The sequence below is a fragment of the Lolium rigidum genome, chromosome 7 (genome assembly GCF_022539505.1).
Source record: "Lolium rigidum isolate FL_2022 chromosome 7, APGP_CSIRO_Lrig_0.1, whole genome shotgun sequence".
Classification (NCBI taxonomy): domain Eukaryota; kingdom Viridiplantae; phylum Streptophyta; class Magnoliopsida; order Poales; family Poaceae; genus Lolium; species Lolium rigidum.
In genome coordinates this window covers 42,353,710-42,425,509 of record NC_061514.1, presented here as the reverse complement: position 1 = coordinate 42,425,509, position 71,800 = coordinate 42,353,710, and the positions used below count along the sequence as shown (strand labels likewise).

The 71,800-nt window shown below is 43.9% G+C and overlaps 4 protein-coding genes and 1 pseudogene across 4 annotated transcripts; 4 read left to right on the top strand and 1 right to left on the bottom strand.

Annotated features, from left to right (window-relative positions):
• The first annotated feature begins 22,235 nt into the window (after positions 1-22,235).
• Positions 22,236-34,855, top strand: LOC124671231 (crossover junction endonuclease EME1-like). Its single transcript, XM_047207630.1, has 11 exons — positions 22,236-23,199; positions 24,123-24,274; positions 24,368-24,433; positions 24,521-24,674; positions 24,792-24,898; positions 31,518-31,693; positions 32,141-32,204; positions 32,280-32,398; positions 33,402-33,491; positions 34,207-34,321; positions 34,411-34,855. Exons 1-11 carry the CDS (start codon positions 22,236-22,238, stop codon positions 34,558-34,560), a joined length of 2,157 nt encoding a protein of 718 aa, XP_047063586.1. The 3' UTR covers positions 34,561-34,855.
• LOC124679809 lies at positions 26,266-26,388 on the top strand (annotated as a pseudogene).
• Positions 34,856-36,756: 1,901 nt separating the features above from the next.
• On the top strand, positions 36,757-40,997 carry LOC124676048 (crossover junction endonuclease EME1). The gene is made up of 10 exons (XM_047212130.1): positions 36,757-36,859; positions 36,941-37,006; positions 37,123-37,276; positions 37,389-37,492; positions 38,031-38,206; positions 38,500-38,563; positions 38,627-38,745; positions 39,550-39,639; positions 40,519-40,633; positions 40,709-40,997. Exons 1-10 carry the CDS (start codon positions 36,815-36,817, stop codon positions 40,862-40,864), a joined length of 1,089 nt encoding a protein of 362 aa, XP_047068086.1. The 5' UTR covers positions 36,757-36,814; the 3' UTR covers positions 40,865-40,997.
• A 2,997-nt stretch (positions 40,998-43,994) lies between these two features.
• Positions 43,995-45,365, top strand: LOC124674659 (chlorophyllase-2-like). Its single transcript, XM_047210704.1, has 3 exons — positions 43,995-44,325; positions 44,415-44,540; positions 44,633-45,365. Exons 1-3 carry the CDS (start codon positions 44,005-44,007, stop codon positions 45,185-45,187), a joined length of 1,002 nt encoding a protein of 333 aa, XP_047066660.1. The 5' UTR covers positions 43,995-44,004; the 3' UTR covers positions 45,188-45,365.
• Positions 45,366-45,566: 201 nt separating this feature from the next.
• On the bottom strand, positions 45,567-50,167 carry LOC124674660 (chromatin-remodeling complex subunit ies6-like). Its single transcript, XM_047210706.1, has 3 exons — positions 49,743-50,167; positions 48,997-49,064; positions 45,567-45,863 (listed from the first exon to the last, which is right to left on the bottom strand). Exons 1-3 carry the CDS (start codon positions 49,915-49,917, stop codon positions 45,732-45,734), a joined length of 375 nt encoding a protein of 124 aa, XP_047066662.1. The 5' UTR covers positions 49,918-50,167; the 3' UTR covers positions 45,567-45,731.
• Between the last annotated feature and the right edge of the window lie 21,633 nt (positions 50,168-71,800).

Sequence of the window (71,800 nt, the reverse complement as noted above, 5' to 3'; positions counted from 1 at the left end):
ATTTGTGTCCACCATACCTACCTACTACATGGTATTTTCCGCCATTCCAAAGTAAATTGCTTGAGTGCTACCTTTAAAATTCCATCATTCACCTTTGCAATATATAGCTCATGGGACAAATAGCTTAAAAACTATTGTGGTATTGAATATGTAATTATGCACTTTATCTCTTATTAAGTTGCTTGTTGTGCGATAACCATGTTCACCGGGGACGCCATCAACTATTCATTGTTGAATTTCATGTGAGCTGCTATGCATGTCCGTCTTGTCCGAAGTAAGAGAGATCTACCACCCTATGGTTAAGCATGCATATTGTTAGAGAAGAACATTGGGCCGCTAACTAAAGCCATGATCCATGGTGGAAGTTTCAGTTTTGGACATATATCCTCAATCTCATATGAGAAAATTATTAATTGTTGTTACATGCTTATGCATAAAAGAGGAGTCCATTATCTGTTGTCTATGTTGTCCCGGTATGGATGTCTATGTTGAGAATAATCAATAGCGAGAAATCCAATGCGAGCTTTCTCCTTAGACCTTTGTACAGGCGGCATAGAGGTACCCCTTTGTGACACTTGGTTAAAACATGTGCATTGTGATGATCCGGTAGTCCAAGCTAATTAGGACAAGGTGCGGGCACTATTAGTATACTATGCATGAGGCTTGCAACTTGTAAGATATAATTTACATGATACATATGCTTTATTACTACCGTTGACAAAATTGTTTCATGTTTTCAAAATAAAAGCTCTAGCACAAATATAGCAATCGATGCTTTCCTCTTTGAAGGACCATTCTTTTACTTTTATTGTTGAGTCAGTTCACCTATCTTTCTCCACCTCAAGAAGCAAACATTTGTGTGAACTGTGCATTGATTCTTATATACTTGCTTATTGCATTTGTTATATTGCTTTGCATTGACAACTATCCATGAGATATACATGTTACAAGTTGAAAGCAACCGCTGAAACTTAATCTTCCATTGTGTTGCTTCAATGTCTCTACTATGAATTTATTGCTTTATGAGTAACTCTTATGCAAGACTTATTGATGCTTGTCTCGAAAGTACTATTCATGAAAAGTCTTTGCTATATGATTCACTTGTTTACTCATTGCATTTACATTGTTTCGAATCGCTGCATTCATCTCATATGCTTTACAATGGTATGATTAAGATTATGTTGGTAGCATGTCACCTCGTAAATTATCTTTTATCGTTTACCTACTCGAGGACGAGTAGGAACTAAGCTTGGGGATGCCGATACGTCTCCAACGTATCTATAATTTCCGATGTTCCATGCTTGTTTTATGACAATACCAACATGTTTTGTTCACACTTTATATCATTTTCATGCATTTTCCGGAACTAACCTATTAACAAGATGCCACGAGTGCCAGTTCCTCGTTTTCTCGCTGTTTTTGGTTCCGTAAAGGCTGTTCGGGCAATATTCTCGGAATTGGACGAAATCAACGCCAAACCTCCTATTTTTCCCGGAAGCGTCCGTAACACCGAAGAAGAGTCGGAGAGGGGCCGGGGGCCACCACACCACATGGCGGCGCGGGCCAGGCCTAGGCCGCGCCGGCCTAGGGTGTGGTGCCCCAGTGTGCCCCCTCGCGCCGCCTCTTCGCCTATAAAAGCCCTTTCGACCTAAAAACGCAGTACCAATTGACGAAACTCCGTGAAAGACTCCGTGGGCGCCGCCACCGTCGCGAAACTCCAACTCGGGGGACAGAACTCTCGTTCCGGCACCCGCCGGACGGGGAATTGCCCCCGGAGCCATCTCCACCGCCGTCTTCACCGCCATCTTCACCGCCATCGCTGCCTCCATGATGAGGAGGGAGTAATCCACCCCTGAGGCTGAGGGCTCCGCTGTAGCTATGTGGTTCATCTGTCTCCCATGTACCTCAATACAATAATCTCATGAGCTGCTTTACATGATTGAGATTCATATGAGTTTTTGTATCACTACTATCTATGTGCTACTCTAGCAAAGTTATTAAAGTAGTTCTATTCCTCCTGCACGTGTGTAAAGGTGACAGTGTGTGCACCGTGTTAGTACTTGGTTTATGCTATGATCATGATCTCTTGTAGATTGCGAAGTTAACTATTGCTATGATAATATTGATGTGATCTATTCCTCCTACATATGCATGAAGGTGACAAGTGTGCATGCTATGTTAGTACTTGGTTTAGTCTATTGATCTATCTTACACTATAAGGTTACTTAAATATGAACAAATTGTGGAGCTTGTTAACTCCGGCATTGAGGGTTCGTGTAATCCTACGCAATGTGTTCATCATCCAACAAAAGTGTAGAGTATGCATTTATCTATTCCGTTATGTGATCAATGTTGAGAGTGTCCACTAGTGAAAGTGTAATCCCTAGGCCTTGTTCCTAAATACTCGCTGCGTTACTACTGCTTGTTTACTTGTTTCTATCGTGTTACTACTGCTGCAATACTACCACCATCAACTACACGCCAGCAAGCTATTTTCCGGCACCGTTGCTACTGCTCATATATATTCATACCACCTGTATTTCACTATCTCTTCGCCGAACTAGTGCACCTATTAGGTGTGTTGGGGACACAAGAGACTTCTTGCTTTGTGGTTGCGGGGTTGCATGAGAGGGATATCTTTGACCTCTTCCTCCCTGAGTTCGATAAACCTTGGGTGATCCACTTAAGGGAAAACTTGCTGCTGTTCTACAAACCTCTGCTCTTGGAGGCCCAACACTGTCTACAGGAAAGGAGGGGGAACGTAGACATCAGCGGCCTGCACGGCAGTGGCGGCGAGCCTTCCAGGTCGTGCGCCGGTGGTAAGCCTGGGCCTGTAGCTTGTATTGAGATTGTATTGAGATTTTACAAGTTCGTAGTATACATCAATGGCTACCTCTAGAACTTTGTTTCAGATATTTTCTAAAACTCTCAAATACAAATTCCGTGTGTTTGAAAAGAAAGCGGTACTCGTAGCTTTTGCTTCCATTTTAAGTTTCTCCATTGTTATGGTCATATCCTATTTCATATATCATGCACTGTTAATATTTATTATCTCATAAATTATACTCTTATATTGCTGCACCATTTCTGATTTTTTTTTGCATACACTTGACTAAAACAGTTTCCCATTGTAATTTTGTTGCTAGGTTAGCTTTCAACATGGTACTATTAGACTGGACTGCAAAGGATTAGATGTAGATCTAGTGGAATGTGCAAAATTTCCGTCGATGCGGTGGTATGTGCAACGCTTTGAGATGAGCCTGGTGGAGAGTGCAATTCCCTCGGATACCTTACCTCATACCTGTGCTCGTCCTTCATGATCCGCCCTGAAATGTAAGAGCATCTCTAGTGGTTCCTCTAAATGAGGTCCTCTATATCTCCATATAGATGGCCATCTATAAAGATTCCTTTTTAGATGATCTCAGTTTTTCAGTGGTTCCTCTATATCTAGGACATCTAAATTCTCTCTCATATAGTTTAGTAATATTTCAAATAATTTAGTCTACAAACAACAGCCTCCGAAATCAACAATATTTATGCAACCAGCAATTTCTAAAGGAAATAGCACAGACGCTATTAGCAAATTATATTTCAGTTGAGGCAATTCAATCATCTATGTTTCTAAATTTTTTGTACAGAAACAGAGACTACAGAACTAGCAGTACCAAACTTTGGACAGAAACAGACTAGAAACTGGCCCCGTCCGCGTCCAAGGTCACGCGAATGGAGGACCAAGACCGCGTCCGCAGCGCCGCCGGCCCCACCCACCGCCGCCGGCCGTGTCCGCGGCGCCGCTGGCCCCGCCCACCGCCGCCGGCCCCGCCCACCGCCGCCGGCCGTGTCCGCAGCGCCGCCGGCCCCGCCCGGCGCCGCCGCCCAGCCCCGCCCACCGCCGGCGCCGCCGCCCGGCGCCCGGCCAGCCCCCGCCCACCGCCGCGGCCGGCGCCGCCGCCCGACGCCACCGCCCAGCGCCGCCCAGCGCCGCCGCCTGGAGTCCCCGCCCAGCGCCGCCGCTAAATCTCACTAATCCCACGGGAAAAGATTGTACCTGGCCGGCGAGTGAAGCGACGGCGACTTCGCGGGAGACGTTCCCGCCTCCTTTTCTCGTCTCCAGATGCGCGCGGGAAGGAGCTCGCGGGGCAGCAATTTCGCTTCGATGGTCGTGGCTTCATCCTCTATATTTCGAGGATGGAGCGAGGATATTGGAGCTCCTCTAAATTTAGATGGAGCGATAGAGAGGCCACTGGGAGCCTTTTTTGGCCTCAGGACCATCTATATGTGTTTGGATAGCTCTTTAGAGGAACCACTAGGGATGCTCTAACGGGGAAAATCACGATAGTGTGGGTTTTCCTTTTCCTTTGGCATTGCCAACTTCATTGTGGTTTGCCAGGAAAACAAAACTTCAGTGACTACCCCGTTCTAAATTGAAAATTAATGTCTAGATATGCAAGTATTAGACACGTTTTACTGTTTCAGTGTGTAGATACATTTGTATCTAGATAAGAGGGGAGCAGACGGATCGGTATCCGCGCAGACTTGCATTCCTAGTGTGTCCACTTGTTCGCGTAGACTAAAACGAACATTCTCAGTCCTGATCATGGCGCTGGAGATCACCCTTAGAGCTAGTATATCGAAAATTTAATGTAAAAACACGAGTCTTGGGTACTCCTGATCCCGCAACCCTGTAGCGCCCTAACATCCGTATTTCAAGAACATTTTGATTTTTTTTTGCATGTAGAGGATGAATGAATGCACGTGCATGCCATTTTTCATACATAAATTTGAAAGTATGTAGCTTAGACAAACCTGATAGGTTTTAAGTAGTAGTATGAAGGAAACTCGCTCTCTTGGAATTTTTGTAACTTAGGGATCGGGTAACTATGTACCTTAAGGCTAGGGTAAGTTTAATCGGGTTCATAAGTATCCATGTTCTGAACATATGCGTTAGTAAAGACACTAATATTTTAATACCAAATATATTTTAATGCCAAGACATTGAAAAACCCTCATTGGGTTGCTCCCTCATGGGTGATTCCAGGGGTGTTCCAAACCCAGCCTCCCTGACCCTCCTTCTTCCATACCCCATCGGCGTCGATGGTGGGAGCCACCGGGAAAAGCATGGGCACTGCCGGCGGGGGTGGCCTCTCTTCTACCCAGCGTAGGTCTTCCCCTAGCGAGGCTGGTGGGCATGCGGCAGTGCACGGTGGCGTCTCAAACATCAGCGGCTGGTTGCGGAGGCAGCTGGCTAAACTCGGTGATGTCTGGTCGCCTCGCGGTGGTGGCGGCAAGTCTTTGTTGGCCCAAATATGAGTCATGTGGGCTCCATGTGGGCCTGGTAGGCATGGCTGTTCTCGTCGATGGTGCCCTTGGAGTGGACGTGGTGGTGCCGGGCGGAGCAGGAGGACATCCTCGTGGTGGCCTACATGCAACATCGTGGAGGTGGCAACTTTACATGCCCAAGTTGGGCCTGAACGGGCCTGCATGGCCTGGTGTGTCCTAGTTGCCGCACCTGGTCGGCACCCACCGGTGGCGGTGGAGGATGTCCTCCGGGTGGTTGTGTCGTCCTCTGGTTCCAACTGTCCCACCTTCTCTAACTCGCATGTCACGTGATGGACCTCATGACACGGACGTGAGTTCGCGGATGCTAGGGTGGCGGCCCCGAAAGGTGGACTATGGTGGCTCGGCGGGGGGCGACGTGGCGGTGATGATGGCCATCTCTTGAGTCCACGAGGGTCGCGAGGAGTGGGCATCGGGAGCTCATTAGCCCGGGGATGACTTGTGGTTGAGGGACCAGGTGTGGCGAGGGTTTTTTCGGGCAAAATCCCAACGCTCATGCGCCAACGACGACGACACCTACGGGTGTCGTGACCCTTTTGAGGTCGTCGTCGTGGCTACCCTCTCTACATTAGGGCTCCGGGTGAAAACCCTAGACCTCGATGGTCTTGGCAACAACGACGTCTTTGGCACCGTGACCTCCTTGGGGGCGTAGTCTCCTTAGTCTCATGGCGTTTCCGGTGGTAAGATGGGTGCTTCTTAATTTTTTTGTTCATCTCTGAATTGTTCTTAAGAGGAATTCCTTGTCACTGTATCGGTTTAGCCTGTTTCGAAGAGGAGTATAGAGCACACTATCTTTAACAAGCAATATGTTAAGAACGCGACAACAAAACCTTGCACACATATCATGTACCGTAGAACCTTCTATTTCTTACATCTACACCACAAGTACATAAGATAGTTTCCCCCCTTCACTTTAAGATTGACAATCATACATAAGATAGTTTTCAGATAACACACTTATCTACCTAGAGATACTGAAATGGAATTATACATTTATATACAATATGATTATTCGAGCCCCACAACTAAATTTTTGGTGGTATGCGTCTGCCCTTCTTCTTCACGTATCACACATTGGAAGAAAAAAAAATCTAAGAGAGAACGCAACAAAAGAGATTCACCTAGAAATATTATTCGAATTAATCGAAAAAGAGTGTGGATTTGTTACCACCGGGTGGCACTGCCCCCCTACTCACTGCCGTCAGATGATGGACTGGAGATTCGTTCTGAAGTGTGAGGGAAGCTGCAGAACCAAGTTAAATCTCCTAACTTCCCGTAAGCTATTTACTTAGATGCTAACTATGCGTCGATGTATCAGAGAAAGGGGCAGGACTTTTGCATTTGGCAGTGGGATGGCAGAAGTTGTACAGCATTACCTGTTTCAAGTTCAGATTTTTGCTATTCATGAGTGAAATAGTTTACTGGGGTTGGACCAGTCAAAACGCATGCTGCAGCATGAATGGAAGAAGTTAATGCTGGAGCATGCATGCCTCTCCATAATTGGCTCAATTTGCACGCGGCACTTCCTATATTGTTGCTGTGTCGATAACATTGCACCGGGTCACTAGGATACGAACGAAGACTACTTATACGATTCAGATAGCTGGAAAATGCGAGCCTACTATTTACACTGGTCCAACGTCCGTAGTACTCAAATATACAATACGGACTAAATACTTCAGCATACACACATGCAAAGGCGAGAACAACAGATGGGAATAAAAAATACTCGACATAGTGGCTCGATATCTCAAATGACCAGCATTGGCTGCTCCTCTTGATTTAACCCTGGCTGATGGGAGAGCCATTGCGGCGGCTCGGCGGCGCGACACACCATATCTACTTGGTAGCAATATCAGTGTATTGAGTTCAAATGTCTGATCGTGTGTAGATAGTCGTGCCTTGAAGAAGATTTTGGAGACAATTGAGACTAGCTGACGTAATAGATAATCCGTAGTTTGTGAGCAACTTGGTTTCCAAATCCCACGTTGCCAACAATTAAGGCTCGCAAATCACACACTGCAACCAATCTAAACCACACCTACACGGACCAAAATAGCTTTACCATAGTTGCATGCACTCGATGTAGAGAAAAACGCAAAGGACTAGCATCGCTGAGATGTTTCAACCAACATGGAAAGGCTGCAGCGCATTCAATATGCATGTCTGCAGGTTTACACATTGAGAGATCGAGTACTACGTACTGTGATTTCTGGTGAAGGTTTGACCAAGAGTAAAATGTCTACGTAGTATCCAAACAAATGGCTGCTCTCAAGACTCCAGCGGGTAGTGTTCTTGCCAAAAATGAAAGTCCACTCCGAAGAGTATGTACATAGAATCGAGCTTATCGAGGAACACTAGCCGCGCAACACTCAAATATTTTGTTCTATCAACGGCTCGTACCACACTTCTTTATTACGTCCTCCTATTTTTCTCTCTTGCAGCTGGACCTGGCCATTTCTTCTGCCAGATTAGCTCGTGTCCATGCACACTTTAATTTTTTACCTGCAGAAGTTGCTGCATAGTTTGGCACCATACCAGACATTGCTTGCAGCTTCCGCCAATAAAGTCTGACTTGAAGTCAGCATGGACAGATGATTTGCAGGAAGAGCAACTAATTAGAATAAGCCTAATGGCAAGCAGATCGAATCTAAATGATTCATCGGACGGCAGCTAAAGGGGGGTATTGCCACCGGGTGGCAGCAACATATTTTGCAATCGAAAAATTCTAAATCACAAAAATATATATTAAGTATTTAATATCAATATTAAGCACTCTACTAGATTAAGTGTAATATAAAAATATGTCCAACAATATTCGAACTTTGAGGTATTTAGTGTTTATATTACTCCTGGTTATTGTTTCGAACTAATGAGAGCCGAAATTCAAATAAGCCTTGACAGATTTAGATTCGCATAAATGTTCGCACTACTATTAGGAAACATACGGAAGATAAGTTATTTTGTAATGCTACCTGAATCATTTCTTATCATCATGACATCCCCAACAAAACATTATAGAAAAAATAGCATGGTAGAAGAAAAAATATTATGTGATAATAACCATAACAGAAAACCTTACATATAGAATAGAAAGGAATTATTGCCCAAAAAACAAAATATAATGCTGACAAACTTAAAAGTAATCATGCAAAAGTACTAAATACAAAACACCCATTGTAATGTTTGTGTTATTACTTAGTACGATTTTTGTCATACAAATTAATAAATCTAAAAACCGTTTAATTTGTTTCATCATGTTTGTACACTAGAATTTCATATTATTTTTGAATTTCCAGCTTGTATATGATCAATTGAACGGTCAAATAAATGAAATGACCAATTATTTCTGACATAAATATGGTTAAATCTAGAACATCACCTCCACCAATACTCTCAACCTCTTATTTTGTAGTTGCGTGTCATGAAATTAAATCTTTTTTTCTTCCAAAAGTTTATAATGCAATGCATGCCAAATGTGACGCCCGCATACTTGCGCCCGTAGTGGCCCGCCCATGTTGCACATAATGGGTTTTAGACCAATATATATGGATAGATGCGCTTGCTTTCACATGCTTAATATTTACCATAACGCAAACGAGAGGGAGATGCCAATGACTTAAGTACATCTTGTTTTTGTTGCACTTCAAAAAGTTCTGACACGTAAGGAGTAAGGGCATCTCCAGCGGCGTGACGCAAACGGACGGTGAGCGACTGTTTTCGTCCGTCGTGACCGAAAATGCGTTTGGCACCTCCTCCAGCAGGGCGACGCAAACTGATCGGGCCGTCCGCGGAGACGCAAACCTGGCCCAAATATGCGCCTTGGATGCGTCTCCGCGGACGTCCGGAAAGTGTCCGCTCTCGTCTGGCGGACGTTTCGTCGGGCCCGCCTGGCAACGACTTGTCGATGTGTCTTCTCAAACGCGCCAGTGACTGCGCCGCTGCGTCGTTTCGGCAGTCTACGCCACGTTAATGGCGATGCCTCGGCTGCCAAGCGGCCGCAACCCACCTCCGCCAACCACGTTAATGGCGACACCACGCGTCCCACGGCCACCGCATGCCTTCGTCATATATAAAGGGGGCGCATGTTCTTCTTCCTCATCCACTCCTCCAAAGAAACCCTAGCCGCCACAAAACTCGACCGTAGCGCCGCCTAGGTGTTCCTGCGACGCATCCAGGCCCGCGAGGAAGTCCATGGCCGGTCCTGGTTGCCGGCGAGGCGGTCGAGGCCGCGGCCCTGGGCGCCCCCGGGGCCGGGGAAGGGGCCGTCGTGGTGGAGCAGCAATGGCCCCACGCTCGCCGTCGCCTGCGCCCTCCTCGTCTTCGCAGGAGGACCGCTGCTTCGAGTTCCTCCTCCGCATCGACGACGACCCACTCGGCATCAAGCGGATCCCGGACAAGTTCGCTGAGTTCGTCGATGGCGTCGAGCCAGCGCATTTGCAGCTACGGGAGGCCATCTGCAACTTCTACCGCTGGCCCGTGGAGGTCCTGTTCGATGGGCAGGACAAGATGTAGCTGCACACGGGGTGGGACAAGTTCGCCCGTGACCTCGCGCTCGAGCCCGGCTGCCAGCTCACCTTCCTCTACGAGGGGGACGGCAGATGGTCGTCAAGGTGTTCGACGACACAGCCTGCCGCATGCACTACCACACCGACGAATCCGACTCGGACACCGATAGTTAGAACTTAGAGTGTTCTTTATTTGCAGCGAATCTGGCTACGGGCCAGACGAAGCCAGTAGTCGAGGTTTCTGGATGTTCTTCCTCGGTAGAACCAACAAGGGCACCGTCTCCTCCCACTGGATTTTCCAGTTTGGGTGATTGTGTGTGCGCTCGAATGTTCGTTCTTGGCAGCGAACATACGGAAATCAACACAACTGGTTTCTTTTTTTTAAATGTTATATCTGTGTCAACCATGATTCAAACTATGTGTTAGTTTGTGTAAACCATGTTCCAAACTATGTGTTAGTTTGTGTAAAATCATGTTTCAATATGCAATATTTGGAACTATGTTTAAATGGAGAAGATGAAAAAAACAAGAAAAAAATAAATACGTTTCCCCGCCGGAGCAGCCCCAGACGCAAACGGACGCGCGGATAAATACAATCATTTTAGCATCCGCAGCGCGATGCAAACAGACGTTTGCGGACATTAAAATGTGTCGCGTTGCTGGAGATGCCCTAATACAAAACAGTCATGAGTCAATCTGAAATTGCCAACTTTCAGTGAGTACTTGTGACCTGCCAAAAGAAAGGAACTTCGTTCATCTAGCCTAGGCCTCGGATTGAAATGCATCAGTGGTCCTCAAACTTGTTGGCCATGTCCAAAACCATTCTTGAACTCAGAAAATGAACTAATATAATCCCTAAACTCACTCTATATGTGCACGTACGGTCCAAAACTGCATTGGTCCCGTATTTTGTTGAGGTGTCGTTGTATTGGCTCATGTACGGCTCACTTGAACCCCGTCTTCCGCAAGCCGTGTGCCTCCATCTCTTTTTCAGGAAAAAAAAGAAAGCAAAGCCACCTGTGTTGTAGTCGCGCCGTCGCAACGCTCTCCTCTCCCTCGCGTCCCATACCCCGTCCTCGCGGACAAGCAGTGCCCCCCGCTCAACCAACTCATCCACTCATGTCCGTCGCCAGAGCATATGGTTCATCAGATCGCGCCCGTTGAGAGTGACATCCCCGCGCTCCTTCAAAGGCCGATCACTACCACCACAGGTCGATCGATCGCACCAGCCCACGACAGCGTCTCCGTCATCACCCATTGTCTACACGTGTGCTCCACTGGCCGGCGCCGAGGCAGCTACCGGTGGCGGCCCGGCTAGTGGGAAGAGATGAAGAAGAAGCTCCCGCTAGCGCCGCTAGCGGTGGCGCAGAAGCACGGCGCCGGCGGCGCGCCCGCATGGGCACGGCCATGGCGGTGGGCCAAGACGGCATTCTTCCTGGTCGCCATGCTCGCCGCGCTGCTGCTCGTCTGCGCCCGGCCCCGGCTTGCCGTGCTCCTCGACCTCGCCCTCCCACCCACGCTCCTCTTCGTGCACCTCCGCGCCGGCGTGGTCAACCCGAATGCGTCCTTCGTTCCGGCCGCGCTTGACCAGGCCCGAGCGTTCGAATTCCGGTAGACATCGAACGGGATCGTGACCAGGCCGCGAATCACGTCGACCCGCTGTTGTTCCTAGCCCTCGATACGGGGTCGCGGAACGCGGCACCGACCCCGAACCTGGCAACTATGCATCGGCCATGCCAGCATGGCCTACTGTGGCTCAGCCCCTCCACAGCCGAATTCCACCTGTTGTGGTTCATGAAAGTTGTCGTCCCTTCATGCGCCAAAATCTCAAGTTGTGGTGCCCGCACGGTAACCCCAAGGATGCGCCTTGCGCCTCCGCGTCCCTGAGGAGGGTCGTCGCCGCTGCAACGAGTCTGCGCCCGCCACTCCAGTTACTCGTACCTCGCGGCAGTGCGGCAAGGACATGGAGAGAGGAGGGGAGGCAGCGGATATCATCGGGCTCATCGGTTCAGCTCCGGCGACGGGCATGACCGGTTGAGCTAGTTGACGCATAGTTTTTGACAAAATGCCAATGAGAGAACTCGCACGCAAGAGGATGAACATGGGGAGGCACTGCTTGGCCGCGAGGACAGGGTATGGGACACGAGGGCGCTTCTATCCACCTAGAGAGTCGAGCGTTGCGGCGACGGAAATCGCGACGGCGCGATTACAATACAAGTGGCTTGCTTTCTTTTTTCCCGAAGAAGAGATGGAGGCACACGGCTTGCTAAAGATGGGGCTCCGGCGAGCTGTACATGGGCCAATACAACTGACACCTCAGCAAAATACGGAACTAATACAGTTTTGGACCGTACGTGCACATATAGAGTGAGTTTAGGGATCTTCTTTTTTTTTTTTTTTTTTTTTTGAACACAAGAGGGTCCCAAAGGACCCAGAGCTGGCATTATAGGAAAAACACGGTTACAATACAGCCCAAAACACAACACCTACTCTGAAGACCAGAGTTCAAACTACTAGTGCCTAGATGCACACATTGACAATAAGCTACTGAAAAGACATGTCGTCTAAGCAGAAGAACACAATTGGAGCCTGCCAGGGGGTCCGTTGAGAACTCGGACTCAAAGAACCTGCAATTGTATTCTTCAAGGGCCTCTTGCAGTCTCACCAACCGTAGAGCCAGCGGCTCAACCAGCAATCGCGTTGGCAGACGTATATGAGGTGAAGGATTGAGCTGTAGATCAAGAATATGCATCACCGAGCTCAAATCAGAAAAATCTTCTCCGCTGAATCTGAGGAACGACATCGAAGACGCTCTCACCCGTCTCCTGCGCATCAACCCGAGCGGTGCGAAGATTGCAAAGACAACATGCACAGCCGTTTGCAAAAGACCTGATGTGTAGCATCCAGACAGACAACTTTGCAATGCAGAGAACCCATTGTAGTTTATCAAACAGAGAGCAGGAGGACGCCTTTGAAAGTGATATGAAAGGAGTATCGGCGTCAATATGGTGGTGACGAAGCCTTGTATAAAAATCTCTAGAACTGCAAGCATATGGGCATCACATCTGCGCACTCTGTGCAAGTCATCAAGCTGAGCAGAAAAAATTAGGATCAGGGCAGAGCCCTCTCCCGCATGTGCAAAGTAATTTGCAGCACCACACTCAGCTTCCAATATATACGTATCTGTAGCATACCCAAATCCATCCCCTTTGTATTTGATATGGCAGTAAACAAACATCACCACAAAGCAGGCAAGGCACTCACAGCAACCAGATCGGCAACTCAGATTGCAAGGCTCACAGTCACAGCAGAGCTCGCATGAATTGGAGCAAGTTGCTTGAGGATGCGCTGGAAGGTGACCATAAGCCTGATGACGATCTTGTGCTTTGGGGTCTTGAGCGTACCTCAACAGGGGCGATGGATGAGTAAGTGATTGAACAGGAGAAGCAGCCATAGCGGCTTGCTCCACCTCCCCCCTACAAGCTCTAGGCTCCACATCTCGGTGACGAGAGACCAGAATCGATCGAGCGAGCTCAGAATCCAGCCAAGCGCAACGGCGGCGGCCACAACCAGGGCCACCCCCGACTTCGTCTCCATAACCTCTGCAGTTCATCGAGACTGATGGGGAGAGAACGCTTGCAACCTTGATGCAGCCATCACCAACAAGGAAAACGCCGGATCCGAGAAAGACGCTCCAGATCCGAGGAGAAGGCCACCTGACACCCCCTCCACCACAGTCACCGAAGAAGAAAGGAAGGAGGAAGACGGCCAGAAAACCTAACCCTACTTTATTGGAGAAGCACAACAACCTACGAAAACTACCTGTACAACTCCGGTCCTCACTCCCCCTCACCGCCGGCCACCTTGGCCACCGGCGATGGGGGGGAGAGAGGCCGTGATCGGGATCTGGTGAGGAGATCAAGGGAGGGAAGGCCACGGAGGGCAAATCGCCACAGGGGCAGTCGGGGAAGAACCCAGTCAGTCACCGTTTAGGGATCATATTGGTGCATTTTCTGAGTTCAAGGATGGTTTTGGACATGGCCAACGAGTTCAGGGACCACGGATGCATTTCACTCCAGGCCTCGTTTTCCTCGCTGGACGCGAGTGCAGACTGGGCAGACAAACAACGGGCCGGAATGGCCGCCCGGCCTGCAACGCGCGTTCCCCAGCGGCCCTAGGCCCTAGCCCTCCAAATTCGAACCCTCGCAAACGGAAACGAGTCCTGCTATACGTACGATAAAGTTCGTCCGATTCCTGTACGATCGGACTTACCACAGGCTGGGCGACTAGCTAGCGGTTTGGTTTTGGGCGCACAACTACTGGGGATGGGAAAAAAAATACCAAATCTATTCTCCCATGAAGATAAAAAAAATCTCAAATAAGCTCTGGCTTTCTTCCTCCTCTGACCTCTGGCTCATCCCTTTCCAGCGGTAGAGGCGAGAAGGACTGCTCAATGCGTAGCACACGCTGAAATTTTCACTTATCACATGAGGGCATTTTCAATAGGGCGACGCATTTCGGACGTCGAAAATGTTCGCGTGCGTCTGTTTTCGTCTGCCTAAATGGTCGAAATCGACCGCGCGTCCGTTTGCGTCGGGTGGCTCCAGCGGCATGATGTCTACGCCCCCTCCTTTTCCTGTAGACAGTGTTGGGCCTCCAAGAGCAGAGGTTTGTAGAACAGCAGCAAGTTTTCCCTTAAGTGGATCCCCCAAGGTTTATCGAACTCAAGGAGGAAGAGGTCAAAGATATCCCTCTCATGCAACCCTGCAACCACAAAGCAAGAAGTCTCTTGTGTCCCCAACACACCTAATAGGTGCACTAGTTCGGCGAAGAGATAGTGAAATACAGGTGGTATGAATAAATAGTAGCAGTAGCAACGGCACCAGAAAAGTGCCTTGCCTAGGACAGTAAACAAGCAGTAGTAACGCAGCAGTAGTAACGCAGTAAAACAGTAAACAAGCAGCGATAGCGATATTTAGGAACAAGGCCTAGGGATCGGACTTTCACTAGTGGACACTCTCAACATTGATCACATAACAGAATAGATAAATGCATACTCTACACTCTTGTTGGATGATGAACACCATTGCGTAGGATTACACGAACCCTCAATGCCGGAGTTAACAAGCTCCACAATTCAATGTTCATATTTAAATAAGCTTAGAGTGCATGAAAGATCAATACGACTAAACCAAGTACTAACATAGCATGCACACTGTCACCTTCATGCTAAGAAAGGAGGCATAGATCATATCAATACTATCATAGCAATAGTTAACTTCATAATCTACAAGAGATCATAATCATAGCCTACGCCAAGTACTAACACGGATGCACACATCGTCACCATTACACCGTGCAGGAGGAATAAAACTACTTTAATAACATCACTAAAGTAGCACATAGATAAATAGTGATACAAAACTCATATGAATCTCAATCATGTAAAGCAGCTCATGAGATTATTGTATTGAGATACATGGGAGAGAGATGAACCACATAGCTACAGCGGAGCCCTCAGCCTCGAGGGTGGATTACTCCCTCCTCATCATGGAGGCAGCGATGGCGGTGAAGATGGCGGTGGAGACGGCGGTGGAGATGACTCCGGGGGCAATTCCTCGTCCCGGCAGGGTGCCGGAACAGAGATTTCTGTCCCCCGAATTGGAGTTTCGCGATGTGGCGGCGCCCCTGGAGTCTTTCTGGAGTTTCGTCAAGCTTGATAGGGTTTTCGCGACGGAGGCTTTAAATAGGCGGAAGGGCAGCCTCGGAGGGGGCCTGGGGCCACCACACCATAGGGCGGCGCGGCCCCCCCTCTGGCCGCGCCAGGGTGTAGTGTGGGGCCCCCAGGGCTTCCCTCGGCGGCTCTCGGGTGTTCGGATGCTTCCGGGCAAAATAGGAACCCGGGCGTTGATTTCGTCCGATTCCGAGAATATTTCGTTACTAGGATTTCGAAACCAAAAACAGCAGAAAACAGGAACCGGCACTTCGGCATCTTGTTAATAGGTTAGTTCCGGAAAATGCATAAATATGACATAAAGTGTGCATAAAACATGTAGATATCATCAATAATGTGGCATGGAACATAAGAAATTATCGATACGTCGGAGACGTATCAGCATCCCCAAGCTTAGTTTCTGCTCGTCCCGAGCAGGTAAACGATAACAAAGATAATTTTTGGAGTGACATGCCATCATAACCTTGATCATACTATTTGTAAAGCATATGTAGTGAATGCAGCGATCAAAGCAATGGTAAATGACATGAGCAAACAAATGAATCATATAGCAAAGACTTTTCATGAATAGTACTTCAAGGCAAGCATCAATAAGTCTTGCATAAGAGTTAACTCATAAAGCAATAATTCAAAGTAAAGGCATTGAAGCAACACAAAGGAAGATTAAGTTTCAGCGGTTGTTTTCAACTTATAACATGTATATCTCATGGATATTGTCAACATAGAGTAATATAATAAGTGCAATATGCAAGTATGTAGGAATCAATGCACAGTTCACATAAGTGTTTGCTTCTTGAGGTGGAGAGAAATAGGTGAAGCCGACTCAACAATAAAAGTAAAAGAATGGTCCTCCATAGAGGAAAGCATCGATTGCTATATTTGTGCTAGAGCTTTTATTTTGAAAACATAAAGAGAGCATAAAAATAAAGTTTTGAGATGTGTATGTTGTTGTCAACGAATGGTAGCGGGTACTCTAACCCCCTTGCCAGACAAACCTTCAAAGAGCGGCTCCCATTTTATTTTATTTTGGGTGGCACTCCTTCCAACCTTTCTTTCACAAACCATGGCTAACCGAATCCTCGGGTGCCCGCCAACAATCTCATACCATGAAGGAGTGCCTTTTTATTTTAGTTTTATTATGATGACACTCCTCCCAACCTTTGCTTACACAAGCCATGGCTAACCGAATCCTTCGGGTGCCGTCCAACAATCACATACCATGGAGGAGTGTCTATTTTTGTTAATTAATTTGGGACTGGGAATCCCATTGCCGGCTCTTTTTGCAAAATTATTGGATAAGCGGATGAAGCCACTAGTCCATTGGTGAAAGTTGCCCAACAAGATTGAAAGATAAACACCACATACTTCCTCATGAGCTATAAAACATTGACACAAATCAGAGGTGATAAATTTTGAATTGTTTAAAGGTAGCACTCAAGCAATTTACTTTGGAATGGCGGAGAAATACCATGTAGTAGGTAGGTATGGTGGACACAAATGGCATAGTGGTTGGCTCAAGGATTTTGGATGCATGAGAAGTATTCCCTCTCGATACAAGGTTTAGGCTAGCAAGGCTTATTTGAAACAAACACAAGGACGAACCGGTGCAGCAAAGCTCACATAAAAGACATATTGAAAACATTATAAGACTCTACACCATCTTCCTTGTTGTTCAAACTCAATACTAGAAATTATCTAGACCTTAGAGAGACCAAATATGCAAACCAAATTTTAGCATGCTCTATGTATTTCTTCATTAATGGGTGCAAAGCATATGATGCAAGAGCTTAAACATGAGCACAACAATTGCCAAGTATCACATTACCCAAGACATTTATAGCAATTACTACATGTATCATTTTCCAATTCCAACCATATAACAATTTAACGAAGAAGAAACTTCGCCATGAATACTAAAAGCTAAGAACACATGTGTTCATATGCAACAACGGAGCGTGTCTCTCTCCCACACAAGCATGATGTAATCCAATTTATTCAAACACAAACAAAAATAAAAGCATACGGACGCTCCAAGTAAAGCACATAAGATGTGACCGAATAAAAATATAGTTTCAAGAGAAGGAACCTGATAATTTGTCGATGAAGAAGGGGATGCCTTGGGCATCCCCAAGCTTAGACGCTTGAGTCTTCTTGATATATGCAGGGGTGAACCACCGGGCATCCCCAAGCTTAGAGCTTTCACTCTTCTTGATCATAGTATATCATCCTCCTCTCTTGACCCTTGAAAACTTCCTTCACACCAAACTTCTCATAAACTTCATTAGAGGGGTTAGTACATAATCAAAAACTCACATGTTCAGAGGTGACACAATCATTCTTAACACTTCTGGACATTGCTCAAAGCTACTCGGAAGGTAATGGAACAAAGAAATCCACCCAACACAGCGAAAGAAGCAATGCGAAATAAAAGGCAGAATCTGTCAAAACAGAACAGTCCGTAAAGACGAATTTTTAATAAATACTTCCGTTGCTCAGATCAGAAAACTCAAAACTAATGAAAGTTGCGTACATATCTGAGGAACACGCATGTAAATTGGCATATTTTTCTGATTTTTCTACAGAGAAAACAGCCGAGATTCGTGACAGATAGAAATTTGTTTCTGCGCAGAAATCCAAATCTAGTATCAACCTTCGATTAGAGGCTTCACTTGGCACAACAAAACACAAAACTAAGATAAGGAGAGGTTGCTACAGTAGTAAACAACTTCCAAGACACAAATATAAAACAAAGTACTGTAGCAAAATAACACATGGGTTATCTCCCAAGAAGTTCTTTCTTTATAGCCATTAAGATGGGCTCAGCAGTTTTAATGATGCACTCATAAGAAATAGTAGTTGAAGCGAAAGAGAGCATCCAGAGGCAAATTCAAAGCATATTTAAGTCTAATATGCTTCCTATGCATAGGAATCTTGTAAATAAACAAGTTCATGAAGAGCAAAGTAACAAGCATAGGAAGATAAAACAAGTATAGCCTCAAAAATTTTAGTACATAGAGAGGTGTTTTAGTAACATGAAAATTTCTACAACCATATTTTCCTCTCTCATAATAACTTTCAGTAGCAACATGAGCAAACTCAACAATATAACTATCACATAAAGCATTCTTATCATGAGTCTCATGCATAAAATTATTACCCTCCACATAGGCATAATCAATTTTATTAGTTGTAGTGGGAGCAAATTCAACAAAGTAGCTATCATTATTATTCTCATCATCAAATATAGGAGGCATATTGTATTCATAATCAAATTTATCCTCCATAACAGGTGGAACCAAAAGACCAATATCATTATAATCATCATAAATAGGAGGTAAAGTATCATCAAAGTAAATTTTCTCCTCAATTCTTGGGGGACTAAAAAGATCATGCTCATCAAAACCAGCTTCCCCAAGCTTAGAATTTTCCATATCATTAGCAACAATGGTGTTCAATGTGTTCATGCTAATATGTTCCATGGGTTTTTTAATTTTCGGATCAAACCATCCATGTCTTAAATCAGGAAATAGAATAAGAAGCTCATTGTTGTCCATTATGCCTTACTAGTGTAAACAAGAAACAAAAAGTTGCAATTGCAGGATCTAAAGGAAATATCTTCGAGTACTTACAACGGCGGAAAATAGCTAAGGTAGCCGAGATCCGGAGTGTGAGTACCTTTTACCTTTCCTCCCCGGCAACGGCGCCAGAAAATAGCTTGATGTCTACGCCCCCTCCTTTTCCTGTAGACAGTGTTGGGCCTCCAAGAGCAGAGGTTTGTAGAACAGCAGCAAGTTTTCCCTTAAGTGGATCACCCAAGGTTTATCGAACTCGGGGAGGAAGAGGTCAAAGATATCCCTCTCATGCAACCACCGCAACCACAAAGCAAGAAGTCTCTTGTGTCCCCAACACACCTAATAGGTGCACTAGTTCGGCGAAGAGATAGTGAAATACGGGTGGTATGAATAAATAGTAGCGGTAGCAACGGCACCGGAAAAGTGCCTTGCCTAGGACGAGTAAACAAGCGGTAGTAACGCAGCAGTAGTAACGCGAGTAAAACAGTAAACAAGCAGCGATAGCGATATTTAGGAACAAGGCCTAGGGATCAGACTTTCACTAGTGGACACTCTCAACATTGATCACATAACAGAATAGATAAATGCGTACTCTACACTCTTGTTGGATGATGAACACCATTGCGTAGGATTACACGAACTCTCAATGCGGAGTTAACAAGCTCCACAATTCAATGTTCATATTTAAATAACCTTAGAGTGCATGAAAGATCAATACGACTAAACCAAGTACTAACATAGCATGCACACTTGTCACCTTCATGCTAAGAAAGGAGGCATAGATCATATCAATACTATCATAGCAATAGTTAACTTCATAATCTACAAGAGATCATAATCATAGCCTACGCCAAGTACTAACACGGATGCACACACTTGTCACCATTACACCGTGCAGGAGGAATAAAACTACTTTAATAACATCACTAGAGTAGCACATAGATAAATAGTGATACAAAACTCATATGAATCTCAATCATGTAAAGCAGCTCATGAGATTATTGTATTGAGATACATGGGAGAGAGATGAACCACATAGCTACAGCGGAGCCCTCAGCCTCGAGGGTGGATTACTCCCTCCTCATCATGGAGGCAGCGATGGCGGTGAAGATGGCGGTGGAGACGGCGGTGGAGATGACTCCGGGGGCAATTCCTCGTCCCGGCAGGGTGCGGAACGAGAGACTTCGTCCCCCGGATTGGAGTTTCGCGATGTGGCGGCGCCCACGGAGTCTTTACGGGTTTCGTCAAGCTTGATAGGGTTTTCGCGACGGAGGCTTTAAATAGGCGGAAGGGCAGCCTCGGAGGGGCACGGGGCCACCACACCATAGGGCGGCGCGGCCCCTCCGGCGCGCCGGGGTGTAGTGTGGGGCCCCCGGGGCTTCCCTCGGCGGCTCTCGGGTGTTCGGATGCTTCCGGGCAAAATAGGAACACAGGCGTTGATTTCGTCCGATTCCGAGAATATTTCGTTACTAGGATTTCGAAACCAAAAACGGCGAGAAACGAGAGCTGCACTTCGGCATCTTGTTAATAGGTTAGTTCCAGAAAATGCATAAATATGACATAAAGTGTGCATAAAACATGTAGATATCATCAATAATGTGGCATGGAACATAAGAAATTATCGATACGTCGGAAACGTATCACGGCACGACGTATTTTTTTTCGATTTTGCATTTTTATAACATGAAAACATAATTTACATAGTAAAAGAAATGAAAATAAAAACCCTAAGAACGCCTACGCCTACTGGTTCTCGTCGTCGCTGTCGATCACGACGAGCTCCGGTACCACCCACGGCCAGTTGGGAAGCACCGGAGGTGGTGGAGGTGGAGGAGCCCAGGCCGGTGGTGGAGGAGGAGGAGCCCACGCCGGTGCTGGAGGTGGAGCAGCCCATTTCGTCGTCCCCGTCGTCGTCGTTGTCGTCCTGTGCAGGCGCCGGCACCTACCGTGTTCGACGATGAGGCACCGGTGGACGGTCAAAGAGCAAGTCCCTGTCGCCCAGGAAGCCCGTCTTCCTCCTCGGATCCTTCTCAGACTCGCGATAGGTGCGCCAGCTGTCGGAGTCGATGGCGTAGGCGGGATCGACGCGGAGGTCCAGAGGCAGCTACCGCCGCCTGCCGAATCTCGGCGCTCCTATATGGCTCGCGCGCATGCACGGGCGGGACGGGCAACCGGAGGTAGCTCGGCCGACAGCCGTCAGGCATGTGCACGTCCCCCCAGCCGTCGCACGGTATCCAGTTCGCGTGCATCAGCCGCCGCCCTCCAGTGCGCGCGCAGAAGAGGCAGCCCCGCGCGGGAAACGATGATATTGAAGGCGGCGCAGAAGCCCAGCCGCCGCCCGCCAGTGCGCGCGCAGAAGAGGCAGTCACGCGCGGGAAACGATGCCATTGAAGGCGGCGAAGAAGCCCAGCCGCCGCTTGCCAGTGTGCGCGCAGAAGAGGCAGCCGCGACATTGATGGCAAAGGTTGCGGCGCAGACACTGAAGCGATGGCCGCGGAAGCGATGCCTCGATACAGGCTCGCTGTCAGGCGGGCCCGGTGGAGAAGCGAGCGGTCAATTTGGACGTCCGCGCAGCGTCCACCGCGACGCATTCCAGGCGCAAATATGCGTCGGGTTTGCGTCGCTACAGCCGGCCCGGTCACTATGGGTCGCCCCGTCAGAGTGTATTCCAGACGCATTTTTTCGGCCCAGATGGACTCAAACGGATTTGAACGACTGTTTGCGTCGCTCCCGTTGGAGATGTCCTGAGATTCTCATTGTAGCGCTCTGTAGCATTTTTCTCTTCCTCCATGGCGGACTGATCATCCAAGAATAAACTAAATTGCTTTAGATCGAGATTCAGGAACCGCTTGGCAGTATTGCGGGTTTGAGTTTCGGCTGGACTTAGCCACTGGAGAATTAACTAGCACCGGTGGAAGGAGTATCGTACACACATCGGACAGGAATCGTCGTGTGTGAAGCATATTCGAACGGAAACCCTGTCCCCCGTCTCCGGCAGAAACCCTCGATTCCCCATTCCCCAATCCTCGCAAACCAAATCCATCCATGGAGGAAACCCCAGGAGACAGCGCCCTAGCCCCTACAATGGCCTCCCGGGTCTCCGCCGCCCCCGCCCGCATCCTCGACCTCGACGTCGTCGACGTCGAGGACGACGACGACGACACCGCCGCCTCCACTCCCGCGGCCCTCCGCGCCCGCGCCCGCTCCCGCATCACCACCTCCGGGAGAACCCCGTCTTTCCCCGACGCATTCTCCTCGTCCGCGGCCGCCCCGAAGCGCCCGGCGCCCGCGTCCCCCATCCTCGTCGAAGACGACACCCCGCCCCCGCCGCCGAAGCGGCGCCAGTCCGTAGCCCCGGGCTCCGTGGTGCCCGAGACTCCGGACTGGCACCACGTCCCGTGCTCGCTCCCCCGATCCCGGGCCACCACCCCCGACACGCCCGATTCCGTTCTCCGGAGCTCGTCCCGCTTCGGCTTCGACTCTCCCGATCCGGAGATCCCCGGGCCGGCTTTCCCTCCCTCCATCGACGCCGACATCGTAGTTCTGGAGACCCCGGGCTTCACCACCCCGCGGCCTTCCAGGGCCGCAGCCACCGTACCCGACACCCCCCAGTCGTTCGTCCCCTGCTCGCTCGACCCCCGACCCGGCGACGCCGCCCCCGAGATGCCCGATCCTGCTCTACCACTCGACTTCGATTCTCCCGATCCGGGGTTCCCTGGGCCAGCCGTCCCCGGCTCCACCGATCCCGACATTGTCGACCTGGACACACCAGACCCCGTCACCGCATCGCGGCCTTCCGGTGCTGCAACTCTAACCGGGGCTCCCCACTCATTTGTTCCGTGCTCGCTCAGCCCCCAACCCCGCGGCGGCGCTGTTCCTGCTATGCCTCATTCTGTTCTCCCGCGCTCGTTTGAGTTCGACTTCGACGCGGCGGCTGCTGCTGATTTGGGGATCCCTGGGCTGGCTTTCCCCGGCTCTGTTGACCCCAACACAACACGTTTCTGCAACCCCTCGCTCTTTGATGTGGCTGGACCCTCCACTTTGCCAGGTTTCTTTTCTGCTGCCCCTGTGCATACATTTCTTGGTCAAGTTTCTTTACTTGTAGGCCTGTAGCTGTTTTCTCTTTTAGACTCCATAATAATTGAACGATGGTCATCTTGTTGAGCTGTGGGCACCAAGGACACATGCTTCATCTGTTGAATCTGCTCCAATGCAAGATGTATGAATTTGGTTATAGTTGTGATTTAGGTTGCAAGTCATTTTGCTCTTCTTTGCTTTTTAAGATTTGTCTCACAATCGACTATTATATCGCTGAACCTGCTGATTACATCATATAAAACTGTTGCTTTTGTGCGAGTTGATATTGGTGACGATACCACTACTCCAGTAATTCCCAAGCAAGACTGCCAAGTTATGCATTGTTTGCTTCGTCATGCGATTTTGGACGATTTGTTGGTTCATATTTATTTTAGCATCTGCTGTATGTAGGCCAAATGTGTGCAAATTCCTTGACGACTTAACCGGTTGAAATTGATATGGTGGCATATGACTGAGGACCGTTTGAGAAAATGCGTTGTCAAGAAGTGCACAGGCTAAATGCAACACTTGTCTATTTAGAACTGTATCATCTTGATTCTTGAGCTGTGTACACATGCTAGAACTACTTCCTCTGTCCCATAATATAAGATGTTATTACAACCAATATACTATAACATCTTGTATTATTGGTAAGAGGGAGTAATATTTTGGATAACAATTAAGTTAGTAGATAACACTACTTTTTATTGTTAGATTTCTTTCAGAGATAAGCCTATAACATCAAAACTATTTATTTCAGCTCTTGCCTCTTAGAGAAGTTTACTTTTGTATTTTCTCTTTCTTATGTAAGAGGTGCCCTATGTAATTGTATTAATCACTAAATGGATACAATTCTTTAGGAGTAACTGAGTAACTCTAGTTTGTGCTGTACAGGACCTTCTTCTCCGATATCTCTGGACAGTGATGATGAGCTGGATGACTTTGGGTACGAAGCTCCGTTGAGCAACTTGATTTTACCCTGTGAAGATTCTACTTTGCAGGAAGAAGAGAACAACAACAATGCAGAAGAAAGAAAGACAAAACAGGTCTGGCTGAATAAGCATGTCAGCAAACAAACTTCTCTGTTCAAGTTTCACAATTGACGCAACTTAAGTAATAAAATTTGTTGCCTTGTTTAGGGAAAGAGGAAATTAATAAAGGAAGGGAAAGCAAAATTGATTGAAGAGAAGAAACAACAGCGAGAGGTCTGGTTCGTGAAGAAATGTTTACTACGGCGCATGATAAAGGATAGATGCAATAGATACCATAAGAGGGTTTTGTTTACTTTGCAGGAAAATAAGCTCCTGAAAGAAGCTACTAAAGCTCAAAAGGCAGAGCAGAAGAAGTATGCCAAAGAAAAAGAGGAGTGGGAATCAGGAAAACACGCTTTAAAATCTATTGTCGCCGAGATTGATTCGACAATCATTGAAAGTGGCTCACTTGGAGGTATTTCAAACCCTGAACAATTAAGTTAGCTGCGTCAAACTATCACATTGGTCCCAGCTATCGTGAATTTGTCCTCATCTTTCTCTATTGCTGAAACATTTGTATCTTTGGAAACAGGTACTCTCCTGACAAGGTTTTCAGAGAAGAGCCTTAAATATCGAGTTCAGGTCAATCCACTCAGGGGATCAATTTTGTGGAAAATGGAGGTTCCTCCAATTGGCGAGGTTAGCTCTTTGGTCATAACTGTAGCTCTCATGTAGCAATTGATGCTTCCTCTCTTTACTTTTAGCCTTAAGAAATCCCAGCACCCCAATTTTCTATGACTACTTTTGCCTTGATGATCTCAATCTAAAACTTGATCATGCGACAAAGCTCTCTTGTCATGTAACAAATAATATTTCTGTGCATAGAATATGAGCTTCCCTTAGAATTAAAGTGGTCGCCCATCTCGTATAGTAATTATCATCCAACAAAGCTCTCTTGTGGAAGATAATAAAATGATTATAAATACTTGTAAAAAAAGAACTGACTGGAAGCATTTTGCTGGAGCGAAGTAACTGTTGCAAAATGGATTTTTGCCATGGTCAGGTGAACCATAAATTGCAGAAAATAGTCAGATTTAGTCAGGATCTTATATTGTAACTAGTAATATGCCTGTGCGTTGCAACGGAAAATATAAATATTCTAATGGTTCTACACAATCAACGTAAACATATAATTTCAGGATTACCGTCCATATCAAGCATCGTTGTCAATAGCAAAGGCATGATATTGCTTTAGCAGTACCTAAAAACTGGGAGATGAGAAGGGGACTAACATACAGAAATATAAAAATATGTATGAGAACAAAATCATAGAATCAACTCCCTTCTCGTTATCCAAATTTGTTTGGAGAGCCTCCAAAAAAATTAAATCTGTATTTCTCTTTGTCATGGACTCTCCAAAATATCACTCTCTGATGTTTTGTAACTATCAACTTTCTCTATCTCAAAACATAATAGAACAATAATCCAAAATGTTGTAATAATTCATAACAATGAACTCCAGCTCATTCGACAGTTATTCAAGATCACAATAAACATCAGCACAACAATACACTTACCTGGTCTCTCCACTCTCAATCTCTCACACAACCACAACATGAATGGTTAACTTACTTTGGCGTAAAGAGAAACCAGCCCTTGAAGCATCGTGATCTTGTCCCCAATCTTCTAGCTCCTATGCACTCTCAGAACTCTCATTCTCTATCTATCCATCTCTCTCACAAATGAAACTAACAGGCTCCTCATGCACGAGGCGTTGGTGCCTGTATACTTTGGCATAAAGAAGAACTCTTTTGCTTTTGACCACAAATTCATTTCATTCTGTAGGCTCTGAAGCAATATCTATGTTCTAAATCTACATTGCTTGACAAAGAAATCAGCACAAAGAAATGGGATCAGCGGAATCAGCATAAGTTTTTTAATTGATGCTTGAATCTAGACCACTTTAAATCAATAAATGTCCTTGCCATTAATTGAGGAATATCAGTCATTGAGGAATGGTACATTCCACTGTTATGATGTTCAGTTCCTTAACAAATCAATATAAAATAAGTCAACCAAGAAGTTTGATTTAAAGCACCGGATCCCATCAGAACTCCGAAGTTAAGCGTGCTTGGGCGAGAGTAGTACTAGGATGGGTGACCTCCTGGGAAGTCCTCGTGTTGCATCCCTCCTTTTGAAGGGCGGGCCTGGTGCAGCGATAGAGCCTCACTGGCTGTGACCAAGAGGTCCCAGGTTCGAGTCGCGGTCTCCTCACATTGCACTTTGTGAGGGTAAGGCTTGCCACTAACACCTTCCCCAGACCCCGCATAGTGCGGGAGCTCTCAGCACTGGGTACGTCCTTTTTTAAGAAGTTTGATTTAAAACTACCACTAAGGAGTACATAAAACAAGCATAAAATAACTTCACCTTCTGCTACAAATCAACATAGAAAGACAAGCTCAGTTAGAGAAAAAAGAACAAGAGATATCTGAATTTGTCGTCGAACAGGCACTGGCCGAGCTCGCTACATTTAAACCCTGCTGCATGACACGACTTCCACCTCCAGCTTGACATGAACAACCATCACATTCAGATTAAACAAATCGAGTGCAGAAACAAAAAAACGTGAGTACCTACCCGACAAATCGAGTGCAGAAACAACTCAATTGAAGCTTAATAGAGCTTACCCCGCCCTCAACAATGTCAAGCCTTCTATTTATAGCATTTAAATCCTTTAGCAGATGGCATATCCATCTGCTTAGAAGCCACTTACCAGATGCGGTTATGCAGCGATTAAGTTGCTCATACAGAGTGACTGCAAAAAAGTAAAGACTATACTGTGTCTGTATATTAGAAAAATTGTCACATCAGGGTACCAAATTTACTTGAGCGGAACATAGCTAAAAGGTGGAATCCACCCCGATGATCTACCGTCACAACCATTGCTGAAAATCTCCAGGCTCACAAGAGTGGCCAACTAACCATCCATTATTAGACAAGTTTGGTACACATTGTAAGGTAAGACTTCTCAATTTTTTAGAGCATTGTCTAACTGTTTTCAGATTGTAGTTTATCAGAAGTTGAACACGTGAAGTTGTAACCGGCAGTCTTATGACAATCACATAAATATACTATGATTTGCAAATGGATTTTTTACATAATTAAAATGTTCTAACGAATAGCATTACGTAATGATCCAAAATCAGAACAAACAATCACGCCAATTCTTGCAAGTCGCGTAATGGTTGTGCTGATTTGCATATATTTAGCTCATGGAAACAGTAGATTAATCGGTCTGTAAGAACAAGAAAGATGATGCAATTTGCTAGCAGAGATGACAAACACATAAGTTACTCGCAAAAGGTCAAAGAGGCGTTGACATGCACAACATGGCCATGGATTTCAGCCGGTATGGGATGGCACCGGCTTCCAAGTCCGCATTCTTCTGGGCGATGAGGCTTGGGTACAGTGATGTCGCTCGCTCCCAACGCTCTATCAGAACTGAATAAGGAATCAAGCATTATAGAACAAGAATAAGGACAACTTGTACATAAGAGGCGTATTATGTTTCTTGTCTTCTTCACAGTGATTGCTACAAAATGCCAAGCTTAATTCTTCCATTCTCCTGATGTGTTAGGGCTAGCTAAAAGAAACAATACAACAACATCAATCCTTCATCATTTAGTGTGTATCACATTAATACATACTCCAATGGTAGGAAATTTCGCTAATGAAGAACATAACTCTTCAGTTAGCAACAAGGTTGGTTATCTAAAACAATTATACGAACTAACCTGACTTGAGAGCATCGGCATACTTGTGCATAGCAAGATTTTTGTAGCAGACCTGGGCGATGTTGTGGGGCTCGCACAAGATAAACACAGTGCTGCACGGTGGCCTCCGCCTACCTGTTGTCTTGACTATCAAAAGATGCGCATTACTCAAATCAGCAGTAGTCTGAGTGGGAAAATGAGGAGTGAAAAGCCCCATCTTCAGTATGCAGGAATCTACCGCAGCACCACACCTAGCTTGGTTTCAACGCATCAGACTATTGCGCAACACAAGCCGCTGCCAGCAGTCATTACTCGCACGAACTTTTCGCGAGGCCGCATCAGAGCGGCAGGAACGATGACGAAGGAGCAGGCACCATGGAGCGAAAGGAGCATCCACCATGGTGCTCCAGCAGCAGAGCGGACCCTCAAGATGCTCCACATAGGACGACGCCGGAAGTAGGGGAAGTATAAGCTCAAGACTCCAAAGGTAGGATCTGAGGCCAGGGATAGACGCGTCCGTCCTGGCCGTGCAGACAAAATCAAAAGGGGAAGAAGACCCAAAGTCGATCTCGGGTTAAAGCTTAGCAAATCGTCAAACACCTTGAGTGCATTCCCTTACACCAAGAAATTGAGAAGGCAGAGGACTATAAAATGATTGAACTGGGGAGTGAAAAGGAGCGTCGTATTATAAGAAGAGTAGCATAGCTCGTGGTCGTCTTCAGAGTGCAGGAGTGCGGGTGGCGCTTTGTTCTCGCTCTGGCCGCCATCACCTACCGCCGGCAATGCTCTCCTCCTAACGGCTTCGCCTCATCGTGACTTGCTCCCCCACCTAGGTTCCTTGATCTAGCGAGCCACCATCGACATCACGCGCGCGCGGAACTTGTCCTCCGCTCAAAGACTTTCGGCGACCCAATGCTGATACGGCGACGAGCTTGTCCGACCGACGAGCACGAGACCGAGGCCGGAAGCAGCGATGTTGTTGGTGGTGCCAGTGACAACGCCCATGGCCCGTAGCGGGCGGTACAGGATCTTGGGGCTCCGCTACATTTGTGAGGTGTGTACCGGAAAGAAGAATTAGCGGAGAGATTTCAGCTGATTAGCACTGGGCCTTGGGGGGCCCATGTGTCGGCGCAGTGGGATGGTTGTCGAGGACATATTGATGAAGCGACACGACGTACCATTGACGACGGAACACATTCGTGTTTTTTAAGTAGTAGAGATATACGTTATCAACATAGGCATGTTTTGGAACGCAGCAATAGGAAGAACACATGATTGGGCCTTTTTGATGTTGGTGCAGCCCGAGGCTGCACTCTCTCTCTCACTGCTCACGGACAGAGGTAGAAGAAAGGGACACAACACAAAATTCTTGCCGGCGCACGAACGCTGCCACGGGCGCACCAACGCTCTAGTCTTTTTCATTTTCAGCTGGCTATTACAAATAGAGAGAGACACTCCAACACACACCTCGGCAGCCCCGGCGGTCCTCCACGGCGACCTGCCTGCCGGCCACTAAACCTATCGGAGACTACATCTTCTCTATTTGCCCCACACTTCTACACTCGATGCATACAAGATATAAATAGCTGCTGACGCCATGCAACAACCCGGCCGGCTGCTACGCACACGACCAGGAGCCACTAACTCCACGCTTGCGATCAGGAGCCACTAACTAAATCTATGCTTATCCATGCACTAAGCCACCAACAGCTAGCAGACTTGTTCTTCTCCTAGAATATCTGTAAACAGCACACGACCTGGCCGCACCCACACGCGCACGTACACATGCAAACAGCCTCTAGCTAACAAACTTCAAGATTAGTGCTAACATTTTCCCTCCTAATCATGAATCGGCTAGTCATTGTCGTCGTCTTCTTCACGATCGCCCCGCGCACGAACGCCTTGGCGACCCGTTTTTCCTCGTTCGTGAGCAGCCTGCTCCTCCGCGAGACCTGAGAAACATGGTGGACACGAACGCAAGCACGGACTCGCGCGCCACCAACGCAAAGCTGACCTGGGACAGCGCCACACGCTGTCGCAGCAACCATCTTCTTCCTCGCGACACACGCCGGACAGCCTCCAGCGACAAACACCGAAGGATGTAGCCGAACTCGAGCACGAACTCGAGCACAACGGCGACATACGCCTCAGCGACGAACGCCTCCACCCGACGTCAACCACGCGCCTCTACGCGCAGCTGCACCTCCACGGTCGCCGCTCCCTGACCGCCATGGCTGTCGTAGCCTCCACGCCGCCGTGTAGCGCCTCCGCGGCATCCGCCGCACGCACGCGGTTGCCGCCGTGCTCACCGCAGACTCGCCGCGCCACGAGGCTCTGATACCAAATGTTGGTGCAGCCCGAGGCTGCACTCTCTCTCTCACTGCTCACGGACAGAGGTAGAAGAAAGGGACACAACACAGAATTCTTGCCGGCGCACGAACGCCGCCACGGGCGCACCAACGCCCTAGTCTTTTTCATTTTCAGCTGGCTATTACAAATAGAGAGACACACTCCAACACACACCTCGGCAGCCCCGGCGGTCCTCCACGGCGACCTGCCTGCCGGCCACTAAACCTATCGGAGACTACATCTTCTCTATTTGCCCCACACTTCTACACTCGATGCATACAAGATATAAATAGCTGCTGACGCCAGGCAACAACCCGGCCGGCTGCTACGCACACGACCAGGAGCCACTAACTCCACGCATGCGATCAGGAGCCACTAACTAAATCTATGCTTATCCATGCACTAAGCCACCAACAGCTAGCAGACTTGTTCTTCTCCTAGAATATCTGTAAACAGCACACGACCTGGCCGCACCCACACGCGCACGTACACATGCAAACAGCCTCTAGCTAACAAACTTCAAGATTAGTGCTAACATTTGAATCTTATATGAAACCGAACTACAATAATTGTTGCGTAGAGGCATTTGGATAGTGGATACTGCAAACTCTCAAAGTAAACTCTCCACCAGGATAGACCTCATGTTTGGTTTCCTCCGAAATTCTTTGGGAAAAAACCCTATTCTATGAAATTCCTTTGATGTAATGCTATGATCCAAAGAGCAAGAATACAATTTTTTTCCTTAGCATTGCAATCCTCCATTTTTCTCCAGAATTTCTTTATTCCATAGGGTCTTGTTGTGGACCAAATCCTTGAAAATTTACAAATAAACATACCATTTGTCTTGTTGGAGGAATTTTTTTGGCCTTAGCTAGGTGTTACTCATCGAATGTTCAAGTTATATGTAGGTATGCCATAATATAAAAGAAAGACCCATACTCATTCCCTGCTGTGTAAAGTAGAACGTAAGTCAAAACACTTTCTAGGTGTGTCATTTCTGTTAATGTTCCATGGGATGAAAAAGATATCATTATGGCACAAAATTGCAGTAGATATAGATCAAAGGTACTGTGTCCTAAAAACTTATAATTGTTAATCTATAATGATACCATAAATATTGTAAAGTAGCATAGCTTTCTGCATAGTCAGCAGCGTGCCCTCGTATTTATCCGAATTCTTAAGTGACATTTGTGCAGGATCCAGCTTCAGTGTCTGAAGTGCCATATATTCTGTTTGTGCTCCAAGCTGAGGAATTCTGTGATCTTATCAGCAGTGGATTCTTCGTTGATCATGTTCGCGAAGTACAAAGTCGCTATCCAACATTCACTATTTGCTACGTCACTAATAAATTGATGAACTATATAAATAAATGGTTTGTTCCTCAAATCTATGTTACCTTATTCTGCTGTTTTTTGTTGATCTTTTATGTCTTATGTGCACCTATGAAATCCCTTGTTTTTCATGCACTAATAAGTAGCTGACAACATTATTTCTAGCTTTGGCATGATAATTTTTCCTAGACTTTATTGTTTTATGTTCACCTGACGAATGTACAGCGGAGATTTTAGGACTGCCGTTACATGCCACTCATCGCTTCATTATTCACTGTGATGGTCTTTTGTCCTGTTTATTATGTAAATCATAACTAGCAATGCCTGGAAAATTATGCAAGAATGGCCAGGAAAAGTGGAAAAACTGACTTGCACTCTGACTAACAGTTTGGAAATATTCCTGCATTCACTTTTAAGGAGTTCAAAATGTACTCATATTTTGCTATTTAAGAATGCTAAAACATCCTATCTTTTTTTTGGCGTGTTAGTGAGCGAACTCAGTATAGGAACCCATCCTGTTCTAATAGTTGGAAACGCCCGCCAGTGGAAGAGGTCTGTTCTCAACTCTATCAAATTTTTAATGAATTTCTCTTTTTCTAGAATGTGTAATGGATTTCTCTTTTGTAGGTTTTCTGCAAATTAGTAACACACTATGCTAGAGTTCACTCAAGGCAATGCTTAGATGAAGCTGAAGTAGCAGAGCATGTTGTTGGCCTTACATCCAGTCTTGCAAATTGCAAATTCAGGTAAGTTTCGTCTGATAGATCAGAATGAAACTTCACTATGTCTTGTACTTTCTTTTTGACAGTTCAACTGATTTTTGTTTTGTTTTGTTTTTCTGTACTCCAGTTACTCTGTCCCGTCATTGCTATTTAGACATTTAAACCATTTCTATCACAGTAGGGTATAATCATATACATTTGCCTTAGCTTGTGGAACCATTTTATAATTTTATTGGAAAATAACAGTGAATTAGCAAAGGCATTTGAAAATAAATCTGTTATATTACCTCCGTCCCATAATATAAGATGTTATCACAGTCAATATAGGAGTATATTGGTTTTGATAACATCTTATATTATGGGATAGAGGGAGTACATCGTAATATACTGAAATCAGACTGAAGTGGAACAGTAAGCTTCCTAGAGTTGATCATTAATATAAGAAGCAAAAATATTAATTGTATATAAGCTTTTTTTCATTGTACAACTGTCATGCACATGATTATGCTAGATGGATGTACTTAATTTGATTTAGGTCACATCAAATTCAGTCCATGTGTTACTTTTCTAGTGGGTACAAGTGTTACATTAGTCTTCCACATACACAAAACCAGAGGAGAAATTCTAAGGTTCTTGTAGACACTGAAAGCCTGTATACGGTAAACTTTCTGTTACTGTTTCGTTATAGTTTGTACTTGATGTTTTTTTTCCTCTGAGGTTAATTATGTACTCCCTCCGTCCTAATATAAGTGTCTCAACTTTTTGTAGAGACGGATGTATCTATAACTAAAATGCATCTAGATACTTCCGTATCTGAACAAATTTAGACATTTATTTTAGGATGGAGGGAGTAGTATATAGCTCCTAATGTCTTCATATTGTGTACTCCTAATGTCTTCATTTTGTGTAATATGGTAATTATATTCAGTGATATCATTTTGCTGCCCATTTGCTGCCCATATGTTGGTTTACTGAATTTGGAAGCAGCTCCATGCTTCATTAATATTCCCCATTGATTGTTGTGTAGGAAACCACTGTCATGGTTATCTGTGCATGCTAACGGTGCAGTAATTCCAAAAAATTTCATTGATAAAGATCTGGCTAAGAAAGATACCTGGTAAGTTGTGCTTAGAGCTATATTACCAAAACAGATTCTGTTCAGTATCGCCCTCTCTTCGAATACTTCTATTTTACTGAACTGAAAAGTGTTCATTTTTTTCATATATTATAAGCTGCACCTTTCCAGTATATCATTTTTTGCATAAGGCCATTTGCACTTTTGCAGTTCGGTTTTTGTTGTCTTTTCCTTCTGTGGAACTAAAATTGCACCGGTTACATACTACTAATAAAAAACGAGTTGCTTGTTCTACACTATAACAGTTCATTCTCTTCTATCTAGAGTAAATGTTTCCTGTCTCGTTACCTGAGTTATGAACTCGATTAAGCAAGTTGAGAAGATTGGCAAGTTGAATTGTATGGAATTGGTAGTTGAAACTCTAGATTTGAGAAGATTGGCTTCAGCTCTCTTACATGTAAAGCTAGTTACCAACTTGGCTCTGTTTTTTGTGCTAACTTAATCCAGAGAAACCACCTGATAAATGATCACAATGCTTAACTAAAGCTGAGCAACAGGATTGAAGCATCACAGCTGTCCTTCAGATTAAAATGTTGACCATGGTGATGCTAATTCTGTATCAATTTTTTTAGTCAAATCCATCATTTTTAGCATCCATGCATAGATTATTTATAAAAATTCCAACATTCAGATTAGAATTACATGTCCTTTATCCTGCTTTTATCCTATCTAATGAGTAAGTAAATCATCCGTGCAGGATGAAGGCTCTGATAGCTATCCCCAAAGTCCAGCCAAGGTTTGCCCTCGCAATCTGGAAGAAGTACAGCACCATGAGATCTCTTCTGAATGTATATATGGATCCCACTAAAACTGTGAGTTCTTCCCCTACACCACAATCGTAAGTAGTGCAATAGGTTGACAGGTCTTCCTTCCGGCACTCTTAACTTGTGCATGATAACAGGATCGCGAGAAGGAGCTTTTGCTTCAGGATCTGAAGTGTGAAGATCGCGTAGGTGAGGAAAGCAGAAGGGTGGGACCAGTGTGCTCCAAAAGGGTGTACAAAACTCTCATGGCACAAGACGGAGGAATGGAGGCAGATGCTGCCGAGTAAATCCTAATGGTCGATACGTGAAGTCGGGTCGGACCATTTCGGACTTGTTAAGCTAGTGCATATGTATTTAGGTGTTGCACCACCAAGCTGAAATTTCAACTCCCTGCTTATGTGACAAAGCTTGTTAAGTTAGTGCATATGTATTTAGGTGTTGCACCACCAAACTGAAACCTGAACTCCCCACTTATGTAACATATCTTGTTAAGTTAGTGCATAGTATGTATTTAGGTGTTGCACCACCAAGCTGAAATTTGAACTCCCCGCTTAATAATGAAGCATGTTAAGTTAGTGTGTAGCTATTAGGTGTTGCACCAGCAAGCTGAAATTTCAACACCTTGTTTATGCAATGAAGCTTATTGCCTGCTATGTTCCCAGTGCTTAATATGTTGCGCACAAATTGTATGCTGGCACATAGAATGCTATGCTAGATATATATGTAATGTAGAGTGTATGGTAACTTATATTTCCTTTGTCCCAAAATATAGCAGAGCACCTTATGCTTTGGAATGGAGCTACTCCCTCCTCATAAAATTTGTCCGAGATTTGTCAGAATTTGGATGTACCTAATACTATTTAGTAACTAGTTACATTCAAACTAAAAAAATCTCAGACGTATTTCATGGGAGGAAAGGAGTATATCAAATTGGAGAAAGGTTGGATAGATGCAATGCAACGGCCGTGGCTCTACAAGGGCCGAAATATTTTCCACGCACGCCGCGGACGAGAAACCCATCGAGCCGCGAAATCCAAAAATCGAAAAAATTCCCCACCGTCTCCGCAGAAACCCTAGAGCCGAATCCCCCAGCCCCCATTCCCCAAATCCGACGACGGACGCCGGGAAGACGATGGCAACCCAGGCCCCGGTGGTCGAGATCACCGACGACGATGACGACGTGCCCGCCGCCTTCACCCCCGCCCCCCCCCGCAACCGCAAGCGCTCCCGTGCCACTCCCTCCTCGGCTGCGGCGGCGAGCAGGAGCACGCCTCCAGACTTCCTCGGCGCCTTCTCCCCTACCCCACCCGCTACGTCCTCCCGGGACTTCGTCGGCGCCTTCTGCCCTTCCCCGATACGCCCCTGGAACCAGCGCGTCTCCGCGACCCCGACCTCCCGCGGCGACGACGGCGACGACGGCGCCCCTCCCCCGCCGAAGCGGCGCCCGTCCGGGCCGCCGATCATCCTCGACGACGACGACGACACCCCTACCTCGCCGTACGTCTCAGAGACCCCCGACAATGCTGCTGCTGCTGGGACTCCGGGGTTCACCACCCCGCGCCCGCGCCCGGCTGGGCCTTCTGCCACTGCCCCGGCCTTCTCTTCTACCGGCCGCGTGCCTACATCGTCGGGTGAGGTTTCTTCTCCTCTTAGCCTCGTAGCTGATTAACTCCTCTAGACTCGAGCACTGAAGAATGGATTGATAATCATCTTGTTGAGCAGTCATGATGCTATGTGGCTAAATAGATGGAAATTAATGCTTTATGGGGCAGCTCAACTTGTCATGAAAGGCAAGCATTAAAGAATCGAATATTGTACCGCTGAAACTCTGAGTTATATGGAACTGCGCTGATGGTTTTTGTGGAAGTGAATGTTTGCAACCCCAATACCGGCAATTCCCACACTAGATAAGCATTACATGTGCTGTTCGCTCTGCTGCGAAATTTGATGCTAGCTGGTGGAGAACAAGTGGCTTCTCAACCATAGCCAAGTTAATCTCTATAATAACAGGCTTCCGGACATCATGTTGGTTACTTACACCGTATACCAAGCTGCTCATTTATATATTGTTTTTTGCTAGATTTCTTCAAAGATAAACCTATATCATACCCAAACCATAGCCAAGTTAATCTCTATAATAACAGGCTTCCGGGCATCATGTTGGTTACTTACAACCGTATATGAAGCTGCTCATTATATTGTTTTTGCTAGATTTCAATACGAACCTATTTATACTAACTGAGAATTTCAGCTCCTAGCTATTAGAGAGCTTTCCTTTTATTTCCTCCATTACTTATGTGGGAAACGTCCTATGCAATCACATGAACTGCTAGATGAACGCATGTTCTAGTGTCTGCAACTCTGCATACAGTTTTGTAGGAGTGACTGAGTTACTCGTACGTTTGCCTTACAGGAGCTTCTTGTCCGATACCTGTGGACAGCAGTGATGATGAGTTGGACGACTTTGGGTCTAGAGATAAGTTTGCTCAGTTCATTCCGCCTTGCGCAAATTCTACTCTGCAGAATGAGGAGAGACACAGCATGGAAGAGAATGCTCAGCCAATCAAAGAAGCAACGAAAAAACAGGTCTGGCTGATTTAGCATGTAATTTATTAATTCAGCTTCAGAACGATGCAACTTGAATACGAGATCTTTGTGCATTTATAGGAACGTAAGAGACTCAGTAAGGAAGAGAAAGACAAAATAGCTGAAGAGAAAAAACGGCAGCAGGAGGTTTGGCTTGTAAAGTTTTTCGTAGAAGAACATGTTCTTTTTTTGTGGTTATAGAAGAACATGTTGTGGTTCATGACAGAGAATAGAGAGTATGAGAGGGTGTTGTTTACTTGCAGGAACGAAAGATGGAAAGAGAAGCTAATAAAGCTCAACAAGCAGAGCAGAAGAAGTTGGAAAAACAAAAGGCAGACTGGGATTCAGGAAAACATGCTTTAGAATCTATTGTCGCCAAGATCGACTCAGCAATCATTGAAGCTGGCTCAATAGGAGGTATGTTGAACCCTGGCAAATCAAGTTAGTCATATCAAAATACCATGTTAGTATCAATTATCGTGCATTGTGTTCACCTTTCTCTACTGCTGCGACTGGACCTTGAAACCAGGTCCTCTTCTGACAAGGTTTTCAGAGAAGAAACTTAACTATCAAGTTGGGCAAAATCCAATGAGGGGATCGATTTTGTGGAAGATGGTCCGTAAAGATGATCAGGTGATTATCAATCATATGGTAGCTATCATACAGTGATGCATGTTTCTTTTGTTCATATTAAGACTTTAGGAATCTGTGAGCCTGTGCCACATCTCAAATTTTGTATGAGTCGTTTTGGCTCAATGGCCTCAATCGGTTTTTTAGGCTATAACTAAACTGATGCTAGAACAACATGCATTTCTAAGTTGGTAAAACTTTCTCATGGAAAAATCTGTTCCCTCTTTTAGTGGAAATATAATGTATGATTGGCTAAGTGGTTAGATTTATCCTTACAACCCGTGACATTTTGATGCTTTTGATTTGATTGAGAATTTAGATAGTGCTAGTCATGTAGCTCAGCAGTCACTTCTGCCAGCCCAACCTCAGTTCATACTTTGATTAGTCCTAACATTTCAGTTCACAACATGTGAAATTTATCCTGTTCAATCAGGGTTCATAACTTCATTGTATTTCTATTTTTGTGCGTCTGCTTTCCAAAATTGTCTTAAGTGCTTATACTATTTGATATATATCCTAAGAGTGGCATATGTTTATGCAGCACCCAGATTCAGTGTCAGAAGTGCCATATATTCTATTTGTGCTCCAAGCTGAGGAATTCTGTGATCGTATAAACAGTGGAGTGTTCTGGGATCATGTTGTAGAAGTTCAAAATCACTATCCAACATTCACTATTTGCTATGTCACTAATAAATTGATGAAATACATAAATAAGAGGTTGGTTCTTCTAAGTCTGAATTACCATTTTCAACTGTTTTTGTCTCATATGCATGTTTTATCTCTTTGGCTATGTTTCATAGTTTTCTTAATGCACCGACAGTATGGAGTTCTGTACTGCTGTTACTTACATGCTACTGACAGCTTGCACCTGTAATGTTCTTTTGTGCTATTCATTCTGCATGTCATTACTGAAATATTTCCGCTAATGTTGTAACTTGTAAGTGTAGACAAAACCATCTTCCCTTACTTAATCCTGCTAAACTTTCCTATCTTTTATTTTGGCATTTCAGTGAGCAAAGTCAGTATAAGAACTCATCCGGCTCCAATGGCTGTAGATCTCCACAAGTGGAACAGGTCTGTTTTTAAAAAAATTCTGAACTTCTCTCCCTAAAATATTTAACGAACTTGTATGTTTAGGTTCTGTGCAAATTAGTAACACACTATGATGGAGTTCACTCAAAGCAATGCACAGACGAATCTGAAGTGGCAGAACATGTTGTTGGCTTGACAACTAGTCTTGCAAATTGCCAATTCAGGCAAGTTGAATCTTTTTTTTTTCTGCTTCACTATGTTGATTGCTTTGTGTGGTCTGTGCTTTCTTTTAGGGGAATGTGGTCTTGCTATTCAAACATTTCTATGTCCGACCAATTCGATCATAGTAGGGATATACCTGTCTACATATGCCTTAACTCATAGCACTATGTATTATATTCTGGTTTTATTGGTATAAGAATAAATGTTAGCTAATTTTAAGGCAGCCAAACTTTTGTGTTACAAGTTACAACTGGCATTTCATGATTTTAGATCGTAGATTGATGCACCTTACATTAGTAATGTTTGGTGCATAAATTCTTTGACTTCAGTTTCACAAAATTTCCAGTTCATGTGCTACTTTGCTATTGGCTGGTCCTTCTCTTGACAAAATCAGGGCACAAATTTGTCAAGATTCCTGTATATACTTAAGTCATAAGTCACACCTCTAACACTTTAAACTTTCTGCAGAAAGACACAAAAACACAGTGCCTTGGCTGTGACCTCTGTTACCATAGTAAAACTCATCCAGTATGACCTGGATGTTTTGATGTAACAACCAGTTCGTGTTGATAACTGTTGCTCTCCCTCAATAGCAGACAATTATAGAACATGTACCTCTTAATGCCTTCAAAGTGTAATATAATAATGATTGCTGTCATGTAGGTCCATTCAGATGGCCTTCATGGCCAAGTGTAATATAACATGTGACGAACACATTTGTTTTTTCTTCATGGCTCATGTATGTGGTTCTACTGAATTTCGAAGCAGTTCCATTTTTATCATTGTTCCCTTTGTCTGTTCTGCAGGAAACCATTGACATGGTTATCTGTGCATGCTAAAGGTGTGATAATCCCGACGGGTTTTGTGGATAAAGCTAAGCTTAACAAGGATCCTTGGTAAGTTGAGCTTAGAAGTATACATTGAATTTCATTTCCATTTAATGTTCTCTGTGTAATTTGTTGTCTACTACTAGATTGAAAACTGTTCCTTTTTAAATTACAAGCAGCACATTTCTGCTATATTCCATTTCTGCAAAAGTTTGCCTTCAGTTTGGTCCTTACCTTTGTTTTCCTTTTGTGGAATTGAATTGTGATTGAAGTTGTAAACTAATACAAGAAAATCAATTAAAGTTTCATACAATAAATGATGATGAACAAGAGTATAATAAATACAGTGAATCTTTAATCATATGGCGGAGTGCAGACCTAACGAATTAGCTGATAAAACGTTTGTGTGGTTGTGGGATTTTATAAAATCACATACCTCTTAGTGTATAAAAAAACACATCTTGGAACTATGTCAGGCTATTTAGGACACTAGGAACTGTATAATTTTATCTTGTGCCCACTTCAAATTTTGTACAACTCGATGGTGTTTTCTCGCGCCACCGAGAGTTTTAAGGCTTGTTTGGTTTGCAGCCTAATGTTGAGACGAGTATCCATAGCTCTGCTACAGTTTCTTAGGCATTTATTTGTTTATTTGCCACAACTTTGGCTTGCCACAATGTTCACACGTCATAGATACAATTTCTTGCCGAAATTTGCCACAACTGTGGTGTGGTGGCCATTTTGTTTGCCGCATTTTTTGTGGCCCCAATAATCTTCTTACTTTAGTTGCGGCAATATTAAGCATCAACAAAAAGCTTGCCCTTACTTCCAACTGTTCATCCAAGCGCAGTTTGATAATTGTTAACTCGTCAGTTTCAGACTTCCAACTTTCGAATCAGTGTAACATGTATATCCTATGCTAATGCTAATTCCTCTCACCTGTGACAGGTTCATGTCCCTACTAGCTATCCCTAAAGTCCAGCCAAGATTTGCCCATGCAATCTGGAAGAAGTACCACACCATGAGATCTCTTCTGAATGTGTATATGGATCCCAGTAAAACTGTGAGTGTCACCCTTGTATAGTGCAGTAGTTTGACAGTATGCCTCCAGGCGCTCTTAACTTTCTCTATGTAACAGGATCGCGAGAAGGAGGTTTTGCTTAAAGACTTGAAGTGCGAAGATTCCCTTGGTGAGGAAAGCAGGAGGGTGGGACCGGTATGCTCCAAAAGAGTGTACAGAATTCTCATGGCACAAGATGGGGCAATGGAGGCAGATGAAGCTGAGAAATCCTAGTGATCTGTTTATGCAGTAGGACGATCCTTTTAGATGTGCTAACGTAGTGTGTGTATGTATTAGATGTTGCACTACCACGATGAAATTCCAAGTTCCAAGCAAGTGCTTTTGTAAATTAAGCCGCTAGTCGCTCATGTTCCGTGAAACCACTGTTCAAAAACTAGGCCGATTCAACGATTACTAGGCCGATTAATCGCTACTAGGGGCTTGACCTTGTCGATTACCATTAATTTCTTGTGTTAATCCTTTAGCCCGATTAATCTGTCTGAAAGTCTGATTACTAGGTATTTTCCCGATTAACTACCACACTTGGTCAAAAAAGTTACAATATTTTCAATGCATATCGCCAATACAAGCATCACCCCTCCCCAATAAAGTAGATTTTGCGAAGCTCCCGCTTGATTGCAGCCTCCAGTAGCTTCATTTCCACTGTTGCCAAAAAGTTTCTTGCGCTCCCAGACCAGTTACTCATAGTTTCTCAGACTTCAGATTATAGGAGCTTGATCACCATGAGGAGCTCGTCCAGGAACTGGAGGACGCTTTCAATAGGTTAGGTGGTTGATGTGTAAGAGGGGTTGTACCCTAGGTAGGTGGTGGGAGAATATAAACTTCAGAAGTGAGAGGAGAAGAAGTGGAAGGAAGGAACACGGCTTCGGCTACTGGATCCTGATTCGCTCCTGACCTTAAAGATTAGGTCATGAAGGAGAAGCGTACAAGTTTTTCTAGGATTTTAGGCTTTAGAGAAGTAGGGAGAGACATATAGAGGCTCATATATTATTATTTTTCTTTTATAAATTTTTTTAGGTGCTAATTTATGTAGGTTGCACCGATTAATAGCCGACCGATTAAATCAGTTAATCGTCTGAATTCCGATTAATCGCTACTCCCAAGCCGGCCGAGCAGTTAACGATTATCGATTTTCTTAACATTGCGTGAAACCTCTGAAAACGGAACTATCTAATGCTGAAGGCATGCCACATGCAACCTTAATGCTAGATGTATTTATGGTTTGGTGTTTATACTGTATTGTGGGAGTCAACAGGATTGTGGGAGTCAACGGGGAGTAGTAGCTATAGATTCTATCAACCGCAGGGATTAGAGTTGATTAGGCTGGTTTTGGGCTAGGTTATGGGGAGGTCGCAGGGAATTCCATCCCCACGTTACTTGGACCAAACTAAGGTCGCAGCAGGTACGAGTTGCCGCCGTCATCATAAGGTTACTTTGATGATGATTTTGCTGATGGTTCACTTATAAATAGGGCTCGAGATCCAGAAATTCACTGTATATGGGAGTATATGCTCCTGCTACGCAGCTTTCCTTTCTTTCTGATGTAGTATATTAGATAATTTGTTGCAGCTTCGTTACGCTTTATACCAGTGAGCTCAATGTCAGAATCTTACATTAGCCAACTGCAGCGGTGAAAATCTGATACCACCATTTTCTCAAGGAGCATAGGATGTGAAACTGACATGTGAACATAAGACTAGTCGAAGATGGAAACAAGGGAATGTCCCAATCTATCTAAACGTAAGGCAAGAGCATGCCCATGTGAAGACAGACACTGTCCGGACAAAATATCAAGAATCCTGGAGATAAGGAACACCAAGAACACAGGGCCGTTAAGTAGCCACATGCACTCCTAAGCCCCGGCGCATTTCGGTCACCAAAAGTGACCGCACGTGTCCGATTGCATCGGATCGTGGACATGAAATAGACTGAAAAAGACCTGCTCACCGTTTACGTCTGGGTGCCCCTAGTGACCCCGAAGTTTTTTTTTTTGATTTTTTCTTTGATAGAAATACATAGTTAAGACATAGCTTTTAAAAAGAAACATGGGTAAATCTAAAAACGGAGCAACCGTGGGCGTCTAGTCGTCGCCGATGAGGTCTACGATCTCCGGTATCTCCCATGACCAGTCTGGCACCGGTGGCGGCAGATAGTATACCCAATGCCCATGTGTATACCAACGGGGAGGAGGAAGAGGAAGGGGAGCCAACATCGCCGGCTCAGGCCACGGATCTCACGCCAAGGGAGGAGCAGCAGACCTCCCGCCCGCCTCACGCTGGGTGTCACCGGTGCCCCCTGCCCCATCGCAGACTCGCGAAGCTGGACGGCGAGGCCATCCCACTAGGCGAGATGGTCGAGCTCGCTCTGGGAAATGGCAAGCTCGATGGCCTCATCCTCGTCCTCGTTGAGATCCGGCGGTTGTGGTCCGGATCCCACACCACAACATCGTTGTCGAATTGCTCGTCTTCGTGGTTGTTGTCTTCGTGATCCTAAGTCACCTGCTTCTCCCTCATCCTCATCGACGTCCTTGTTGGCGTCCCGTCATCATTGTTGTCATCATCGGTAGTTCCTGATTGAAGAACTCGACGTCGTCGAGGAATCCCGCTCAGGGCGTGGGTCGAACTCCCACATCCCGAACGTGATTTGTACGAGTTGAGGGTGAACACGAGGTCGTCGCGTAGATCTGGTGGCAGTATGAACAGGCGGCGCCAGACCTCTTCATGCCTCTCTCGTCCTGCACGCGGCATGGGAGAGACATACAACACGGTGGGAGTTGAGGTACCAACCTCTTCCCAACATCTGACCATGGCACCGGCTGATTTTCCTCCCACAGCTACTGCGCAAACTCCACCGGAATGTAGCGGTGCTTCCGCGGCTTCTTGCCGCCATGCTTCGTCTTGTGGAAGGGCCATATTTTCCCATGGCGTAGGTCGGGAGAAGGCGGGTGGCGAGGATAAGAACGATGGCAATGAAGTGGGCGAGGAAATTGTCGCCCCAGTGCCCCTTGAAAAGGCTGGGTTGCTGCCTCGGCTTCATCAATGCCCTAGCGCTGAAGCCGCAGCGCAGCCACGGAAGGTGAGATACACCATTAACGCGATGCCGAAAGCTGTTGAGCATCACTCGTGTAGAAGACGAAGAAGCCGTGGTCACTGGCAAGCAGGCCCAAATGCAAAGGGCCCGACGCATTCGCGGCTATATTTGGGTCGCGTTTGCATTCTCACGAACAGCCCGAATATTTTGCATCGAGCCACTCAGCTGGAGTTTTTGGATAATGTGAACGCGACCAATTATTTTGCAGCCGTTTTGCGTCGGACCGCTGGAGAATGCCTAACCCTCACAAACTCAGAGTTAACATGTCCGCCTCTGCAAGATTCGTGGCCTTAGCATACTACTACTGTCTACTGCTTCTCACCATGGCGTCTGCAGGAGACGTGTTCGACCATGGACGCCACGGCACCAGCCTTGCCCATGTCCAGGAGGCCAAGACCACGAGGTGCTCTCCAGCCACAGCCAGTGTAGCCGGCCCGCCAAAGCCGCTTCTGGTAGCCGCACCGTGCGACGCAGGGGAGTACCCGGTGGTCGTCTTCTTGCACGGCTACCTCGCCAACAACTACTTCTACTCCCAGCTGCTCCAGCATGTGGCCTCCCATGGCTTCATCGTCGTCGGCCCTCAGGTACTTACTCTCGAAAAAACCATGCTAGCTAATTTCTGCATCGTTGGAATCAACTTCCTTCTCCTCCTCAAGACGCGAACGAATCGCAGCTCTACACTTTCTCCGGCCCCGACACCACCGGAGAGATAAACTCGGCGGCCGCCGTCATAGACTGGCTCGCCGACGACGGCCTGTCCTCCTCGCTCCCACCCAACGTTCGCCCCAACCTGACCGCTGTAAGTTTTACCCATGCCATCGAGCGATTGCTCTGTATCTGTAACAAACAATTCACACCACACTCATTTAGTACTAACGCTTCCATTACCAGGTGTCCATCTCCGGGCACAGCCGCGGCGGCAAGGTGGCCTTCGCGCTCGCGCTGGGCCACGCCAAGACCTCCCTGCCACTCGCGGCCCTGATCGCCGTCGACCCCGTGGACGGCACGGGCCTCGGCAACCAGACGCCCCCGCCCATACTCACCTACAAAGAAACCCCGCTGCACGTCCCGGCGCCCATCATGGTCATCGGCACGGGCCTCGGCGAGGTGCCCCGCAACTTCCTGTGCCCGCCGTGCGCGCCGCTGGGCGTGAGCCATGCCGCGTTCTACCGCGAGTGCGCGGCGCCGGCGTGCCACCTCGTGGCCAGGGACTACGGGCACACCGACATGATGGACGACGTGACCACCGGCGCCAAGGGCCTGGCGACGCGCGCCGTCTGCAAGAGCGGCGAGGCCAGGGCGCCCATGAGGCGGTTCGTCGGCGGGGCCATGGTGGCGTTCCTCAAGAAATGGGTGGAGGGCCGGCCAGAGTGGTTGGACGGCATCAGGGAGCGGCCGGAGGTGGCGCCCGTGGTGCTGTCCGTCGTTGAGTTCCGCGATGAATAGCTAGCACCCATGGTGTCATTGTTGCCTGCTTAAGTAAGTTTAATGGATAGTCAGAGACAAATGGAGTAGGATAAACTGGTAAGTACAGTAGGATTTTTAATCTTACTATCCTATATATACATGAGGTGACGAGGGACTGTAATATCTTTATTCAGCCTATATCCAGTGACTTTTCAAACGGTTTTCAGGCACTGAAATTAAACAACCATTAATAAACTATTTTATGATAAAAAACTGCCTGTTGCAAATTGCAGCGTTGCCAGTATCCATGTCTCATTCACCCTATTGCGGACTACAAACATATTTAACTATCAATTATCACAACATGAACAACAGAGATAACAAAACAGAGCCTTATATCTGGGCACAACATAATATATATGGGCAAAATATTTCATTGAAATGATAAAATAATTCAGTACCCTCGGTCTACATTCAGAATGCTCATACGAGCAGCAGCACAATTAGCAGGCAAACAACCTCCATTCGGATTACAGAGCTGGATACTTGCTAGTAGAATAGTTCCAGTAACTTGGGGAATTTGTCATCGTAGTACAACTGCTGCATTCCTCAAGGCCAGATATCTTTGGACATATTCATCAGGAAGATTTCTGATTTGCTTGAACACTTCTGGATCAGCATAACGTAGCTTCGTCCTAGGATCCACGTATGGTGCCTGCATGAAGATTTAAGGGTAAAAATATCAGACTTGCTAAGTACTCCATAACCGAAGCACATAAGATGGCATCTAATGCACAACCAAAACACATTCACAAATAATGCATCAGCCAGTGCCGCTGAAAATCTATAATCAGTGATTGCATGTATGTAGCAATAGATGAGTCATACACAACGCTGTACTTGAACTGGTTGATGAGATACATCATCTTTGGTTATAATTATGAGGAGAACACAAAATTTAGCAACATAGATGTCTTTTTGTCTTTAGTTATATTATATTTTTCTGTATCATGCAAACGCCTACATCATTATTTCCTCTTGTCTCATTTTACTGAATGGAAGGAGCAGACCACAATCTTCAAGCAAAATCGAGGCTAGGGCCGCTTTCCCTATCTCCAATTCAAATAGAGGCCACAAGAGAGACGGAAGAATTGTGAAAAGATCACTTGGCAACCAAAACTATTGGTTTTAATTCACCTGCCTGTTCTAAAACATCAGTCATAAGGCCAAACCAACTTATCAAGTTTTCACCTCTAAGACCTACCATATATCTGATTGACTTAAGTTCACTTCTTATGGGGACTGTTATATCATCAATATTGACTAAAAGATATCTACTCCGGTTCATATTAATTGACTCTAATATGAATGTATCTAGACACATTTTAGTTCTAGATACATCCATATTGGAGTCAATTAATATGAATCGGAGGGAGTATCACTTATTTGTTTATGCAGGTTCTTAGTTTATTCGTAAACGAATTTGTTACAGCAGCAGACTTCAATTGAATATGTGTAGGGCTGTTCATGCCAGGTTCAAACTGTTCAAAACCACACTGTCAGTTTCGCAATTCTCCAGAATTGCTATTCATAAGTACTCCCTCCCTCAGAGATTATAAGGTCAGACAGCTTTTCTAAATTGTTAGAGATTAGAAGGCCTCTCTCATTTATTGTCCTCTCCCCCAATGCATGTTCTCTTTTCTCTCTCTTTGTGAAACTATTGGTGCATGTAGTAATTATTGAGGGAGAGTTATGGACTTTCTTGGTCTTAGCGAATTGGCCCTCTGGCATTTAATCCCTAACGGAGAGGGTACTAGTAAGTTAATTGATCCACGGGTTAGTTAACCCATGCAAACCGTGATTTAACACTCCTAACTATGTTGCAGCAGGGAAAATATCAAAATTAAAACAAAAAATAGCTTGATAGCAAAATCGTTTCACAGCATTTTAAAATGAGACATAATTCAAGCAGTAATGCAATCTGAATTTTGATCCCAACCCAATCTTAACTGAATTTCTCCAATGCCAACATTTTGAGTCACAAACCATTTATAAGAGCTATACAATCCCTTAACTACAATAATCAAGAACCTACTACAGCTTCCCCTTAAGGCCTTGTTTGGCAGGCCATTATTGATAGGTTTTGCAGAGTATTTTCCCCGCCCAACCCGAGATCCCAAGAAAATCTCATTTGGTTGTTTGGCAGGCCAGCTTTGTACAGGCTCAACCCCAAATATCCCCACAAAACCATCGAATAACCGTGTAAATCCAGATTTCTCCACTGTATCGGTAGGTTGATTGATTTTTTAATGCATCCTCACATAAATGTATTTCCACACATTAATCCCTGATTACTAAACCACATTATATATAGAGGGGACTGGGTGAAGAGGAGGGATTCAACAAATCCCCTCCCATCCCGAATCCCCTTGGGCCTAAAATACACCCCTATCAAACAAGGCCTAAAAGTTTGTAACAGTATTATATTAGACTGACACTATATTAGCCCTACCGCATGGATGAATTGACAAATTTAAAGTAGTCAGGACAGAATAAAATCTCAGAAACATTGCAACAAGTGTATAGTGAATATGGAAAATTGGAGTAAACTCCCACGAACAGAAACAATAAAAGTGGAGTAAGCCAGCTAGAATAATGCTGATTTAGAGCTTCCGATGGGTCATATACACTGCCAGCAAATTTTCACATTATTTGGCAGTATTTCTACAGTACTTAAAATTCACCAAATACAGTCAAGTCTCAGATAATCAGAAATTAAACTGACTACTGTTTGTTTTATTCCAACCTACGCAAAACATTATCATGCAATATCAAATCATAGATTGCACTCATAAACTTATCTTGTCAATAATCCATCTGCTTTACTTTCGAGAAAGTGTGCTCTTGGTTCATTTATACAACATAAGTAAAGCCAGTGAAGCCCCAAACAAAATGTTGCTCAAAAGTACAAATAACATATACAGAAATACGATCATGGACAGTCTCAAACACAAATACTATGTTTTGCTGATTCCTTCTGGTACTGCTGTACCTTAGAACTAGCTTCTAAAAACTTACTGAGTTTTCTTATAAGCCAGCTATTGGGAAAACAACATAACTAAATAAAAGTGCCAGCTTATGGACCATTTGCAAGAAACTGATTTTTAAGGCAAGGTTCTTAAGAAGCCATCTGATGCAGTTTTTGGAATGATATCTTTCTTACAGTCTCCGCGCCCGCTTTGGAACGAAATGATGCAGGGAGTGTTTGACTAGGCAATCAGGAGGTGCAAGAAGAAGATTAAAGCTCCGAACAGAAGAACAAGAAACTGAAGTTTTTTGCTTACTGGGAGTTGGTGTTAAGCTTGTTGTCTTGTTTCTGTCTTTCTTTAGTAGTGTTTTTTTAGGTTGGAGTTAGGGAGTAAAGAGTTGTTTGCTGCTCCTTTTGTTGACAGTTTCGTTCTTTTGGTGGTGGTGTAGTTGTTTCACCGCTTGTCAGTTCCCTGGGCTTGTAAAGATAGCTGGAGGTCCCCAGCTTAATTTTAGAGTTGTAAGAACCTTGTTCTGTTTTTCTTGCTTAGTGATAAGCAGGGCTATAAGCCTTTCATCTAAAAAAGTGCCAGCTTATCCCTTTAAACTTATACGCCGTGTTAAGAACAGCAGAAATTTCCATTCTCTGGGATTTCTAAGGTACACATGTACTTTTACATGACCTTCTTAGAGGTAAACATCAAACACATCATTATGATCTATTTTGAATGTAAATATCTTCAATTTTCAAAACTTATTGTTTACAGACACTCCAGGGTATGCAAATCAATAGGGGAGTTCAGTAATGGGGTGAAACTTACCTCAAAACCTGTTACGTCACAGTATCTCTTTGGTGGATAAATGGATGGCGGTGACTGAATATTTAGATCTGCATAAAACACCATACTTAAACATTGTATTTGCCACAGTTTGCTCTATAATAAACTAGACATGTAGACCAATTTGACACATCAATAACACAAATTCACTAATATCAAGTTATTTTTCTATTATCCAGCCTTGTACTTGTAATTAGATAAACAAGTGCAGAGAAAGCTAATACTACTATTACAGAAGGCACGCATTTTAAACAAAATCCAGCAGCCTTTTCATTCTATAGCATGTCATTCAATCAAGCTCAAGTGCGGAACCCACTTTTATCCAACAGAAATTACTTCTCCTAGATCGAATAAATAAATGATGATGATTCAGACAGAAGTTTTTGCATCTAAGGCCTAAGCTAAACTGTAAGTTTGTACCTTCTAACCTAAGAAGAAGAAAATCAATTGCTGCTATTTGTTAGGACAAGAAAAAAAGCACAATGTACAATCTCGAAGAACTGTTGGGGAAAAAAGAATCTATAAACAATTCCCAATCTCAAGCCACCACAAGTTTGTAGGCCTGAAGTGTATCATAAATTTCTTTTAAAACGCCTAAATTAGCAAGACGCGCAGCAGATGAAGCCCTAAAATCTACGATTCCACATGATTTGCAGATCAAGTGAGAAATTCACCAGGGGAGTTAGTCTAAAAAAAATTCACCAGGGGAAAGGTAGCAAGGCGCTCACAGTTGGGGCGGTCCGGGGGAAGCGAGGTGGCGTCGGCGGCCTGGAGGAGGAAGCGCAGGTGCTTCCACTGGCGGCCGCGGGACTGGCCCTTGGGGTACTTGTCCGCCATCTGCACCTTCTTGAACGCCATCGTCGGCGCCAGCAGCATCTCCGCCCTCTGTACCTCCGATTCCATTGCCCTCGGTCCCGGTTCGACCCAACGACTGGGAGGGGCTCCGACTTGCGGCGCCTCCCTTGATGGACGATTAGGGTTCCAGACGAGACGATGCGGCCTAGCGGCGAGCGCTTGCTTCAGCTACAGGAGGCCCGCGAGGGGAGGGGGCGGCGGCGAAACGCTTCCGGACGTAACGTGGGTATGGCCGGCGGAGAAGGACGGTTGAACGCTGGCGGGGGACGAGCTTCGCCGTCAAGTCGCCGGAGAAGCAGGCGGCGCTGGCGCTGTTCCGCTTTGTCTCGGCACCCTTCTCACACAATTAATTTATGGAAAGTTAGTCCTGTACCATTAAATTAGTTATATCCTTTTTATTGAGATGCTTTGTATTGTTCGATATTTCTCTTAATAATAGTTTTTTTTTGACAAAAAATACATAGTTTTAGTTTATACTAGCAAAGCCTCTAGATTTCAGGTTGATAAAAATGATAGTTTTAGATAAGAAAAATTGAAAAGAGCATCCTTTACTTCTATTGTTTCAAAACTCCATCGACCTAGAAGCTTGCGGCTTGCCAAGGAGGTGACTGAACCATGTAGACGCTTGAGTTGGTTGCAGTTTCTATTTGTGTATGTTATTTTTAGCTAGGTCATGTCATGGGTCATTAGGATTTGTGTGTGTGTGTGTGTGTTTTGATTAAGGCTATGCTTTAGGGAATTCAGAAATTGGAGAGTTGGGCATTGAGTTGTGGTTCCACGGTGAAGCATCCCTCCACCGCCGCCGCCGTTTATCTAGATTTAATAAAGAGTGTGTGAAGGTTTTTGTGTGCACCAATAATTATTAGGCTTTGAGACGTGTTGATCATCACCGTTGCTTGATGACGCGTGATGCACACGTTCGTTGGGAACCCCAAGAGGAAGGTGTGATGCGCACAGCAGTAAGTTTTCCCTCAGAAAGAAACCAAGGTTATCGAACCAGTAGGAGATGAAGGCCACGTGAAGGTTGTTGGTGGAGGAGTGTAGTGCGGCGCAACACCGGGGATTCCGGCGCCAACGTGGAACCCGCACAACACAATCAAAATACTTTGCCCCAACTTAACGAGTGAGGTTGTCAATCTCACCGGCTTGCTGTAAACAAAGGATTAAACGTATGGTGTGGAGAATGATGTTTGTTTGCGAAGAACAACAGAGAACAGAGATTGCGATGAGATTGTATTTCAGATGTAAAAGAATGGACCGGGGTCCACAGTTCACTAGTGGTGTCTCTCCAGTAAGATAAATAGCATGTTGGGTGAACAAATTACAGTTGGGCAATTGACAAATAGAGAGGGCATAACAATGCACATACATATCATGATGACTACTATGAGATTTACTTAGGGCATTACGATAAAGAACATAGACCGCTATCCAAGCATGCATCTATGCCTAAAAAGTCCACCTTCGGGTTAGCATCCGCACCCCTTCCAGTATTAAGTTGCAAACAACGAGACAATTGCATTAAGTACCGTGCGTAATGTAATCAACACAAATATCCTTAGACAAAGCATCGATGTTTTATCCCTAGTGGCAACAAGACATCCACAACCTTAGAACTTTTTGTCACCGTCCCGGATTCAATGGAGGCATGAACCCACTATCGAGCATAAATACTCCCTCTTGGAGTCACAAGTATCAACTTGGCCGAGCCTCTACTAGCAACGGAGAGCATGCAAGAACATAAACAACACATATATGATAGATCAATTAATCAACTTGACATAGTATTCCATATTCATCGGATCCCAACAAACACAACATGTAGCATTACAAATAGACGATCTTGATCATGATAGGCAGCTCACAAGATCTAAACATGATAGCACAAGAGGAGAAGACAGCCATCTAGCTACTGCTATGGACCCATAATCCAATGATGAACTACTCACGCATCAATCCGGAGGCGGGCATGATGATGTAGAGCCTTCCGGTGATGATTCCCCTCTCCGGCAGGGTGCCGGAGGCGATCTCCTGAATCCCCCGAGATGGGATTGGCGGCGGCGGCGTCTCAGGAACTTTTCTCGTATCGTGGCTCTCGGTGATAGGGTTTTCACGACGGAGAGAATATATAGGCGAAGGGGCAGAGTCGGGGGACGCTCGAGGGGCCCACCCCATAGGGCGGCGCGCCCAGGGGTGGGGCCGCGCCCCCCTAGGGTGTGGCCGTCTCGTCGCCCCTCTTCGTCTCCTCTTCGGACTTCTGGAAGGCTCCGAGCAAAATAAGACCGTGGGCTTTTGTTTCGTCCAATTCCGATAATATTTCCTGTGTAGGATTTCTGAAACCAAAAACAGCAGAAAACAGGAACTGGCGCTTCGGCATCTTGTTAGTAGGTTAGTGCCGGAAAATGCATCAAAATGATATAAAGTGTATATAAAACATGTGAGTATTGTCATAAAACTAGCATGGAACATAAGAAATTATAGATACGTTTGAGACGTATCAAGCATCCCCAAGCTTAGTTCCTACTCGCCCTCGAGTAGGTAATTGATAACAAGGATAATTTCTGAAGTGACATGCTACTATCATAATCTTGATCAATACTATTGTAAAGCATATGAAGTGAATGAAGTGATTCAAAGCAATGGTAAAGATAATGACTAAACAACTGAATCATATAGCAAAGACTTTTAATGAATAGTACTTTCAAGACAAGCATCAATAAGTCTTGCATAAGAGTTAACTCATAAAGCAATAGATTCTTAATAGAAGGTTTTGAAGGGGAGTGGTGTTTTGGAACATGGGTGCATATGCTCCCTATATTTTAAAATGCATGTTATGTACATTTTAAATTTCAAAAAAATTGAAACAAAAAATTTGTACGTACATCTTCATGTGCTACGCGCTCACAAAGTCGTTTCATAAAAAAATCGACTTATCATGTGACGTGTGTAAAAAAGACAAAATTCAGTGCTAAAAAAAATGCTTTTCACAAGATAAAGTTTCTCCTTTTTACATAGACCACAAAAAATATTGGTTTTTCGTGAAACTTAGCGAATGCACATACATTATGGAGATGTACATGTAGAATTTTTTATCCAAATTTTTTGACATTTCGAAATATGTTTTTTTGGTAGAGGGAGCATACGCACCCGGGAGCCGAATTGAATTTCCGGTTTTGAAGCAACACAAAGGAAGATATAAGTTTCAGCAGTTGCTTTCAACTTCAACATGTATATCTCATGGATATTTGTCAACACAAAGTAATATAACAAGTGCAATAGGTAAACATGTAGGAATCAATGCACACAGTTGACACAAGTGTTTGCTTCTAAGATAGAAAGAAGTAGGTAAACTGACCCAACATAAAGTAAAAGAAAGGCCCTTCGCAGAGGGAAGCATGGATTACTCATGTGCTAGAGCTTTTTATTTTGAAAACATGGAAATAATTTTGTCAACGGTAGTAATAATTCATATGTGTTATGCATAAAACCTCCTATAAGTTGCAAGCCTCATGCATCGGATACCAATAGTGCCCGCACCTTGTCCTAATTAGCTCGGATTTCCATGGATTATCATTGCATTACATATGTTTCAACCAAGTGTCACAAAGGGGTACCTCTATGCCACCTGTACAAAGGTCCAAGGAGATAGATCGCATTTGATTTCTCAGTTTTGATATATCTCAACTTGAGGACATCCATACCGGGACAACATAGAAAACAGATAATGGACTCCTCTTTTAATGCTTAAGCATTCAACAACAGATAATATTCTCATAAGAGATTGAGGATTAATGTCCAAGCTGAAACTTCCACCATGATACATGGCTTTGGTTGGCGGCCCAATGTTCTTCTCTAACAATATGCATACTCAAACCATTTAATCATGATAAATCACCCTTACTTCAGACAAGACAAACATGCATAGAAACTCACATGATATTCAACAAAGGTGTAAAAAGTTGATGGCGTCCCCAGAAACATGGTTACCGCTCAACAAGCAACTTATAAGAAATAAGATACATAAGCAACATATTCAATACCACAATAGTTTTTAAGCTATTTTCCCATGAGCTATGTATTGCAAAGACAAGGAATGAAATTTTAAAGGTAGCACGCAAGCAATTTACTTTGGAATGGCAGAGAAATACCACATAGTAGGTAGTTATGATGGACACAAATGGCATGGGTTTTGGCTCAAGGTTTTTGGATGCACGAGAAGCATTTCCTCTCAGTACAAGGCTTTGGCTAGCAAGGTTGTTTGAAGCAAAACACAAGTATGAACCGGTACAACAAAACTTACATAAGAACATATTGCAAGCATTATAAGACTCTACACTGTCTCCTTGTTGCTCAAACACTTTTACCAAAAAATATCTAGACTGTAGAGAGATCAATCATGCAATCCAAATTTCAACAAGCTCTACGGTAGTTCTCCACTAATAGGTTTAAACCACATGATGCAAGAGCTTAAACATGATCTATTTGAGCTCAAAACAATTGCCAAGTATCAAATTATTCAAGACCATATACCATTAACCACATGAAGCATTTTCTGTTTCCAACCAAATAGCAATCAACGAAGCGGTTTTCAACCTTCACCATGAACATTAAAGTAAAGCTAAGAACACCAGTGTTCATATGAAAAAGCGGAGTGTGTCTTTCTCCAACACAAGGAATGCTAGGATCCGATTTTATTCAAACAAAAACAAAAACAAACAGACGCTCCAAGTAAAGCACATAAGATGTGACGGAATAAAAATATAGTTTCATTAGAGGTGACCTGATAAGTTGTCGATGAAGAAGGGGATGCCTTGGGCATCCCCAAGCTTAGATGCTTGAGTCTTCTTGAAATATGCAGGGATGAACCACGGGGGCATCCCCAAGCTTAGACTTTTCACTCTTCTTGATCATATTATATCATCCTCCTCTCTTGACCCTTGAAAACTTCCTCCACACCAAACTCACAACAAACTCATTAGAGGGTTAGTGCATAATCAAAAATTCACATGTTCAGAGAGGACATAATCATTCTTAACACTTCTGGACATTACCAAAGGCTACTGAAAGTTAATGGAACAAAGAAATCCACTCAACACAGTAAAAGAGGCAATGCGAAATAAAAGGCAGAATCTGTTAAAACAGAACAGTCCGTAAATACAAATTTTTTCGAGGCACTTAACAGGCTCAGATGAAAAGGCTCAAATTCAATTAAAGTTGCGTACATATCTGAGGATCACGCATGAATTTTTTCAGAATTTTACGAGTTTTCTACAGAGAGATCTACTCAAATTCGTGACAGGTAAAAATCTGTTTCTGCGCAGGAATCCAAATCTAGTATCAACTTTACTATCAAAGACTTTACTTGGCACAACAATATGATAAGGATAGGTTGCTACAGTAGTAACAACTTCCAAGACACAACAAAACAGTAGCAAAATAAAAACATCATGGGTTATCTCCCAGGAAGTGCTTTCTTTATAGCCATTAAGATGGGCTCAGTAATTTTAATGATGCTCTCGCAAGAAATAAGAGTTGGAGCAAAAGGGAACATCAAAAGCAAATAAGAAACACTTTTAAGTCTAACCCACTTCCTATGAAAATGAATCTTGTAAATAAACAAGTCATGTAAGCATAATGCAATAAGCATAGGAAAAAAAGACAAGTTCAACCTCAAGATTTTAAGCAAAAAGAGAGGTGTTTTAGTAACATGAAAATCCCTACAACCATATTGTCCTCTCTCATAAAGATTTTCAGTAGCATCATGAACAAACTCAACAATATAACTATCACATGAAACATTCTTATCATGAGCTACATGCATAAAATTATTACTCTCCACATAAGCATAGTCATTACTATTAATTGTAGTGGGAGCAAATTCAATAAGATAGCTATCATTATTATTCTCATCACCATAATCATCATATATACGAGGTAAAGTATCATCAAAGTAAATTTTCTCCTCCATGCTTGGGGGGCTAAAAATATCACAACCAGCTTCCCCAAGCTTAGACTTTTCCATAGCATTAAAAATAATAGTGTTCAAAGAATTCATGCTAAAAATATTGCTACAACTATTTTGCAAACAACGTTCCATGGTTTTTTTAATTCTCTCTTCAAACACATCATGTCCTAATTCAATATAAAGTTCGTAAAGATCTCTATTTTTTTGTGTTTTTGATATAAAGAAAGCAAACAAGACAGAAAATAAAATAAAGTAAAGCAAGACAATAAACAAAGTAAAGAGATTGGATGTGAGAGACTCCCCTTGCAGCGTGTCTTGATCTCCCCGGCAACGGCGCCGTGAAAACGAGTCTTGATGGCGCGTGATGCACACGTCCGTTGGGAACCCCAAGAGGAAGGTGTGATGCGCACAACGAGTAAGTTTTCCCTCGGAAAGAAACCAAGGTTATCGAACCGAGTAGGAGATGAAGGCCACGTGAAGGTTGTTGGTGGAGGAGTGTAGTGCGGCGCAACACCAGGGATTCCGGCGCCAACGTGGAACCTGCACAACACAATCAAAATACTTTGCCCCAACTTAACAGAGTGAGGTTGTGAATCTCACCGGCTTGTCAGTAAACAAAGGATTAAACGTATGGTGTGGAGAATGATGTTTGTTTGCGAAGAACAACAGAGAACAGAGATTGCAGTAGATTGTATTTCAGATGTAAAAGAATGGACCGGGGTCCACAGTTCACTAGTGGTGTCTCTCCAATAAGATAAATAGCATGTTGGGTGAACAAATTACAGTTCGGCAATTGACAAATAGAGAGGGCATAACAATGCACATACATATCATGATGACTACTATGAGATTTACTTAGGGCATTACGACAAAGAACATAGACCGCTATCTGATGACCCACAAGTATAGGGGGTGTATCGTAGTACTTTCGATAAATAAGAGTGTCGAACCCAACGAGGAGCAGAAGGTGTTGACAAGCAGTTTCGATGAAGGATTCACTGTAAATACTCACAGACAAGTATTCAGGGGGTTTTGATATAGCAGATAAATAAAGTACAAGTAAATAAAATGCGAGAGTAATAGTTGCAGCAAGTGGCCCAATCCTTTTTAGCACAAAGGACAAGCCGGTTTGTTTACTTATAATGACCAAACGTTCTTGAGGACACACGGGAATTTAGTCTAGTGCTTTCGCTTCATATAGTTGATTAATCTTCATTGTTTTGATAAGTGTTGTGTGGGTGAACCTATGCTAATGCATCGCCCTTCCTAGGACTAATACATACTTTTGATTATACCCCTTGCAAGCATCCGCAAATACAAGAAATTAATTAAGATAAATCTAACCACAGCCTTAAACTCTGAGATCCAGCTATCCCTCCTGCATCGATATACCAACGGGGGTTCAGGTTGCTGTCACTCCGGCAACCCCACAATTAGCAAACGAATACAAGATGCATTCTCCTAGGCCCATAAAGGTGAAGTATCATGTAGTCGACGTTCACATGACACCACTAGAAGAATAACACCACAACTTAAATATCAAACCATTAAATATTACTCAACATAGTTCACTACTAACATTTAGACTTCACCCATGTCCTCAAGAACTAAATGAACTACTCACGAGACATCATATGGAACATGATCAGAGGTGATATGACGATGAATAACAATCTGAACATAAACCTTGGTTCAATGGTTTCACTCAATAGCATCAATAACAAGGAGTAATCAATACGGGAGAGTTTCCCCTATCAAACAATCAAGATTCAACCCTAGATGTTACAGCGGTGACGAGGTGCAGCGGTGGAGATGATGGTGTCGGCGGTGGAGATGATGGTGATGATGATCCCAATGAAGTCCAGCTCGATGACGGTGACGATGGCGTCGATTTCCCCCTCCGGGGGAATTCCCCGGCGGATTTCAGCCTGCCGGAGAGCTCTTTTCTCTCTGGTGTTTTCCGCCCCGCAGAGGCGGCTGTGTCTCCTCGCGATTATCCCCAGCACCTTAGGTTTTCGGGTAGATGAAGTACGCGAAAGAGAGGCGACCGAAGGGGGCTGTGGGCTCCCTCCCCACAAGGCGACGTGGCCAGGGCAGGGCCCGCGCCAGCCTATGGGGGGGCCATGGCGGCCCTCCTCGGCTCCTCCTTTTGGCTGGCTCATTCTTCTGGAAAAATAAGATCTTCGGTGTAATTTCCGTCAATTGTTGATCTCCAGAAATATTGCATTCTGACGGTGCTTTTTCCAGCAGAATCCTGACTCCGGTGAATGATTCTCCAATAATCATGAAACATGCAAAATAGGTGAAATAACATAAGTATCATCTCTAAATATGAAATATATCAATGAATAATATTAAATTATGATATAAAATAGTGATGCAAAATGGACGTATCAACTCCCCCCAAGCTTAGACTTCGCTTGTCCCCAAGCGAAACCGAACTCAGTAAACAAGACCAAATGTTTATGGAGTGAAGAGTCGATAAATAAAATACGGACAAGAAGCATCATATTAATTCACACAAGACATTCTAGTGAACAACTTCCTCATATAATTCAACTTGAAACAAGTAGAAGGAAATCACAAATAAAGGTGCATAGGAAATCATAATTAGTGATGGCAAACTTCGTTCTTGGTCAAAGAACAATTATCAGATTGTACTTATCTGTCGAGCAACGCTCTTATATTAAAGCTTATACAACAAAACTTGCATATTCAATCATAATAATCTCCTCATAATCATTGTTAACTTTCAAAGCTATATTCATTCAGATAAAACTTGTACTAAACAAGAAAGAATAAAAGGCATGATTAAATAGATCACAATATAGATGGTTGGATCACAACAACTCAATTGCTTGCTTAAGATGGAGGGAAATAGGTTTACTGACTCAACATGAAAGTAAAAGATAGGCCCTTTGCAGAGGGAAGCAGGTATTAAATCATGTGCTAGAGCTTTTTAAGTTTTGAAATCATATAGAGAGCATAAAAGTAAAGTTTTGAGAGGTGTTTGTTGTTGTCAACGAATGGTAGTGGTTACTCTAACCCCCTTGCCAAACAGACTTCCAAAGAGCGGCTCCCATGAAGGACGTTATCTCTACCAGCAAGGTAGATCATCCCTCTTCTCTTTTGTTTACACATTGATACGTCTCCAACGTATCGATAATTTCTTATGTTCCATGCTTGTTTTATGACAATACCTACATTTTTTATACACACTTTATGTCATATTTATGCATTTTCTGGAACTAACCTATTGACGAGATGCCGAAGTGTCAGTTCCTCTTTTCTGCTGTTTTTGGTTTCAGAAATCCTAGTAAGGAAATATTCTCGGAATTGGACGAAATCAACGCCCAGTATCTTATTTTTCCATGAAGCTTCCAGAACACCGAAGAGAGACCAGAGGGGAGCCAGGGGGGCCCCACACGCCAGGGCGGCGCGGCCAAGGGGTGGGGCACGCCCCCCTATTGTGTGGCCCCACCAGGGCCCCTCCGAGGCTGCCCTTCCGCCTACTTAAGGACTCCGTCGCGAAAACCCTAAAAGGAATAAGCCACGGTACGAGAAACCTTCCAGAGCCGCCGCCATCGCGAAGCCAAGATTTGGGGGACAGAAGTCTCTGTTCCGGCACGCCGCCGGGACGGGGAAGTGCCCCCGGAAGGCATCTCCATCGACTCCATCGCCATCTTCATCGTCGCTGCTGTCTCCCATGATGAGGAGGGAGTAGTTCTCCCTCGAGGCTAAGGGCTGTACCGGTAGCTATGTGGTTCATCTCTCTCTCCCATGTGATCTTTATGTGATCATGAGCTTTGTGATCTAGTTGAATATCATCTATGTGCTACTCTAGTGATGTTATTAAAGTAGTCTATTCCTCCTTCATGATGTAATGGTGACAGTGTGTGCATCATGTAGTACTTGGCGTAGGTTATGATTGTAATCTCTTGTAGATTATGGAGTTAACTATTACTATGATAGTATTGATGTGATCTATTCCCCCTTTCATAGTGTAATGGTGACGAGTGTGTGCGCTATGTTAGTTCTCGGTCTAAATTGCAATGATCTATTATGCACTCTAAGGTTATTTAAATATGAACATCGAATGTTGTGGAGCTTGTTAACTCCGGCATTGAGGTGCTCTTGTAGCCCTACACAATGAATGGTGTTTGTCATCCAACAAGAGAGTGTAGAGAAAGTAGTATTTGTTTATTCAGTTATGTGATCAATGTTGAGAGTGTCCACTAGTGAAAGTATGACCCCTAGGCCTTGTTTCCAAGCACTGAAACTCCGTTTATTTACTGTTCTGTTGCATGTTTACACGCTGACATATTTTATTCAGATTGCTATTACCACTCATATACATCCATATTACTTGTATTTCACTATCTCTTCGCCGAACTAGTGCACCTATACATCTGACAAGTGTATTAGGTGTGTTGGGGACACAAGAGACTTCTTGTATCGTGATTGCGGGGTTGCTTGAGAGGGATATCTTTGACCTCTTCCTCCCCGAGTTCGATAAACCTTGGGTGATCCACTTAAGGGAAAACTTGCTGCTTGTTCTACAAACCTCTGCTCTTGGAGGCCCAACACTGTCTACGAGGAAAAGAAGCGTGAGTAGACATCAAGCTATTTTCACGGCGCCGTTGCCGGGGAGGTAAGGTAAAAGGTATTCACATCCTCCGACTACTAAGCTATTTCCTAGCACTGTTGCCGGTGTGTGAGTGCTCGAAGCTATTTCCTTTAGATCCTGCAATTGCATCTTTTTGTTTATTGTTTACACTAGTTAGGCATAATGGAAAATAACAATGAGCTTTTTATTCTATTTCCTGAGTTAAGACATGGATTGTTTGCTGCGAAAATTAAAAAACCTATAGAATCTTATTTGCATGCTAGTAGCAATGATATTAGTATGAACGCTTTGAACACCATTGTTGCTAATGATATGGAAAATTCTAAGCTTGGGGAAGCTGGTTTTGATGAGCATGATATCTTTAGTCCCCCAAGTTTTGAGGAGAAAATTTTCTTTGATGATACTTTGCCTCCTATTTATGATGATTATAATGACAGTGGTCTTTTGGTGCCGCCTACTATGGAGAGTAAATTTTATTATGATTATACTATGCCTCCTACACTTGATGAGAATAATAATGATAGCTACTTTGTTGAATTTGCTCCCACTACAACTAATAAAATTGATTATGCTTATGTGGAGAGTAATAATTTTATGCATATAGCTCATGATAAGAATGTTTCATTTGATAGTTATATTGTTGAGTTTGTTCACGATGCTACTGAAAATCTTTATGAGAGAGGAAAATATGGTTGTAGAAATTTTCGTGTTACTAAAACACCTCTCTTTTTACTGAAAATCTTGAAGTTACACTTGTTTTATCTTTCTATGCTTGTTGCATTATGCTTCATGAATTTGTTTATTTACAAGATTCCTTTTCATAGGAAGTGGGTTAGGCTTAAATGTGTTTTGAATTTGCTTCTTGATGCTCTCTTTTTGCTTCAACTCTCATACTTATGTGAGCATCATTAAAATTGCTGAGCCCATCTTAATGGCTATAAAGAAAGAACTTCTTGGGAGATAACCCATGTGTTTATTTTGCTACTGTTTTATTGTGTCTTGGAAGTTGTTACTACTGTAGAAACCTCTCCTTATCTTATTTTATTGCATTGTTGTGCCAAGTAAAGTCTTTGATAGCAAGGTTCATACTAGATTTGGATTACTCGCGTAGAAACAGATTTGCATCCATCACGAATTTGGGCGGGGTTCTCTGTAGGTAACTCAGAAAAATCTGCCAATTTACGTGCGTGATCCTCGGATATGTACGCAACTTTCATTCAATTTGAGCATTTTCATCCGAGCAAGTTAAGTGCCACAGAAAAATTCGTCTTTACGGACTGTTCGTTTTGACAGATTCTGCCTTTTATTTCGCATTGCCTCTTTTGCTATGCTTGATGGATTTCTTTGTTCCATTAACTTTCAGTAGCTTTGGGCAATGTCCAGAAGTGTTAAGAATGATTGTGTTACCTCTGAACATGTGAATTTTTGATTATGCACTAACCCTCTAATGAGTTTGTTTTGAGTTTGGTGTGGAGGAAGTTTTCAAGGGTCAAGAGAGGAGGATGATATATGAACAAGAAGAGTGAAAAGCCTAAGCTTGGGGATGCCCCCGTGGTTCATCCCTGCGTATTTCAAGAAGACTCAAGCGTCTAAGCTTGGGGATGCCCAAGGCATCCCCTTCTTCATCGACAACTTATCAGGTCACCTCTAGTGAAACTATATTTTTATTCAGTCACATCTTATGTACTTTACTTGGATGTAATATCCTAGGTAATGGGGTTACAAAAATAGAGGAAACAGATGTGTGCATTGCATTCATGCATAGAAAATCTGGGGAATTTTCGCGCTTTAAAGTAAAACAGTCACGATGAATCGAAGTTTCACTTGACCTTGGTGGAATTGAAGTAGTTCATCAAGTCAAGCGCTATAAACCTCAATGTGACTTTGTTAAAACCTTGTTTTGGGTAGAGATGATTTGATCTAAGGGGTTAGATCAAATGGAATTAATATTCAACACAACAACACATTAATCAATGATCAATTGCTTGATCTCATAACGGATCATAATATGGTAATCATTTCCATAACATAAGAACATCTGTTTAGTTACAAACCAAGTAACAATAAAATGGAGAAACCATTCTTGACTATCTTCTCCATGTCCTAAAAACTAATCCATGATCTTACCATGAAACCTCATGGTATTTATTCCACTTCAACATTGGAACTATAACAAGGAGATCCACTCAAGAAGTATATATTCTTCTCTATTCCAAATTATTAAGCATCAAACCTAGAGAGGTGAGAGTTCTATTATAACTATTAAATGAGCAATGACAAACCTTGAGCTAAACCCTGGATATACATCTATGTAAACAAAACCTCATCTTAAGAACACAACCTTGGAATATTATTCAAGTCCTTCCAAATGAGAGAAACCATAGATACTAATTTTTATCTTTACATAATTAAGAATCAAGAACAACCTTGAGCTAAAGTATTAGCTTGCAAACCATTTTCCTTGGAGTGGTGAGATAACCTAATATCACATGGAATAATAACATATCCATGAATTGATAAAGTAAGGAGGAGATTAATTCAACCAAGATAGCCAAGTGGAGTTTTAGACTTGATATCTATTAAGATATGGTGAATACACCATAAACCCTAGAATAAACCATTCCATTAGAAATACTTTAGGAAGCCAAACCTTGAACAATATAAATTAAGTGATGATCATAAACCCTAAGAACTTGAGGTAGAGATATTAAGAACAAGTTGATCATGCCTAATCCATGATCATGCTCTTGAAGTATGTAAGGATAAGTTAAACCCTAATAGGATAAGCAGATATCTTTAGCCACATGAAATTATAAGGAGATCAATAATAAGCAACCCTAGGCTCAGACCCCAACATTAACTTGTGAACCACTTGGTGATCACAGGTATAATTCTACCACATTTACATTCCACCTATTCTTCACTTAAGAACCACGTGAAAACCTCTAGAGTCAAACTCTATACTTTATATGGTGAGAGATCATTCATCCATATAACCAAAGTTAACTATAAAAAGAACCATAACTATTTTAGTTACTTTAATTATAGATTAAGGATATAAAAGAAGTCTATAGGAATAAGATAGAATCAATTCTCATATCCTTAACCACTAAATGAGAATAATAACAAGTAACCATATTATTTTGGTTAAAGAAGATTAATCCTAGCACATGCAATATGGTGTCATTTCATCTCTATAACCTAGAATTAAACCTAAACCCTAGTTTATGTATCACTATGGTGATCATAATAAAAACCATGCCATAATTGAGATTCAAACCAATTTCCATTAGGTAAATATAATTAGAACCCTAATGGTTCATTAATTAAATAAAATGTTTCAATTATAAAACATAAGAGCCACTTAATGCTAAGTCCTATAAGTAAACCATATGTGTAGTGATCAACCATTTATCTTTGTAACCAAGATAAACCATGATGGAAACAATCCCTACTGAGATACTTTCAAATGTAATGATAGTATTAACCTTAACAAGGGGTTTATCATAGATACTATAAAACCCTAGTACATTGGGGCTCATATAAAATCATGTGCAAGTGACCAATTCCCTAAATTGGAACCAATTCTTAATACAACCTTTAAAATACTTGGAGTAGAAATTATCAGCTCTAATAATTCAAAAGAGATTGGAATTTTTAAGAGAGAAATGAATTTCAAAGAACCCTATATTCATGCTTAATTGATATTTTGAATAAGCCTAAAAATATGGAATATACTCAAAAATAAAACACTTGTTCTAAATAGAAGGAATGGTGTAATAATCATTGTTCTACAACTTAATCAAATTTAACCCAATCAGAACCTGCAAATAAAATAGGAATTCAAATCTGGTTCAAATTGGAAAGAAATACAAAATAGAAAATTGAAAACAGAAAAGAAAAAGAGAGAAAAGGACTTACTTACCTTACCTGGCCATGTAGCCCACCAAGCAGTCCAACAGCAGCCCGCCGAGCAGCCCAAGACACCACCCAGGAGAAGCCCACTAAACAGCCCATATACCTCTTCGTCAAAATAAACAACGAGGAGTTCATCCTCATCCTCTCCTCGCGCATGGACGCCAGCAGCACGCCGTGCTCCTCTTCTCCTCTCTCGCTGGCGATCCCTGCTTCATCGGCGACGTGACTAGGATCGTTCGAGCGCCTATATAAACCCCAGCATGAACCCTAGCTCGGTTTTCTTCCTCCTCTGCTCGATTTGTCCCCAAACCCGAACCCTAGCCGCTCGGACGTCGTCAATCGCCGTCGACTGGAGCAACCCTAAGCCTCGCCGTGACCACCGCTGTGATCGCCGTCCTCGACATGCTCGGTCTGCAAGAGGAATCGGCCCCCAGAGACCTGTAGCGCCGCCGTCAAGCTCGTCTTCCCCGACGACGGGAGCAGTCGATTCCGGTGAACCAGACCACGGCAAGCCTCGCCGTCACGCGCGTCGTGATCCTGGTGAGCTCCTGAGTTCCCCAGCATGCCTAGCTCGCTCAATTGATCGCCGTAGCACCGTCACGCCGTTAACCCGTGAGAACTGCCGCCGTTCCTCGCCGTCGGGCATGCTCCGGCGACCATACCGGAGCGGCGCCACCACTTTGAGGTTCGCCTCGGCGTCCTCTTCCCAACCAGCACGAGCACGCCTTCGCGGGACCACGGGAGCGCCGACGCCATCCATCACTGGCCGCCGGTAGAGCACATGGTGGCCACATCGGCACCATGTGGCAGCCAGCGTGGCATAGGCCCACTCGCCAGTGACCCTGGTTAGCTTAGGTCCGGGTAAGTTTAGTATTTCGTTTGTTTAAATTCAATTTCATAAATTACTGCAACTTCAAATGAATTTAGAAAATTCAAATTAAGTCAGAAAAATATAAATGCGATACCAAAATTCTTACAAAAGAAAACTCTACACAATAAAAATATAATATGAAATTTTTATTTATAATAAAAAAATATTGTTTAATAATTATTATTTAAGCATTTCCTTTTATTCTTAATTGAATTAATATTCAATAATTAGAAAAACTTTCCAAATTAAATAAAAACCAGTAAATAAATAAAGAAAACATTAAAACTAATTTTCTTTATTTATTAATTTGACAAATCCTTATCAGAAGGATTTAAACCCTAATTAATAATTACCTTAATTATTAATTCTTTAAAAATAATAAAAGGACAAATTCAATATTATTTTTATTTCAAATTTATTAATAACTTCAACTTTATTAATGAAGTTATTAATCCAAGATTTTAGGGTAATTAGAAAACCCTAGTTCCATAAGAGAGAAAACTAGAAACCTATCATTTCATGAGAAACCCTAAAACCCTAACTCCATTAGGAACCCTAGTTCCATTATTACATGTGAACCTTAAATTGCTTCTAACCTAAACCCAAGGTTAGAACATGTGATCATGGTACTTTCCTTTCAAAACATAGAACCATAATAGCAATTACATACTTGCCATGCCACATAAAATTGTAGGAGCCCTATTATCAATAATTTGGTAGTCCATGTAGGCATACCTATTCAACCCAGTTAATCAAATTAGGGCAACCAAATGCAAACCCTAGCTCCTATCCTTAGAGATATCAACCTTAATTACCCATACTTAGCATCACACCAATGTGATGAACCTCAGGAGCAACTATGCCAAATCTTGAGCATTACCTAACCATATTCCACTAAACCCTACTAGTGTTGGATACTTATCAACCATCCTATTTAGGAGCCAATTATTCCTTACTTAATAGAACCAACAGTAAAATCTAGACCACCTCAACCCTAATTGATCTACTTCTTATTATTTAAGAAGTATGTTCTTCAAAAGTTATTCTTTTGAGTTATATAATAAGTAATCATCAACCATGCATTTTAGGACTTAAAATTGACAACTGCTCTTTCCTTATTACACAACTCCTATTCCTGGGTGTGTATGATTGTTACTATTCATTTTACCACCTGTTTATGATACCATGTAACCACACATGAATAAGAACCTTGTATGAGAATCATTCTAAAAATGCAACACACCCTGAACTAATCATTACCACTCACTAATCCTAAATCATCGGGGTTAGGTCACGCCTAGAGCAATTGCATCTCATACTTATGCATTATAGCATCCTTGCCAATCTTTTAAACATCGTCCTTACCGGACGATGATGCTATTTCAGAATTTGGAGTTATTGCGTAACGAAGACCTTGCCTGCATAATCTTGCAGTCAAGAAAGGCAAGTTCATCGCTTGCTCATGTCATTTGAGTATTTTTACCAAATTACTTGCAAAGTACTATGTTTATCACTATTGCATAAAAAAGCAAAACCACTATTTTCATAACTATGAATATGACTATGTGGTGGGCAATGGAACCATGGATTGTGTTGATATGGTGGAGGTTCCATTGCAAGGGTTAATATCCATCTAGGATTAACAACAAATGTCGTCCGGTGATTCTTGTGCCGTAATACCCGTGTTAACCATAAGATCCGGAGTGGGACGGAGTAGTCAAAAGTGTTTCCACCTCTCGTACATCAACGGATGCGCTCTACCGTAGACACTTGTATCCGTCGGGGGCGAGCGGTTGGCTGGGAAGCCTTAAGTCCCCACGGCATAGTCCGTAGACACTTGTCGCCCGAAGAACAAGCGGTTGGCTGGGGAAGCCTTAAGTCCCCACGGTATTGCGGTCTATGATGGGTTGCGGCTACCGGCGAAGGAGTTTGGTTAACGAGTCCCAACGCGTCATCGTGGTCGGGGTCCACCCTGAAATCTATGGGAATAATGGGACCGACGAGGACCCAGGGTCGGGGTATGCAACAAAGGGTGGGTGTGCGAGGTAGCGGAGGAACATGATTGGCTAGACCTTATACCGGGCCTCACACCATAGGAAGTGTGGACGGGGAATATGCCCGGTTGGCACCAAGGATAAGATCTCTTATGGGTAAAGCAACACACCTCTGCAGAGTGTAATGAATCATGACCTGGCACTCCCTGTTCCGGGATATGGAACTGCGAACGCGGCCGGAAAGGAACTCCATGAAGTTCTAGTAAACCGGTGAAGGCTGACGGACATAGTTCTTCTGAATAAAAGCAACCTTTTGAACAAATGTTTATCAAAACCTGCATTGGTATTAGACTTTCTGGTCTAATGCCGTAGCTAGTGCATTAAACACCTCTTTCCTATAATGAACTTGTTGAGTACGCTCGTACTCATCCCACTCTTAAATCCCCTGCTTAGATATGGAGGCATTGAAGGAGTATCTACAGAGCAACTCGAAGGTCGAGGAGTCAATAACTACTTCAAGGGACAGGACCCTGTCAGAGGAGTCAAACACTACATCCAACAAGGAGAAAACCTAGATTAGCAATAGAAAGGAACGAGCTTCCTGAACCTAGCTCCTATTTAGCTAGAATCTATTCTTAGCCTCTGTAGCTAGGTAAATACTCTACAAATAGAGTTCGTGATAGGTTTAGACTACGAGTCGTTCTTCTGGAGTTTATTTGCAGATTTACCTCATTGTAAAGTAGGAGGCTCATGTCTGATCTTCCGTAGCATGCAGTCCGTATGTTATTCTATAGACATGCCTTGGACCCGCATATGTTTCTGTTGTACCACTCTGAGCGATATAATACTAGTGGAACGGTGTTTCATTGGTGTTATATCAGACTTGCATACTACACCATGCAGTGGTATGCCGGGTCACCACATTGGAGCGTCTGTGTGCTTTTATTTTCGTTTTGTTATTTTCATTCTCTGAATAAATTCATGCTTGTGTGGGAGAGATACACGCTCCGCTTTTTCATATGAACACTGGTGTTCTTAGTTCTATCTTTAATGTTCATGGCGGAGTTGAAAACCGCTTCGTTAATTGCTATTTGGTTGGAAACAGGAAATGCTGCATGTGGTAATTGGTATAATGTCTTGAATAATTTGATACTTGGCAATTGTTGTGCTCATATAGATCATGTTTAAGCTCTTGCATCATGTACTTTGCACCTATTAATGAAGAACTACATAGAGCTTGTTAAAATTTGGTTTGCATGATTGGTCTCTAGAGTCTAGATATTTTCACGGTTAAGGTGTTTGAACAACAAGGAAGACGATGTAAAGTCTTATAATGCTTACAATATGTTCATATGTGAGTCTTGCTGTACCGTTTTATACTTGAGTTTGCTTCAAACAACCTTGATAGCCTAGCCTTGTATTGAGAGGGAATTCTTCTCGTGCATCCAAATCCTTGAGCCAAAACATATGCCATTTGTGTCCACCATATCTACCTACTATGTGGTATTTTCTGCCATTCCAAGTAAATACTTCATGTGCTACCTTTAAATAATTCAAAAGCTATTATCTCTTATTTGTGTCAATGTTTTATAGCTCATGAGGAAGTATGTGGTGTTTATCTTTCAACCTTGTCATTTACTTCGACGAGACTTTCACCAATGGAGTAGTGGCATATCCGCTTATCCAATAATTTTGCAAAAAGAGTCGGCAATGGGGTGCCCGACCCCAATTAATTAACTTGCATTAATAATTCTCTTCACATGCTTTGCCCTGATCTATCAGTAAGCAACTTAATTTTGCAAATAGACACTCCTCCATGGTATGTGAATGTTGGAAGGCACCCGAGGATTCGGTTAGGCATGGCTTGTGTAAGCAAAAGGTTGGGAGGAGTGTCATCAATAATGAAACTAAAATACATGTGTAAACAAAAGAGAAGAGGGATGATCTACCTTGCTTGGTAGAGATAACGTCCTTCATGGGAGCCGCTCTTGAAAGTCTGGTTGATAAGGTAGTTAGAGTACCCGCTACCATTCGTTGACAACAACAAATACCTCTCAAAACTTTACTTTTATGCTCTCTATATGATTTCAAAACTTAAAAAGCTCTAGCACATGGTTTAATCCCTGCTTCCCTCTGCGAAGGGCCTTTCTTTTACTTTATGTTGAGTCAGTTTACCCACTTCTTTCTATCTTAGAAGCAAACACTTGTGTCATCTGTGTGCATTGATTCTTACATATTTACCTATTGCACTTGTTATATTGCTTTATGTTGACAACTATCCATGAGATATACATGTTGAAGTTGAAAGCAACCGCTGAAACTTATATCCTCCTTTGTGTTGCTTCAATGCCTTTTACTTTGAATCTATTGCTTTATGAGTTAACTCTTATGCAAGACTTATTGATGCTTGTCTTGAAAGTACTATTCATGAAAAGTCTTTGCTATATGATTCAGTTGTTTAGTCATTATCTTTATCATTGCTTTGAATCACTTCATTCATCTCATATGCTTTACAATAGTATTGATCAAGATCATGTTGGTAGCATGTCACTTAAGAAATTATCCTTGTTATCGTTTACCTACTCGAGGGCGAGTAGGAACTAAGCTGGGGATGCTGATACGTCTCCAACGTATCGATAATTTCTTATGTTCCATGCTTGTTTTATGACAATACCTACATGTTTTATACACACTTTATGTCATATTTATGCATTTTCCGGAACTAACCTATTGACGAGATGCCGAAGTGCCGGTTCTCGTTTTCTGCTGTTTTTGGTTTCGAAATCCTAGTAAGGAAATATTCTCGGAATTGGACGAAATCAACGCCCAGTATCTTATTTTTCCACGAAGCTTCCAGAACACCGGAGAGAGACCAGAGGGGAGCTAGGGGGCCCCACACGCCAGGGCGGCGCGCCCAAGGGGTGGGGCGCGCCCCCTGATGTCTACGTTCCCCCTCCTTTCCTGTAGACAGTGTTGGGCCTCCAAGAGCAGAGGTTTGTAGAACAGCAGCAAGTTTCCCTTAAGTGGATTACCCAAGGTTTATCGATCTCAGGGAGGAAGAGGTCAAAGATATCCCTCTTATGCAACCCTGCAACCACAAAGCAAGAAGTCTCTTGTGTCCCCAACACACCTAATAGGTGCACTAGTTCGGCGAAGAGATAGTAAAATACAGGTGGTATGAATAAGTAGTAGCAACGGCACCAGAAAAGTGCTTTGCCCGGGACGAGTAAACAAGCGGTAGTAACGCAGCAATAGTAACGCAGATAAAACGAGTAAACAAACAGCGATAGCGATATTTGGGAACAAGGCCTAGGGAATAGACTTTCGCTAGTGGACACTCTCAACATTGATCACATAACGAGAATAGATAAATGCATACTCTACACTCTTGTTGGATGATGAACACATTGCGTAGGATTACACGAACCCTCAATGCCGGAGTTAACAAGCTCCACAATAATGCTCATATTTTAGTAACCTTTAGTGTAAGATAGATCAAAAGACTAAACCAAGTACTAGCATAGCATGCACACTGTCACCTTCATGCATATGTAGGAGGAATAGATCACATCAATATTATCATAGCAATAGTTAACTTCGCAATCTACAAGAGATCATGATCATAGCATAAACCAAGTACTAACACGGTGCACACACTCGTCACCTTTGCACACGTGCGGGAGGAATAAAACTACTTTAATAACATTGCTAGAGTAGCACATAGATAAATTGTGATACAAACACATTGCAATCATAAAGAGATATAAATAAGCACCTCACTATGCCATTCAACAGGTGAATAAGTATTCTGTGAAATATAGCCTAAGAGACCCACACGGTGCACACACTCTGTCACCTTTACACACGTGGGACAAGGAGTCTCCGGAGATCACATAAGTAAAACTCACTTGACTAGCATAATGACATCTAGATTACAAGCATCATCATATGAATCTCAATCATGTAAGGCAGCTCATGAGATTATTGTATTGAAGTACATAGGAGAGAGATGAACCACATAGCTACCGGTACAGCCCCGAGCCTCGATAGAGAACTACTCCCTCCTCATGGGAGCAGCAGCGGTGATGAAGATGGCGGTGGAGATGGCAACGGTGTCGATGGAGAAGCCTTCCGGGGGCACTTCCCCGCTCCGGCAGGGTGCCGGAACAGAGACTCCTGTCCCCCAGATCTTGGCTTCGCGATGGCGGCGGCTCTGGAAGGTTTCTGTGGTTTTCGTCGAACGCCTCAGGGTTTTCGATCCAGGGGCTTTTTATAGGCGAAGAGGCGGCGCCAGAGGGTCGAAGGGCTGGCCAAACCCTAGGGGGGCGCGGGCCCCCCCTAGGCCGCGCCAGGGTATGGTGTGGTGGCCCTGTGCCCCCCTCTGGTCCCTCTCGTGTGTTCTGGATGCTTCGGGGATTCTAAGATCTTTGGCGTTGATTTCGTCCGATTCCGAGAATATTTCGTTACTAGGATTTCGAAACCAAAAACAGCAGAAAACGAGAACCGGCACTTCGGCATCTTGTTAATAGGTTAGTTCCGAGAAAATGCACGAATAT

Bases quoted from the DNA above. Each gene is read 5' to 3' on its own strand.
- LOC124671231 (XM_047207630.1), top strand. From the start codon at position 22,236: ATGGCCTCCCGGGTCTCCGCCGCCCCCGCCCGCATCCTCGACCTCGAC. The intron at 32,399-33,401 runs GTAAGTTTCGTC...ATTGTTGTGTAG, and splicing joins CTTGCAAATTGCAAATTCAG to GAAACCACTGTCATGGTTAT. The intron at 33,492-34,206 runs GTAAGTTGTGCT...TCATCCGTGCAG, and splicing joins CTGGCTAAGAAAGATACCTG to GATGAAGGCTCTGATAGCTA.
- LOC124676048 (XM_047212130.1), top strand. From the start codon at position 36,815: ATGGAAGAGAATGCTCAGCCAATCAAAGAAGCAACGAAAAAACAG. The intron at 36,860-36,940 runs GTCTGGCTGATT...GTGCATTTATAG, and splicing joins AAGAAGCAACGAAAAAACAG to GAACGTAAGAGACTCAGTAA. The intron at 38,207-38,499 runs GTTGGTTCTTCT...TTGGCATTTCAG, and splicing joins ATGAAATACATAAATAAGAG to TGAGCAAAGTCAGTATAAGA.
- LOC124674659 (XM_047210704.1), top strand. From the start codon at position 44,005: ATGTCCGCCTCTGCAAGATTCGTGGCCTTAGCATACTACTACTGTCTA. The intron at 44,326-44,414 runs GTACTTACTCTC...AACGAATCGCAG, and splicing joins TCATCGTCGTCGGCCCTCAG to CTCTACACTTTCTCCGGCCC. The intron at 44,541-44,632 runs GTAAGTTTTACC...TTCCATTACCAG, and splicing joins TTCGCCCCAACCTGACCGCT to GTGTCCATCTCCGGGCACAG.
- LOC124674660 (XM_047210706.1), bottom strand. From the start codon at position 49,917: ATGGAATCGGAGGTACAGAGGGCGGAGATGCTGCTGGCGCCGACGATG. The intron at 49,065-49,742 runs GTGAGCGCCTTG...TGTTTTATGCAG, and splicing joins TCCCCCGGACCGCCCCAACT to ATCTAAATATTCAGTCACCG. The intron at 45,864-48,996 runs GTAAGTTTCACC...ATCTTCATGCAG, and splicing joins GTGACGTAACAGGTTTTGAG to GCACCATACGTGGATCCTAG.